Here is a 72,089-nt window from a genome sequence, read left to right as displayed (position 1 = left end):
GCTATAAACAGTTTCTACGTCTTAAGAGACTCGAGCCTAACGAATTTCTTACACCATCAGTCGACATACTGCTATTGTGGTATACCCATATGTGCAACCCAATTGCCTACGCGACAGACATGATGAAAATATGTGGTAAGATTTTAGACAATAACGTCAAGGTAAAACCCGGAGAAATAAATGACAGATTTATTTTAGCCAGGGAACGAACCAATGATCTTTGGAAAAAAGTTTCTAATGAGGAATTGATTCAACCTGGAACACAGTTGCGCCCCAGTGATTTAAGAAAAGACGTGCTTCCCATGACACTGAATGACTTGAAGGAGAGTTGTGTGATGACCTACAAAATATACTTATCACATGCAGAACTTCACAACCCATCATCGAAGGACAAACGGTGTAACTTAGAACTATCCCAAATTAATAAAGACGGCACACTAGAGGAACTTGTATCGCTACATAGCTCGTCCCATATGTGGACGTTTTCAAAATCATTCATGTACAACACCATACAACACAGAGGGCTGAAGGTGGTCCTCAGTCGAAGGAACAAGTTCTGGTGTTATGGCTCAAAATTGTTGCTTGCTGAGGGGACAATCAACATGAAACATGAAATGGAATGTATGTTACCCTCGGAGAGAGCGCTCGCAATAGGAATGACGTTAAGCGCGGGGGACGGGCAGTCGGAAGTCAGCCTCGGTTTTGATGGAGCGGTGGATGAGCCGATCCCTGTCCTCTGTGACCTAGTGTTGAGGAAAGAGTCGTTCATTAAGAAGACGATGCATGGGAAATCGTTCAAACAGACGTGGGGACAGTCTGATACAGATAGAAGCCACACGAGCTACACTGCCGACCACAAGTAAGGAAAATGGTTATCGTAGTAGAAATCCTTATATTCATTAATGCTAGTGTTCACCGGGCTTAGAATAAAATGGCACTTAGTTGTCCTTGTGCAGTACCACTTTTGATACGTTGGAAAAAAAACGCTTTAAATTGACCGTTTTTAATACCACAATGTACCTTTAAGACCACATTTCCTCGAAATTAAATGTTAGTATATAATACATGTGTTGTGATCAAGCTCGAAATCATTGTTCATCATTCCATCCACACATTAATAATTTATTTTGCGATTTAAAACTGTGAATCTGATACTGGTAGCAATAATAATAATAATAATAATAATAATAATAATAATAATAATAATAATATTTTATAGCTACCAGTATCATGACATTCAAGTTCCTAAATGAGGGCTTCTGTGTTTTAGACAATATTTATTTTTCTCTAAAACTATCCAAACATTGAAGTCATAGATATGACAATATCTGAGTATGGTTCCACTATTTTAGACATATTCTGACATTAATATTTAACTGTTTATGCCTTCTGTTCACAGGCTAGTTAACCACGAGGGCAAGCACTTGTTCACGTGTCGTGTGACGCACGTGCCGGAAATGCTGCACAGTGGCGTGGAGATTTATTTCCGGAACAAACTCGTGTCCTCCTCCCGACTCATCGGCTCCTCCCAGCTGCCCGGCTCAGGACAGGTGAGGCGATTTTTTTTAAACTTGTTGTTTACTGACCTTTCGAACCCTTCTTTTTGCCAGTATTGAGAATTTTGCTTTTTGGAACCCCGCTCTGGCCGATGTAAGAACATTTGACTTTTATCGGGCTGTATATATCTCGTCAATGTTTTAAAACTTAAATAAAAAATAGAAAATGATTTAATGAAAATGCAAGAGCTTAATTTTATTATTGATAAAGCCTGAATCTGCTGTGTCAATTACTGAGAAATTTATCCTGACTTCATATTTACTAACAACATTTGGGTGCTGGATTTACAACTGGATTTGCCCCCCATACTACTTAAATCGCCCAATTTTCTTTTAATGTCAATATGAGAGAAAAAACATTTTGCTATAATTATATGCACCGTTTCAGACTAGATATTGTAAAAACAATCCAAGGCTGCGATTGGGTGATATCCCCCCTGCCAACATTTTAAGCCACTTATATTTCGTTTCCGAGGGAGGCGCGAATGTCAAATGTTGTGCCCCAAAGTTACACTCGCTCTATGTCATTTCCTGGAACTGCTTGTACCACCATATGTGGGCTCGGAACATATTTCTGTCTGATTTAACTCTTCGGTCACGGATTCAGTGACATTAACGCTAATGTTGCTGACATTTCCATGGCGATTCTATACACGTAATTCTTAACTGTTAATGACGACAAAAAATAAAATAAGCCACCTGTTATAATTCGCTTGCGGTTACTGCTAGTCATAATGATCACTTCGGGGTTTTTAACATTTAAATGAAGGCCAAGCAGTGTTATGGAATTGACTCAATCTCATTTCAGTAGCATTTATAACATGATGATTGTATATTACATTTAACTAAATATTCCACCCAGTCAACCTTGCAGTTTAACTATAGCAAGAGAGAGTTTAAGGTTGATTACGAATGAAAAAAGAGATCGTTATATTTATTATTTAATTCATGTTCATGCAGACTTTTCAATACTCTTTTTTTCAATTATACCCGAAGTACATTCAAGTTTCAAAAGAACACGTAATTTAAAACATTAATTTTAATAGATGTACCACAGAGCCGAAAGAGCACTTCTTAAACCAAACTTATCGAAATAGTGAGAAACTGAGCCTTCGTTTCTGAAAGCTTATTAAGTTTCCACCATAAGTCCGTTTTCGTGGTGGTCTACCAGAAGGCGCCCTTAAAGGGACTCGTACACGTTTTATGTGGTCTGACATCGCGAAAGTTGAAACTAAAAATAAGAGATTTATAATTTATAATTATCTTTAAATGTGATATAAAATGCTCGATTTTGCCGAAAAAGCGTTTTTAACGTTATTAACATTAAATAACTATCATAGATGTATAGATTGGCAAATTCTGTTGAAATGAGTGGCCGTGTGTGTGTGTGTGCGTGTGTGTGTGCGTGTGTGCGTGCGTGTGTGCGTGCGTGCGTGTGTGTGTGTGTGTGTCCCTTTAAGGAATATTTAACATCATGACCATGTCATTTAAAACACTCGCGTATAACAAACCCTTACGTTTGTTTTGCGTAGATTGCTGTAAGGGAAATGACGATGTCGTTCGACCCGGAACTAGGGGAGCGGGCGATGCTGATCCGCTACCACGCCGGGGACTGGGGCCTGTGTGTCGCCAGGTGGAGGCAAGGTACGCCCTTTCCGCTTCACGGGATGGTTGCTATCTGAATGACGGGTTGTAAATATATGATAAGCAGAAGTTAAATGTGATGATATATAGATGATGATGTGGCGCATGGTCCGGTCCTACACGGGTGAGTTATATAGTGTATACTCAGATGAGGGCCACGTACGCTGCCCGAGTCGAGGTATTCAGCTTCCGCTGCTCGCAGGCGGTCATGTCTATTGCGTGTCTCAAAGTAGAAGATAAACCTAGTTGAGAGGGGGCAGTAGGTCCGGTTCAAAGACATTAACAGGTGACTTTGTGTCGCTAAATGGAGGTAAGATACGCCACTTCAGGTTTCCCTACCAATCTAAGAGCAGGACTTTCTTTTCAGAAAATTGCTTATTGTACCTAGTATTTTAGACGACTTTCTCAAATTCTAAGATGAGCGAATAAATAGATAATGGTTGAAATGACTGCGCATTGTGCGTTGGTTGCTCAAATCCTGTATGTGTGTGCGCGCGCGTGCGTGCGTGCGTGTGTGTGTGCGTGTGTGCGCGTGTGCGCGTGTGCGTGTGTGTTTATAAACAATGATAGTCTGTACCAAGTTAACTGCGGTAAGTGCTTCTGCAACATTCATTCGGTGTAATATCGGTTTCGACAAAGAATTTGAACTTTCAATCTGAAGATAAACAATTGAAATGTGTCTCGTATTCATGAATAAGAAATAATGACTCTTTTAATGAAAGTAATTCTTTGCCTACCGGTTGTAACTCATCATTATAAACAACCTTTCGCCCCACCGGAAAATAAATATTATGCCCATTATGAAAACCAAAGATATTCTTATTAATAATTATCACTTAAAGTAAACATGTGAATCATGTGCATGATACTATAAACAAACACTGTCTATAGATTCACGATCTATTGTCTTTGGCTATTCTATTTTAAGTTTTGAATAAAATCATTGACATTTAATGTACCAGTCAATTGTAAACACGGTCGCCCTAGGTCCGGGGGTATACCGGGGATAGCCGTGGAAATTGGCCGTGTTTTAACCTTCCAGGTGGCACCGCAGTGCCGGGTGAATGCGGTCGTTTTGTCTTCGTGCCAAAAAATAACGGGGAATGGGTCTTACCAAGGGTCCTTGGGGTGCGGGGCATTTGGTGGGGATTTTACAAACAATTTGTAACCGCATTACGGGGATTTTACCTGGGATTGGCTGGACCAAAAGTCAAAGTCCCCGCTATTCCCCGTGGTTACAATTGACTGGTGCATTATGACTGCCTTTAATTCAGTTTTGCGGAAGTTACATTCATTGTGAACCAGATATAAATCATTAATATGTATACTATATTTGGTATTAATATCCCCCTCTTCAGGCAGCCCCGGGGAGACAGAAGGGTTAGAGGTCCGCTTCATGAAGCTGGTGGACGGGAAAACCAAGGTGCAGCGACTCGACATGACGGCTACAGATGTGAAATTCCAGGTTTCTATTGTTATATTTTACCTTGCTTCATTCGGCATGGAATGAAATAAAAATCCGAATGTATATAGCGTTCCTTCGAAGGAAAATTTCGGAAAATGTAATATTGGTATTGTTGCTCCGCAGTGTCCACGCGTCCGCTTCGCATGAACGCTCGGACAACACGGTGATGAAGAAGGTTGTATTTAACAATATGTATATTTTTCTTCTGTAGAGTTTCAACGCGGACGTATATTCGGGCGCACTGCGTGTGAACCCCGCGGGCAACACAGTGGCAGAGAACATGGCCCTCTTCTGGTGTATCTGCGTCCTCTATGTGCTCTGTCGTCCCGGCAACGCCGACAGGCAGATTCTCCTCGCAAAAGAGGAAGGTTTGTACAATATAAGTCACTCTTTGAATGGCATTACCATTGACGTAATAACCTTGATACTCTGTAAAGATAGTCTCCATCAACACTACTTGACTTGTAGAATATCTTTTGTACCGCCACTATGTTTACAAACGCCGAGATTAAAAATTAAATATTAATCATACGTTAGGCTGTTGCATATAATTTAAAATGGTAGTTTTAACAAAACAAAAGTGTACCGGTTTAAACTAAATGTTCATAATATGATCGTGCGAAATGATCATTAATATGTAGATGTCATTATAAACAGAGCTAATTTACACGATGCCGCTAGTATCTGCATGTGTCATGTATTGTAACACCTGTAGATTTAAAATTCAAAATAGTTAATACATATAGTTCAGGGGTTCTCCCAATTACCCTGATTGGTACATATAGTTCAGGGGTTCTCCCAATTACCCTCATTGGTACATATAGTTCAGGGGCTCTCCCTATTTCCCTGGTTGGTACATATAGTTCAGGGGCTCTCTTGATTACCCTGTTTGGTACATATAGTTCAGGGGCTCTCCCAATTACCCTGATCGGTACATATAGTTCAGGGGCTCTCCTAATTACCCTCATTGGTACATATAGTTCAGGGGCTCTCCCTATTTCCCTGGTTGGTACATATAGTTCAGGGGCTCTCTTGATTACCCTGTTTGGTACATATAGTTCAGGGGCTCTCCCAATTACCCTGATCGGTACATATAGTTCAGGGGCTCTCCTAATTACCCTGATTGGTACATATAGTTCAGGGGCTCTCCCTATTACCCTGATTGGTACATATACTTCAGGGGCTCTCCCAATTACCCTGATAGGTACATATAGTTCAGGGGCTCTCCCTATTACCCTGATTGGTACATATAGTTCAGGGGCTCTCCTAATTACCCTGATTGGTACATATAGTTCAAGGGTTCTCCCAATTACCCTGATTGGTACATATAGATTAGGGGCTCTCCCAATTACCCTGTTTTGTACATATAGTTCAGGGGCTCTCCCTATTACCCTGATCGGTACATATAGTTCAGTGGCTCTCCCTATTACCCTGATTAGTACATATACTTCAGGGGCTCTCCCAATTACCCTGTTTGGTACATATAGTTCAGGGGCTCTCCCTATTACCCTGATTGGTACATATAGTTCAGGGGCTCTCCCTATTACCCTGATTGGTACATATACTTCAGGGGCTCTCCCAATTACCCTGATAGGTACATATAGTTCAAGGGTTCTTCCAATTACCCTGATTGGTACATTTAGATTAGGGGCTCTCCCAATTACCCTGATGGGAACATGTAGTTCAGGGGCTCTCCCTATTACCCTGATTGGTACATATAGGTCAGAGGCTCTCCCAATTACCCTGATTGGTACATATAGTTCAGGGGCTCTCCCTATTACCCTGATTGGTACATATAGGTCAGAGGCTCTCCCAATTACCCTGATTGGTACATATAGTTCAGAGGCTCTCCCAATTACCCTGATTGGTACATATAGTTCAGAGGCTCTCCCAATTACCCTGATTGGTACCTGGGTTGTACATATAGTTCAGTGGCTCTCCCTTTTACCCTTATTGATACATATAGTCCATGGGCTCTACCAATAACCCTGATTGGTACATATAGTTCAGGGGTTTTAATAGCCGATGATTGTCAAAGGCGGGTGGGTTTGAATTTGGCGGATTCATGCCTCTACAGGGTTACGAGGCTAAGACCGCTTATGGAATAGTTTTTAGTGATCTATATGTATTTCAATGTCCTTCGTATTGAAAACAACAATAACAGCACGTTTTAGGACTGTACTCTTAAAATATTTTTTAGAATTATTATGAAGCTTTAGAACCTCTGTTGTTTGTATCTTTAGTAAAACAAGATGCCGGAGAATCTGAAGACGAAGAAACGTCACAGAAAGCAGTATACGTTCAAGAAAATGTCTGCCAGTTTCTGTTGGCAGCAGGGCTCACTACAGAGAGCCCTAGTAATCGCTACATGCGTGAACGCTTCGGTTCCTTAACCTCTGACCTTCTGGACGCTTATGACGTCATCGTAGTCGAGCAGAAGTCCAGCAAGCGTCTTATTAAACACGAGAGCATTATTTCAATGGATGATGTTGAAGGAGTTACGTCGGTTCGTAAATCAAAGAAGAAAAAGAAACATTTAAAGACAAAAGATTCGAACGTTTCAGAGAATGTAGCAATTGGTGGAGATGAAGAGGTTGAAAAGGAAGGGGAAAATAAGGAAACCATCGCTGTAAAAGACGATCATGTGCAGATACAAGGTGGAAGTAAAACAACGGGTAAAACTAGACCGGTAAATGTTGTGAAGCCAAAACTAAAACAGAGGAAGTCAAGTCAGCTAGACGATATGTTGGTCATGTCAGATGACAGCATTACAAAAGATGATGTGATCGAAGTCAAATTAGTGAAAGATGAAAAGGGAAGGAAGAAAGTTGTCAAGAAAATGTCAAGCGGCCTCAGTGAAACTGTTAAACCTGATGATAGTCTTGATGAAGAGGAAAGGGAAAGGCAAGCGTTCTTTGAAGGTCTGGAAAACAAAGTCGACGATAATACTAATACTGCTTTAGATATTCCGACCATTACTAAAGAGGAAACGAAGATAATAAAAGAAGTAGTTGAGAGAAGGAAGCGCGAGCATCGTATAAGTGAGTCTGAAAGAGGTATGACTGAAGTGGAAAACGATCGAATGAATGCTAGATCGAAAAGTCGTGTATCCTTCCAGGTGGGTGGAATTGAAGGCGAACAAACTGGAAGCATGGGAAGCGTGGATGAAAAATCCGATACTTCCAGTACGGCCAAAGAAGGTAAAGCATTACGGAAGAGAATATCGCAAGAACGCGAAAACATGTACCCACTGACTGATGAAGATATTGAAGACAAAAAGGGAAGAAGGAAACGAAAAAAATCAAAGCAAAAATTAATGCCAGCAAATGATGAAGAAACAATCTAGATATTAAGACACATACCTGTTTAGACTTTCAAGAGTTTGAGGAAGCAGTTTTGATGGGTATAAACCAACTGTGATGTACATGTAGTAATGCTGATAAATCGAATAAACCAACTGTGATGTAGGAATGTTGATAAATCGAATAAACCAACTGTGATGTAGGAATGTTGATAAATCGAATAAACCAACTGTGATGTAGTAATGCTGATAAATCGAATAAACCAACTGTGATGTAGGAATGTTGATAAATCTTATAAACCAACTGTGATAAAGAAATGTTGATAAATCGTATAAACCAATAGGAATGTTGATTAATCAAATCGGTCAATGTATATGTTGTGTACTCGGGGATGGTACCGCTTAGTAATTATCTACGCTACAAACGTCAAAACAGAATGTCTCCTCAGGTACTCAGGTAGAAAAGCTGAAAAGCAGACACAAAGCTAGAGGTCTCATATCAAACATTTTACTGAAACGAATGCAAAGCATTTACCAGTGTTACAATTCGTTAGTTGTAGTAGAAAATGCATTTGAAAACGGGCAAAAAGCAGGGAAAGTTTCATGGTATTACGCACGATGCAGGGAAAGTTTCATGATATTTTGCACGATGTAGGGAAAGTTTCATGATATTACGCACGATGTAGGGAAAGTTTCATGATATTACGCACGATGTAGGGAAAGTTTCATGATATTACGCACGATGCAGGGATGATAGTACGCACGATGTAGGGAAAGTTTCATGATATTACGCACGATACAGGGAAAGTTTCATGATATACGCACGATGTAGGGAAAGTTTCATGATATTACGCACGATGTAGGGAAAGTTTCATGATATTACGCAAAATACAGGGAAAGTTTCATGGTATTACGCACGATGCAGGGAAAGTTTCATGATATTTTGCACGATGTAGGGAAAGTTTCATGATATTACGCACGATGTAGGGAAAGTTTCATGATATTACGCACGATGTAGGGAAAGTTTCATGATATTACGCAAAATACAGGGAAAGTTTCATGATATTACGCACGATGCAGGGATGATAGTACGCACGATGTAGGGAAAGTTTCATGATATTACGCACGATACAGGGAAAGTTTCATGATATACGCACGATTTAGGGAAAGTCTCATGATATTACGCACGATGTAGGGAAAGTTTCATGATATTACGCAAGATACAGGGAAAGTTTCATGATATACGCACGATGCAGGGAAAGTTTCATGATATTACGCACGATTCAGGGAAAGTTTCATGATATTACGCACGATACAGGGAAAGTTTCATGATATTACGCACGATGCAGGGAAAGTTTCATGATATTACGCACGATGTAGGGAAAGTTTCATGATATTACGCACGATGTAGGGAAAGTTTCATGATATTACGCACGATGCAGGGAAAGTTTCATGATGTTACGCACGATACAGGGAAAGTTTCATGATATTACGCACGATGTAGGGAAAGTTTCATGATATTACGCACGATGTAGGGAAAGTTTCATGATATTACGCACGATGCAGGGAAAGTTTCATGATATACGCACGATGTAGGGAAAGTTTCATGGTATTACGCACGATGCAGGGAAAGTTTCATGATATAACGCAAGATACAGGGAAAGTTTCATGATATACGCACGATGTAGGGAAAGTTTCATGATATTACGCACGATGCAGGGAAAGTTTCATGATATTACGCACGATGCAGGGAAAGTTTCATGATATTACGTACGATACAGGGAAAGTTTCATGATATACGCACGATGTAGGGAAAGTTTCATGATATTACGCACGATGCAGGGAAAGTTTCACGATATTACGCACGATGCAGGGAAAGTTTCATGATATTACGCACGATGCAGGGAAAGTTTCAAGATATTACGCACGATGCAGGGAAAGTTTCATAATATTACGCACGATGCATGGAAAGTTTCATGATATTTCGCATAATGCAGGGAAAGTCTAATGATATGCTTTCAAATTTAGTCGTCGAATGCGCCGGTTTTGAACTGTGTTGACGGGCGATGTACGTTAATTAACGACGCAATTGGACGACCCATGGGCGTTTGCCCAAGAGAGAATATTAATTATAAGAACTGTTAGATGGTGGTGTATCAGTGTTCCAGCTAGGCTTGAATAGCAGGGTTTGTCACCCCGTTGTCCTTTTCCAACACCCTCTGCCCTTTTACTACACCTTACTGTGCATTTTTGTTTGACAAAGTCAATTTTTAGAAATAAGTATAAAAATAATAAATATACGTTATTCTGACATTATAGTAACGACAACAGCTAAGGTATGCATACCAAACTAGTATTGAAAGAAGTTTCAACACATTTAACGCGATATGAATTGAACATTAACACATGTAAGTGCCCCATTAAGCCTCATTCAATGCGCAACAAAAGTTACCTGTCTGACCTAGCACCATGCCCCTTCAACTCCTGATTTTTAAAACAGGTTTCATATACATTTACAATTCCATTGGCCAATATTTTTTACATTCACCTTTCCAGACCAACTTCCTATATTGTCTGATTAATCTTTCAATTAAAAAGTTGTGACCACTCTTCGCCGAACACTGTAAAGGAATTCATATTTAAATATGTGTTGTACTCTATCACAGCCTGGTTAGTCGTTCTGACACTATTCATTCACATACTAAAGAATTATTAAACATCTTCTGTATTGTTTCTATATATTCCATTGTATGTCCGTGGCTCTTGCATTGTACCCTGTATGATGCCTTTCACATGTTTGCTAAAATATGTATTTTGCTATATTATGTGATTTTATTTATTACTGTATCCTGGTAAAATATTGATTAAAGGTAATGTTAGAAGCAATGCATTGATCATTAATGATTGCACAAAGTGTTCAGTAAATTGAAGACACACATTTCTAACTTAGGACTGCAGGCATATATTTCAGGACTGTTGGACGTAACATAGGATCTACTGGCGACCCCACTCCCACAAAACAAGTCGAGATCATATATTGGATAAGAGCAACCTTCAATTGAAGTTTCATAGTCCTAGGTTCGGTTCTCAAGTTACTGTCTGCACAAACGTTCCATAAGACTATTGACATCAAAATCATTAGGGGTCACCTTTTGGTCAAAGGCAGCCTACCACTAAGGTTTCATAGTCATAGGTAAAACAGTTCTCAAACTTTTAATTAGACTGTTGACAGTAACTTTGACCTTCTGAGACCAAATCAATAAAGGTCATCTACAGTACAGGTCAAGGGCGACCTACCACTAAATATGCATGATCCTATGCCAAATCTTTCTCAAGTTATTGTGTGGAAAAACATTTAATTAAACTGTGTACGGTGACCTTAATCGTTCACCTTCTGACTTAAAAACAATAGGGAACATCTACTGTCACAGTTAGCGCCATCCAGTCCAATGGACTGTGCAATTACTAAGATGCCTACATTCAGAAAGAGCTATCACAAACTATAAGCATGCCGGCCCCAATGATGGCTTATGTCAGGTGTGGAGGAGTGATGCAGTTACAGTATGAGGTATGTACATGGGTCTTGCACCCTATACCTCCTTGGATGCCAAAGTTACAGTCCGGACACGACCAACTATACTCTATGTGCAGTTCGGGTCGTGGGATTTACATGTGACACATCGCATTTATGTACTTACTACATGTGCCAAGTTAATTTTAAAATCCCTTCCTGCACAAAGTTACAGCACGGACATTGCCAACTATACTACATGTATATGTCCATATATGTGGCATTCCATTCATAAACTCTTAGTGAGACCTTGATTTTTGAGGTAGGGTCGTGGGTCTTGCTCGTCATACTTCACCTTCACCGATCACATGTGTCAATTTATTTTGAAATCCCTCGGTTCATGACAAAGTTACAGCCTGGATACGACTAACTGCACTGCATTAGCGCATAATCTGCATTTCATAATGATTAACCTGCAAGTGTGACCATGACCTTTGAGGTAGTGTCGCGGGTCTTGCACGCGGCACATGTGCCAAGTAATTTGAAAGGCCCTCCCTGCATGAGCACGGACACGGAAAACTAGACGGACGGACGGATGAACGGACACAAGCACAGAAGGACGGAGATCATTAATATGCCAACCTTTTGGGGCATAAAAAAGACTTAAGAACAAACTTGGTTCAGCAATATTTGAAACATAAGGAACGATGGTAACAGACAATTTATTTTATAACAAATTCATCAACATTTACAGTTTTACAATATATCTTAGAAACAAGTGTTAACATTGTGTTTTAAACACAAGCAGATTGGGCATAAAGTCAAAATTTCACTGCTGTACATGCGTATTAATCACATTAATCTGTGGGCTAGAAGAACCTAGGTCCCAGTCCCCCGAACATTCCTCCACCCCTTCCCCTCCCTCGAGGGCTTGGGCGGGACGGGAGGAGCCCAGGGTGGGGTCCGGGATCAACCCCCGGGCCCATCAAGTCGTAGCGGGGGCGGGGCAACACTGGGGGAAGTGGTCCTAGCCTGCCTGGAATACCTGGTAGGCTACCTGGAAAGTAAACAAATATATGAAGTAAAATATGGACAAATCATAAACTCACTCACTTATTAAAAAAAACTGTTGGTTTCATTCAATTTCGGAATACAGTTCGAGTTGAACTTGTATTTCACTTTATGAAAAAATGGCTTATTACAGATTGTGATAAAGGAAAATGGTAAGTTTGTGTTGAATATAGATCAAGTTCATTTTGCCAGGCTTAGAGAATAAAAAGCATGAACTTTTGCTGTTGAATAAACCTAAATTTAAACAACAGTCTTTTACAGATGTTTGTACGATAATAGTATAAAAATAGTTTCTAATTCATTGTACATAATACTAACTGGGAAAGTTCGGGTAGAGGTCATAGTCTCCTCCAATGATTCCCCCAGGGACAGGGGGCATCCAGTTGCTGGGGCCACTGAAGGGGTTCTGGGGGCCACAGAAAGGGGGCACTATCATTGTCATCTTATTCATCATCTTACGGCGCTCCTTTCGGGCCTTTAGTGCTTGCTTGTACAGCTGTGGATATAAATATATACCGGTACATACAATTGGGAAAAAAACACAACAAAAAATGGGTACCGTTTTATCACTGAAACGTGGGCCCGATTTAAAAAAAGTTTTTGATAATTGTTTTTGAAATGAGGTTATCCATAATTTCCAGAGCTCCAGAGAAGCAGCAAATTTGCATAATAATGCAATTAAAACCAATTAAAAGTTAATTAATGAGATTTTTAAACAGAAAAAATGCATTCATAGTAATGGTGTCCTCAACTGCTTTCAAGCTTTTATGTGTTCAGAAGAGTTCTACTAATCATTACATCTTTAAATTACCGTAATGAAAACAGCAGAAGAAATTTGACAATGCAGGCTAATAGCAAGATACAAGAACATTGTATTACATGCTATAAAGCTGAAACAGATTTAGAATTTAACCATATTAAATATATTATATGGCATATGCAAGTTTTCATCTTTTCACCCAATTAGCCTCCAAATCATTGGGTAAAAAATAATACATTCCCAAAGGATTTATCTAAATGCCCAATTGAAAAAAAGACAAGTTGGTCGAGTGATGTTGGGTGATAATTCTTATCTGGAGCTCTGTAAAATATAACAAAACATATTTTCTAGCTTTTTGTACCTCAAACATAAAAGAGAGAGAACAATTTCTATACTAGCATATTTTTATATGATGTTGATATAAACTGAAAGTGTAAAGAATGTAATTTGGATCAAAATAGCGCTGTAAAACATTAAAAAAAGATTTTAACGCAAATTACACAAAACAGTGTTTCCAGATTTAGACAAGTAAAAAAGATGCCCATTTAATTTTGTTATAGTACATTGCCATGGTTTAAGGAAAGAAAATTTCCTTTAGTTTTGCAACATGGTAGGCAATTACAGCAAAGCTTGCCTCAGTTTTGAGTAGAGAAAAATAGCATACAAATTATTATGTTAAACCTTGGCAATTAATTTTAATTAAGTTTTGATGACAGTGAACCTCACTTACATTTTTCCAATCTTGGGATAGGCTGTTATCATTTCTGTCTGAAAATACATGGAATGATTATATAATAAATCCTTACAATATCAATCAAAATGTAACTTTGGGTATTGAAATAAATGAATTTACTCAATCAAAACATAAATTAAAACAAATCATTGTGTATTGAAATAATTGAATAAACTCACCCACACCATCTACTAAAACGTATCACTGTGTATTGAAAAAATCTCCACCACTATTTGCAAGAAAATCTGCTTATTTTTATTTTTAAATTGATAACAGTTAATCAGATATTATAGCTATATCAAACATCCAGAATACCATGTTAGTTTATCAAAATGTCAATTTCTTACTTCCAAAGTCCCTGAAATAGCACCGTCTCCAGATGAATGGATCCTTGCTCAACCCACGTAGTTCCTGATTCACACAGGAGGTCTGAAGGATACTTCTCACATCAAGGTGACTCAGGATCTTTAACTGTGAAAGGAAATAAATGGTTAAGATAAGTAAACACAAACATGTGTATGTCAGTGCATTATCTACATGCAATTTTAGCCTGTTGCACCATATACATGCCCCTTAAAACATGTGTACCAAGTGTCATGTGAATATGTTGTTTTTTTAAATATTTTTTATATATTTATTTCTGCAGTAAAATGTGTCTTTAAAAGCTGTACAATGTTGTTTGTACAGGAGGATAAGCTAGGGGGAAGCAGAATGTTTATAATTCCAGGCTTTAACTATTATTCAACTACCAGTACAGGATTGGTACAGTACCTTGATTTCCTGTGTGAGTGCTAGCAAACCAAACATGTCCACCAAACCAGCAGCTGGAATTGAAAAGAATTACAACAAACAGTTAGTAATGGCATCAGCATTCAAGGTGATTGACCCCTAAATTCAATTCAATCAATAAAAGCCATAATGGCATAAGTAATGCATCAGATTGAATATTGATTTTTACACACATAATAAGTAAATAACTATGTTCATGAAATAAAGTGTGCGTGCGTGCGTGCGTGCGTGCGTGCGTGCGTGCGTGCGTGTGTGTGTGGTGGAGGGGGTTCTGGAAAGGTATGTTTTTTATGACTATCCATATGCCCCCAGGGCGAGTACCGGGATCATTAATGTTGTTGGGAAGAGCAGAGACAGAATGGATCATGGGTAAGAGCGACTCCTTAACCTCAGCAGTATATAGCACTGTCACACAGGACCCCTGTGGAAAAAGGTTAGTAATTTTGTTTTCATGCGGAGTTCAACCTTGCCACTCATGGGTTGACATATATGTGGCTTACCACTAGACCTTCACACCATGGATCAGACATCATAACAAAATAATATAAGTCGCAAATTATGTCTCATAAAAAGTCAAAAGAAATCAATCTGATGAGGAATATATACATGAAACATCAGCATAGGATTCATTTTCGTAAGCAATATGCAGCAGAAGCATGGGACAGATGTAATACATAATATCAAAATCAGGTTACCACAATACAATAACAATCATAACAAATGTTCCTTTGCTATTTAAAGTTACCTGTCCTTATGTCCTGAACAAGTGGGTTGGAGATGGCATCTTTGAACACCAAAGATAACTTTGCAAGATCACAGTAACACCTGCTGGTCTCTGAAGTTGGAAAATCTCAGAATATAATGATGATATGTTGTAATACCTATAAGTAAGAACCTGTATTCGTTATGTTATACGCAAAGAAGACAATATTATAATTGCATGAAGAATAAAAAAAAATAAGAGAAAGTCAACACTTACCTATCAAGTTCAGCAACAGAGTGAAAAAGACTAGTGGCAAAGTCTTTTACCATTACAGTTATCTGTACACATCATTTTGATTTTCTGTGAGTGCTGTCTAGCCACTTACATTCATCTGTTGTTGTTGTTTGTTCAGTTGTTCAAGGGAGGATTTCTTACAAACATAGTTATAGGCTATGCAGCAAATTTGCCATAGCAAAGAAATTGCATGATAAGCACTGAAACTACCACTGACATCAGGGCTATAACAATATCTTATTATTATTTTCTTCCAGAAACAGATGAACTTCAAACTGTAAATGGACCTAAATAAACACCTGCTTCTGATGTGCATGTAACAATAATTTCTTGGGGGTTAATACTAGAAGGTATCAAATCCTTCTATATTTTAATGTCACTTGGTACCTTCCAAGCCTAAATGATACCCTAGGCAAAACAGCTGTAAAAATCTTGTACTCATGAATAATTAATCAGGTGAAATCCAGCTGCTTGATTCTCATGCAGTGCGGAAATGGTTCAAAAGTTACGAAAGTTATCTCGGTTCGAAATATTCCAATAAGATCACGGCTTACAAATCGTTATAGGCAGGATTTTGTTAAATATGCCGATAGCTCTTCACAAAGGAAATTTTTTCCTACTTGTTATTGCCTATTTCATTGCTCAGAAAAAGCTTATAAATATTCAAGATTTACGAAGTCAATTTGCCAAGGGTATCATATAGGTTATGATACACTGGGGTGCCGAGGATACTTCTGGCATAAACCCCACAAATTATGATGATATATCATTATTGACATAATCTTATGATTTTAAACATCTAAATAGCATAACAAACCAGTCTGGCCAGGAACCACATAAGCCTCCGTCCTCAGTGAACATTGTCTGGTCACCTCATTACTGCCTATTACCTTGCCTGCGATACAAAACAAATACAGCATTATATTTGTGAAACCAAAATATTTTCTGTCCACCACCATATAAAGAGCCAACTTTGAATTCTGTTTGCAAATCTTTAGACTGTCAGGAACTAATAGCGTTATGGTATCATTTGCAGATGCATCATTAAATCAAACACATTGATCTCCTATATAAATTTATCAAATATAGGCTTAACATGATCAAGGTTTATACTACCAGGGTTCTCAATAAGTTTTGGTTTAACCGTCTCAAATAGTAAAGTAAACGACCAGCTTCTACTTATTCTACTGAAAATTCATTTAGTTTTCCAAATTGGAACCGGCCCTATTGCCATTTGAACCGTCCATTTTGGCCGGCAGCCAGTTCTTATTGAGAACACTGTACTACATGAACATACATGTACTAAATGCACTACACATATAATATACATGTATACTACCAACCATGTACAGTGAGTGATGCCCCAGTAGGTATGACAGTAAGACAGGAAGTTTGGGAACCACATCCTGGGAATGTGTAGGTAATCTTCATGTACCCTGACTGACGCCAGCTGTCCGGTACCATCGAATCTTTACTACTACAAGCATTCTGTAAAACAGTTAAACTGATACAGTTGTTTTTTTGTAATCAAAATATCTTCACATCTGCACATCATCTCAATATGGTGAACATTCGTGGAAAGTTATTTCGAAAACTATCAATAAGTTAAAGGATATGAAGCGCACACAAAAAATATTCAATATATATACTCTATGGGTGACCTTGACCTTAAACCGGGCTGGTTGCAACATGTGCATTGCATGTCATCTAAATATAGTGAACATTTTCAGCAGGTTGATTCAAAATCCTTTTTGGGGTTTGAGGTATGAAGCAGACACTGCTAGATTCAATATGGTGAACATTTGAGGCAAGTTATCCTTCAAGCTGTTTGAAAGATATGGCCCTGACAGAAAATGTAGTCATATGACCTTTGACCTCTACCTTGATCTGAGCTGATTGTGACATCTGCTTTGCACCTAGTCTCAATATGATGAGCATTTGTGGCAAGTTATTTTAAAAAAAATGCATGCTATAGTGAAATATACTAAAGATATGGAGTGGACACAAAATGTGCTTTTGTAGCCTTTGACCTCTAAGGTTGACCTACACCTTGAACCAAACTGGTTGTAACATGTGCTCTGCACCTGGTCTCAATATTTTTAACATGACTGTGTGGGTAGTTATTTCAAAATCCTTCAAGCGGTTCTAGAGATATGCATTGGACATGAAATAAAATCATATTATAGTCATATGATCTTTGACCTTTAAGTGTGACCTTGACCTCCAACTAAGCTGGTTTTAACAAGCACTTTGTACATCATCTCAATATGGTGAACATTTGTGGGTAGATCATGTACATATTTCAAAATTCTCCAATCTGTTCAAAGATATGAAATGGACACAAATGAAGTCATATGAACTTTGACCTCTAAGTGTGACCTTGACTGGAGGTGGTCGAACATGCGCTCTGCACATCATCTTAAATGATGAACACAACATATATGGTAAATAATTTCAAAATCATTCAAGCATTTTAAAAGATTTTGAGCAGACACTATGTCAGTGAAACAATGGCATAAAAAAAATCAACTGCAAATTTTGGTACAGGCGATCAAGAGGTTCCTTATCAGTAAAGGAACAGTAAATAAAAAAACCTGTACAAATAACCCCCACAATACAAAATACAAAATGTACACCTATTAAATGGCATAAAGTCATACTATTTCTTCTTAAATAATTAAATTCACTTTGAAAGTATACATATACAACTTTTAACAGTTATCTTATTACCTCTTGGACCAGAGTGAAGCCTGTCTCTAACATAAGCACATGTAGTACAACAGCCAACATCTCAGCAGACCCCTGTGGTTGTAGACTCTGGAACACTTCTATCAGAAGGGCTGGTACTTGCCCATCCCCTGCCTCCCGACACAACACTGGTTCACTGAGACACTGCTGCACCACTGCCAGGTCCACAGCAGACTCTTCTGTATCCATGTCAACATCTGATGTTGTCATAGCAATATCTTTGTAACCACTAGTCAGTTCATCCTTTGAACTGCTAGAACCACTTGTTGAGTGAGGAAACATAGAAGGTGACTCAGACTGGCTACTTCTAGAACCATCATCACATGAACTAGAACTTCCTTGCCCTGTGTCCTGAATATTTTCTTTTGAGTTTGCTGTTTCCTGAAACAAATTATGATATAAATTAATTATGCTCAAGTCTGGTTGTAATGCACCAGTCAATTGTAACCACGCCCCCCCCCCCTCAGGTCCGGGGGTATACCGGGGAAATGGGCCGTGTTTTTACTTTTCAGGTGGCCCTGCAGTGTGGGGTGGATGCGGTGGTTTTGTCTTCGCGCAAAATATAGCGGGGAATAATCTAAGGTCCCTTGGGTGCGGGGGCATCTTATCATCACTTCGTCCCCACAGGGCGAGAATTTTACCCGGGGTTGGTTGGACCGAAAGTCAAAGTCCACGCTATTCCCCAGATCGGGGGGGGTGGGGGGGGGGGGGGGGGGTGGTGGTTACAATTGACTGGTGCATAACAATGTTTAGAAACTATTTAATGTTTATAATCCATTCAAAACTATCATTAAATTGTTTAAAATTTATATTATGTATTTGAACCATATAGACAGTGTAGGCTAGAATTGTGGAATATCTTTCTGACATTCAATGTTTATATTTTCAAACTTATTTGTTTTACAATGATTGTGACAGAAGTTATAACAACAACATCATGTTTAACACTTTTGTTGACATGATGTCATCTGACAGTGTGGTCTTATGTTACAGGGGAAACCGAAGTAATAGGAGTAAACCCACTTGTCAGGCTTGGTGACCACAGACCAAATTATTTTTAGAATAATAAACATGTACTAACATAAAAATAAATACAAAAAGTTTACAAAAATCTTTTTTGATTAGAAATCATTATTTATTACTGGAAATTATTCAGTTTGTATTTTGTCTTAAGATATGGTTTATTTTATAAAAATTAAGCTTTAAGGATACCTTTGTCTTTGAGTCTGATGATGGGGAATTTTGGTCATCTGTAAGGACATGTATAAGATCTCCACCAACCAACCCACAGTCACCAATTAAAGTAGATGTCCTTTCCAGTGGGTCTTTCTTATTTAAACTCAGTTCGAACTCACTGAAAGAATAACATTGCAAAATAGGTTTATATGTCCGAATACGAATCTATCCGAACAAGCATGAATTGAACCAAAACAATGTCAACATACCTGAATAAATTGTCTGAGAAAAGTGCACTTATGGTAGCAGCAGCATCCCCAACAGTAACAAAGTCTTTAACGCCATCGTCAACTTCATATATCCTTGTGATCCCTTGAAATCTTACACGGAATTTCATTTTAATGATACAATTTGTATATCAAATACCATTTATCGAACAAATAAGCGGTATCGAATACAAGTAGCACTTTGACAAAACGGACCGTGATCAAAAACGGTCTAAACATCTGATATAGTCTGGTTCTCTGCTTACTGATATTCCGATAACGATAGTGTTAGGGGAAGGAACTCCGGACTACGTCTGATATAACTCAATATTGTTGGCATATTATCAAACTACTCAAATATCATCATCATCATCATCATCATCAGCAGCAGCAGCAGCAGCAGCATCATAATTGTAAAAGTAAACGTACTGTATTATTATTTCTTCACAGAAACTGAAAGATTTGTTTGTGAATTATTTACAGTTTCTGCACCATTTGAAATGACCAAGCACTCAACAGTAAAGCATTTTACGGACATTTATTTATTAAATATATTTGTAGACGGACGCGAAAACCGGACGGCAAGGCAATCATTAATAAATCTATTAAAGCTATAGCACATTTTTGATAATCATTATTTCAGAACAAAACTTTTGATTATTATAATATGAAGGATTTATTGTTTGGACTGATTTGTTTCTCTGGCTCCCCACACTAATTCTCCACTCCCCTTGACCTCTCTCCTCACTTCATCGCTCCCCTTGACCTCTCTCCTCACTTCACCACTCCCCTTGACCTCTCTCCTAACTTCACCTCTCCCCTTGACCTCTCTCCTCACTTCACCTCTCCCCTTGACCTCTCTCCTCACTTCATCGCTCCCCTTGACCTCTCTCCTCACTTCACCACTCCCCTTGACCTCTCTCCTAACTTCACCTCTCCCCTTGACCTCTCTCCTCACTTCACCTCTCCCCTTGATCTCTCTCCTCACCTCACCACTCCCCTTGACCTCTCTCCTCACTTCACCACTCCCCTTGACCTCTCTCTTCACTTCACCACTCCCCTTGACCTTTCTCCTTACTTCACCTCTCCCCTTGACCTCTTTTCTCACTTTTACCTCTATGTTCTGATGTCTTTTCACCCCAACCCCCTTTTTTGTCTCTCTCCCCTGCACACCTGCACACTCACTCGCTCCCTCTATTCATTTTATAGATTCTCTTACATATACCACTTCAAAACCACTTCCAAAGAGTGCTACTCAAGGACATTGCCTTTATAGAAAAGAGGGAACATGGAATGCCATTTAATATTATTTAATTATTATTTTATTTCTAGAACTATAGGCATATTTGTCTGAATACACCAACTGATCAGCCCATGTCCGCTCTCTGGCTGTGGAAAATGCAGTCAGCCAATCTTAGAATGTAGAAAGGTCTGCACGCGCCTATATGGCAGTATTAGGACATGACCCCGTTATCTCCAGCATCTGAACCTTAGAGACATTTTGTTGTCGAAAGGGAAAACGTACTCCTACCAGGTGGAAGGGTATATGCCAAAGGAACAATTTTAAATCCGAAATGCTGCGTGGAAACCGCGATTAATAGTATCAGGATGGTTCCACAGCGCCGAATTTATTTTAAGAAGAAAAGGCTACCCAGCATCAAATTGGCCTAGTATAACTGATTTTTTTATTAAGACATATTTTCAGTAAATAATTAGACTTAACACTGTAAATTGCAACGTAGTACATGTTTGCTTACTTAAGTTAATATTTTACTTTCAACCGACCGGGTTTGACTATTAGAGACAATAACCGTTCATTCATTGAATTAAAACATGTTTTTGTAAATAGACATGTTTGCTAAACATGGTGTATATAAAAACATCTCATGCATTTTCAGTGATTTTTCGCTCAGAACAGAAATATTTGAATTGTATTTTTTGCAATAAAAGCAATGAGAAAACTATCAATGAGTTTTACAGCATGCACGGGCGGCTGTTAAAGATATGTTTAAATTTCGTTCGGAAAAAATCAAATTTGAGATCTACTAACCAAAAAAAGTACGAGTTTGAGCGTTACCATATCTAATAAGGATTTTATCGTTGAGCAGATCGTTCACCAGGCACACCGGAAGAAACCTGGCGAATCGGACACCGTATAAGGGGGCGAGATCGGTGACTGCTTGGCGGAGTATACTCGCTGCTCCGCGTGGAGCTCCGGCGCCACGGGCTACTCTTACACGTGCTATTCGCGATGCAAATTTCTGGGTTGGCAGTCCGGAAACTTATCAAATGAACTAGAACCTCCTTTGTGCCATCCAAGTTAGACTCCAGCGCCACAGCGCAACAATGCCAACGCTCGGGAACTAACATTGCACCTTGGCGCGGTACACACCCTGTCTCACATAGACGCTTGAAAGAACAAAGGAACATTCATGAAGAGCTTTGATAATTATGTTGTTAATTTAAACTTGCTTGATAGTTATGAGTAAATAAAATATGCAAACAATATGGACAAGCTTAAATAAACTTTAACGGACATGTTTTATTTAAAAAAAATCCATTTTAATATCACATGTACTAGACAGGCAGTATTATATGACACCTTGTCTTTGAACTAATCACATCAAGTGACTCTCTTACTTTTATTTTCGTTGCAGCTCTTATCAATGTCCAAAATGGAATACCTAGGAATATGTTCATGCGAATTAAAGCCATTTGTCCACACTTCCATGACCAAATCTGTATCTTGAATAGTTCACACAGCCGTGAATGTGTTTAGACTGAATCTTCGAAATCTATACAGATCAACTATATGTGATTGATTCTTACAGTCTGTCTTAGATCAACACATATGATATTTAAAACCGCGTTAGAGATATTTACCGTCCACAAACTATTAAGTTCCAACCTTTCAGTTCGGCAATGTATCCAATTCAAATAAGCATGCACATAATTATAACCAAAAGTATCTTTTCGAGTTATTTATTGTTTTTATATCATATGTCTTCATCAATACATTAACATTCTTCATGGACATTCTGTGTGGAAACGTTTATAATAATGCAACATGTTAGAAGTAAGTTTTACACATTGCAAAGATAACCGACATCTATATCCATTGCACATAACGGCATTTTGAATGTAAATGTGATGAACAGTTGTTTTAATACAATGCGCATGATAAATATCATCTTATGAGTCGAGTTAAGTTGTGTTAAGGTATTTTATTTGAGCTGACTATGACATTCTGAGCACACTATGATAAGCTATTCTCGTTTATACGTTGGGCTCCGTAAATTGTAACCATGAGAAGGGGAGTCAGGCGAATCTTCACCACGTCCTCCTGACGAATGGGTTTTGTTTGTCTTAGGGATAGGTAAAAAGTCCTCCATCAGAACCCAGGCAGCGTAGCCAGGAAAGAAGATCCAAATGAGAGAAGCTCCAAACACCATGACTTCAGACAACCAGTCCACAGTGTGGCCCCCTTGACCAATGTCCAGTGAGTAGATGTCGAACAACACCGTCTTCCAAGCGGTCATCACGCATACCACGATGGCCAACATCTTGCTCAAGCGGACCGACTTGATAAGGTTGAAATAGACAACTAGGTTCAGGGCGGATTCTACTAGATTTCCGCTGCAACGAACAAAATGAATTTAATTGCGTTATGAACATTCCTTTTCTTCATCAAAAATATATGTTTTGCGTATTATACAACTTGAAGATGGAAGTGTTATCAGATTTTTTTGTTTCTGTGGGTTAAACTGCTGTCCAGCAGTCGTGAGTATGACTGCTAATCACAGGGTGTTAATATGTTTCTGAACTATTACCATAAGATAATGATATATCTAATATACTTACAATCCTTGAGTCCAAATAAAAGAGTCCGTCTCGTCAGCGTAATGTTTATCCCACAGTATGTAATATTTATCTGGGGAAGAGACAGAAAATAATTATAAAACTTCGTAATAAAAAGAAATAACTCAAAAATAATGTAGGGCTTAGACATTTGGTGATACAAATTACGTGGATTTTTCTCAGTTATGAATCCGTTGCTCTATGTACGCTTAATATTAGTTGTTGTTTTTTGGTCTACAAACTGATGAATAAGCATGAACAAGCTTAAAAAGGGTACGAATTTATTGCCAATTCAAACGGGATACCGGAGCTCGCGCGTCAAATGTCTAAACACGTCGTGAAATGCAGTTGTACAGTATTCTTTGTAATTTGAATATAATGTAACCCATTTTCCCTCGCAAAAATGTTTTGAGATCACTTGCTGTTAGTATAAGCTGTTCAAATTCCTGGCGCTATCGATGCCGCGCTTTACATTCGCATGTACAGAATTTTGTATATAATTGTGATTTCTATTATTGAACTAATAAATAAAGTAAATAAGAGCTAAGTTGCAGGAAATGGCTCAATTTAATTGGTATAAAAACTTACCAACGAAGTTGCAGAGACAAACGCAAAACCATGCAGTTAACTAGCATTAAGTCGGCATTATGCACAGTTATATGCTGTTTATGGAAGATTTGTGCGCCAGTTCTGATTTAAAAAAAAAACTTCGAACATCATCAGGTTGGCCGGTTTGCGCATTTGCCAGCGTTCTCGCTTTTCACCGTGGCGACCTGCATTCGATTCCCAGCCTTGGCGCATGTTAATTTGGTTTGTGGTCACGAAGTCTGACACGTGGGTTTTCTCTGGATACTTCGTTTTCCCCGACAACGCAAGACCACACTCTCGCGTAAAATCGTGATTAATATTAAGTTGTTATAACTTGTTGCACAATCGTTTAAAAATATATAATGTTCAAACTAATCACAAACAACGTGGTCTGGAGTCGACGTTAAATCTTGACATTGTGAACGTTGACGGCGTGCTCCGGATACCCCGACAGGCTGCTTATGAATTACTATTAATTCCGTACAAAACAACCTTATTTAATGAAAGCATACCTATTCCAGATTTGTTGAAATTGATTTTGTGTAAGTAAGAAATTCTTTGCACCAATAGTTTAAAGTAGTGTGAAAAGTCCACGTAATTAGTGATCACCAGTGACCCTTCGTATGCCTGAATTTGGTAACCGCTCGTAATGCAAACATGTAAAAGTATTATGGGGCATACTCTTCTTCATATTGAACGAAGATGTAGGTACATGCCATAATAGTCATTCTCCACTTTGACAATGTAGGATATTAAAATTGAGTTTACTTTAATAGCGTTTCATTTAATGGCGGTGCCATTGTGTCTTCTTAAGAACATTCTTGATACTTATAAACGGCCAAACACATATCCCAAATGAACATATAATAATCAAGTGCATGCAATTGACCAAACCGACTTTCAGTGTTTTCACTTACATGCATAGAACAGCATTTGTAGACATCCCCCGGGGAGAGAGTGGGGCCGGAGCACGCAGAACCCTCCGTCAATGATGCAGATGAGGGCGGAGATGAGCAACCAATTGTAAACCCAGACCGGGATCGCCCTGTCCAGCCGAGACATGGTGTAGATGGACCTTGGCTTAACAGTGAAATATATTACCTATAATACAATAGCATGTAAAGGTAAGTTATTTCTAGTAAAAAGGCAGTGAAAATCATGAGCAATAGAACAATAATATTAGTATTGTAACCAGTCGACAACTCACAAAAAAGAAGACATGATACGGCGGTAGCTTTTCGGTTAATATGAAAGCTCCGTTATTCAATACAACCTTAATTTGCAACGCATGCACAGACATGATACATGCATGTTATTTCACTTGTAAACATGAACTTTACTTTGAACACACGCACCCAGTTTTTAATTGGGACAATACCTGAATTCAAAAAGGCAGCAATGTAGGAATCTGAATACGCCATGTCCTTACTTTTAAAGAAGTTTCAAAAAAAAGTCGTGTGTGTACGTACGTTGATGGAATGTAGTTTAAACCGAAGGTTCAAATAGCCAGCTCAACGTACGTTTATTTATAAATACACAAGTTTAACACGTATATGTTATCATAGTAAATATTCTTACCTGTCTTTATCTTGTAAAATATCCAACGTGAAAATTGCTTAAACAAACCATTAGATTTCAATAGAGCGAGTGGATACGGAGATTCACGAATGTTATTGTTGACTTGAGTGGCTCAAGTTATCAAATAACAGCAAACGTCTGAATGATCCGATATTTGACTTTATACTTTGTTTGAAATACGAAATGAATGTGTCTTCTATACATGCTGCTATTATACTGTTATCTCCAATTACCAAATAAAGTCAGAACCCGAATAATACTAGCATGATTCGATGGTTTTAACGCAGTTTATAGGATGTTTTACCTTTCTTTAGATGTTTAAGTTCATTTGGAAGAACGTAAGAACTATATGAGTTCATTTTACCCATTCCTTTCAGAAAATAAGAGCATAGACTATAGTTTTATATTCATAAAAATGACGAGTACCTGTACAATTTACTCCATATGGTGAACACAATTTTGGGTAGCATAATATACGCTTTAAGAATCCATTGATAGAACATCATGAACGCTGCGGTATGCTATAATTTGCAGCGAAATCCAAATGGCATGTACTTTGGAAGGTTACCATTCTAAGTTAGGTATATCTCTGAAACATTGCTCATCAAATGGATCTTATTAAATATTCTTACTTTCTTTGTGTTCAACTACTCACCATTCTCATTCATCAGAGGTTTGATTATGATACATCTAATGTGGTACGCATAGCATCATCACTCTGGTGAACGAGAAAATTTTACTTATTATATAACGTTTATTTTAAATGAATAATTTGCCGGAATGTAAAAACAATGTAATTTTTTGTCGCACTGTTCATATGTTTTTGTAATTTGCGAATGAATATGAACTGCAAATTTTGCCATATTGTTAATATTTTACTTATTATTCGAAAATTCAAGAAAACTCTTATTAACATGAACAAAGAGCTAACATAATACTAATGATAGTCAACATAGCAGCATAGTGGTAAAAATGAGTAACATTATGACAAGCAATCTACACAGAGCTGCAGCTGCATACTTAGAGGATTTTTTTACCATACCTCTATGTTCTTGGTTGCGGTATTTCAACTGTGTTTGTAACCTAAAATTGAAATTGATATTTTTTTTATTTCTAAAAAGATCATGTATATATTATAGATTCATCTTATTAAGTATTTTGAAGGTTTCAAGTGCAATTGATCGAATGCGCCTGATTTTTTAAAAAGAGGCTAGACCTGATTTGTGTAGTAGTTTCTCGTAGCTACTATCATAATATTCATATATGAATCTCAGCGCTCCCTCTTGGATTTTTTTCATATTTTCTAGTATTTGTTTTGCCTGCTAAGTTCGATGTTATTAAATTTGACATAATAAAGAAATGGTATATTAATTGTTCATCTGCCCAGTCTGTTCACTGAATACTTACCTATTTTTAAGACATTCAATTGCCTCGATCCTTTTAAAACGTGTTTTGCGGTTTTGTTGATGTGTTTTATGACCTAGGGCTATTGCCTGGAACAGGATTGGCTTTCATTTTATTTTTTTGAGAACCAGTCTATTAGGGAAATGCATGCTGTCATTTTCGAGGGTCTCAACCAAATCACATATTGAATTACTGGCATAAGATAGAGTGTTATCGTCAGCATAATTATATAACTGGCTTTCATCAACGAAATTAAACATGTCCTTTATGAAGTTGTTGAAAAATACCGGTCCTAAAATACCTCCTTGTGGCACCCCTTTGATCATTTCCTTAAAGTTGCTGCAAACATGATCTATTTTGACACATTGCTTCTGGTCAGATTAATAACTTTTGAATGAGTTGCCGCTTCTGATATATTGTAGTGTTTCATTTTCAGTAGAAGTAATCATGTGGTAGCCAGTCAAAGGCCTTTGAGATATCTGTTAATATGGCAGCTAGGTACTGGTTCTTGTCTAGAAAATATTTCCAGTCCTCAACATTTTCTGAAGAACTGTTTTGCATCCAAATCCAGGTCTAAAAGCACTTAGATAAGGTTTGAATATGCTCTTAAAAATGATTCATAACCTGTTGATAGATGGCTCTCTCAAACACTTTTGACATCACTGGTAGCAAATTGACTAGTCTATAATTGCTCTTGTCAAGTACGCTGTTCTTCCTATGAATTGGAACAACTTGAGCTACTTTCATGTTGTTAGGAAAAGAAGATTCTTTGAGACATCTGTTTATCATATTTGTTAATGGTTCAGCAATGACTGGGACAGCGATTTTTAACATGTTGACTAACATGTTATCATACCCTGTTGCTTTTTTGACATTCATAGATTTGATTTGTTTACTGGTGAAGATGATGAGATTAATTGGTACGAACTTTTCATGAATATTTAGTGGATTCATCTGGTTTTCGTCAAGGGTAATGTTTTTGTCACCAATATCTTTAGTTATATTTATGTAAAATTATTAAAAAACATAACTGATTTTTGCCTGATCCGATATGAGACTGTAGTTTTCATTTAAGACTTTAAGAGAAGCGGTGGGCTGCTTAAACAACTAGGGTCCCTTGGGTGCGGGGGCATTCGGCGAGGATTTACCAGCAGTTCGTCCCAGCAGGGCGGGGATTTTACCCGGGCTTGGCTGGACCGAAAGTCAAAGTCTGCTATTCCCCGGACTTGAGGGGGCGTGGTTACATTTGACTGTTGCATAAGAGTTACACTGGTTGTTATTTATGTGGACTTTATTCATTCTGACATGCCCCCTCCCGAAAAAGAAAGTACGTAGACATGACATGTACGTTAACAAAGTTCATATATTTAAAATAGACTTTGATTTATTAAACCGATTACCTTGACATATCAGGGCTGTCGGCATTGGTCAAACGGATTTAGGCCCTTAAAGCATTTTCAGACATATTTTGTATTTTTTTCACCGGCCCAACAACGACAAAACAACAAAAACACTAAAAAAATAGTTGTATTGTTTCTTCCATAAACACAAAATATTAAACTGACAACAACAACATATCGTCTAAACGTGAAACCGATGTAAAACTTCGTACTATTAAATAATCGTTTAGAGCGTCAAAAAATACTTGATATGGGTAGGGTCTGGCAACAAAAGTCACAACAATTTCGTTCTTTCAATACAAAACAGCAAAGCCAATTAGCATTTTTTTACGATTTTACCATAACTGTGAGATAATTTGGATGCTACATTTTACATATAATGTAAATACTAAACCGAATACTAAAATTTATTTAATAGTAAATACGACGTCAGTCATTTGCGTGACGTAGTGATGATCTATGCAATGGTCTCTTATTTGTAATGCGATGCAAGCAACAAAATGAAACTACTCAAACGAGCACTAATTGCTCGGTTTAAAAAAAAAATGATGTGGTAAACGTGGTTAAAACTGGAATGTAAAAATGTACGTTTCAAGATCCACTTCCATCTAACTACAAGAAGACTGATTCCTGTTATTCCTGTTATTCAATGCAGCTAGGAACATGTAACCCCCCTCTAACAATTTTTCAATATGCTTTTTTCTGGCGACATAATCTTTTCTTTTTATCTCTTGAGTCATCCAGGGCAGGTTCCAACATGAGGTAAGTTTCATAGTCCGAATGTTCCAATTTTGAAATCAACCTGACAGACAAATACATAAATCAATATATCAGATTCCATTTTAGTGTATTTTTTTAAGAAATGAAATTCTATAAAAAGTAAGAGTAGTTACACGAAACATGGAAATAAATGTACTTTTATTTGATATTGATCTTGTCGAGATACGTACGGGTCCTCGTCCTGCAGGATATGTATTGCAAACTTCACTCTAGTTAATAGTTGAATGTAACCTGCAAGCTTGCGTTAATTTTCCTTAGGGTTAAAATACGGAATGTCAAGGTCTTATTTTGGGCTTCTTTGGCAACAAAAATGTAAAATTAATATAGTTTTCAAATAAACAATTAGACGAGAAAAAATGGCGGAAAGGCCGCTGCACTGCACAATTAAGAACCCAGTCCTCATCACTCTGACTGACTTGAAATCAGAATTCCATTCCGGTTGCAGAATAATTGATGTTTCGTTGTCAAATATCATTAACCCAGAGGTAATATGTTAAATCTTGGTCTTAAAGTTAAATTGCTGCTATTAATCGTTAGCATGGTAAGCAATAATGACATTTTCTTTTTTGCTGTTGCAACAGATCTTATGTGGATTTAATGTTGATAATGAATGTAGAGCATCAATGAAATAAAGAAAAGCAATAAATCTCAACCTAATGAACTTTTTTAACTCAATTTCCATGAAGAGGATAACTGTTGTTGTTCACCAATTTTTAAACTAAAAATTACTGGTATTAGAAGGGTGAAAAACGAAGGGTTTGACAGATAATAAGTGTCATAAACAATTTTTTGCATTAAAAATTCCCTGGTTTAAATTCAATAGTTTTTATCCCATTGCTATGAAACTTGGTCAGAATACTTTGCATGTTAGTTTAAACATATTTATTTGACAATAATAGTGAAAAAAGTTATAAAAAATTATATTAATCACTCTTATTGGCTTGATTTTACTTGGTCTTGTGTTATAATTTACCCACAACCCTTAACGCGCACTCGGCAAATATCGGAAAATTCCGCCGAATCTCTGATCGGTGATTAACGGCGATCTTCGGTTATTTCCGCCAACTCTGCTAATAATGCCTTGTTTGTTATAGATTTAATTATAATTAATAACTGTTATTTTAATCAGATTCAATTGGACTATTATCAACTCAAATGAAAGTACCGCACATTTGAGTCAATTTTAATTAATGTTTTCCTACATGTATATATTCGGCCGATGTCGAACGTCTCGAAAAAGACCACACGGTTAGATCTCGGAATGAAATCCCGCTGCACGCGTGAGTTTGAGATTATCGCATTAACACAGATGAGAGTTGCAAATCCATGGTTTATAGGTCCATGGCTTTACTAACAAAATCACCCAGACAAAATACCAGTGTTGGCACATAATGGCATAATCATTAACGTCAAACCACATATTGAATTTTGAAGTATCCAATCAGCACAATAAATCATGGTCAAGTTGTTCATATGACATTGTGGTCTCCAACAAACTTCTTCTCACTGTTTATTTCTTAGGGACGAAATGCTTAGGTTACTGGTCTCCTATATCACCTCACACAACTTCCAGCCAATAACAAGACACTGAGATCTCTTGATGATTTTAACATTGACCAGCTGAAGCCAAGTGCAAACCTTCATAATCTTCAGGAGTACATGGTCACTCTAAAGCCTTCACTTCTATGTGAAATCACTGACTACCATTTAGACTTGAACCATAATAAATACATATTATATATCTCAAATATGCCTGACAAAAATTATGTCATGGAAACCTTCAGGACTGACCATAAAGCTGTCTGGATTGCTTTTTAAGTGTTTACCATCATCATTAAGACATTTACCATTTATATAATACACAGAGATTTCAGTAAGTTCCAGTTGCACCATATTAAAAAGTAAAGTAACCAACCAACTACTACTTATTCCACAAAAGTTTCACTTTTTTCCAAATTTGAAACTAGCCCAATTGCCATTTGAACAGTCAATTATGCCGGCAGCCATTTTTTATTGATTACATTGCCTACAAACAGCACATAGAACCTATCAATATCAGTGCACAACTGCAGTCAAAACCTATTGGCTCAATGTTGCCCGGACAGGCCAAAATACTTCCAGCTGCGTGAATATCGAGCCAAGTGGAAATGCTTACAAAGAGTAAAACAAAATTGGTCCTTTACATCCAGTTTGAGCCAACAACGAAATCGAACTAAGTTATATAGAGTCAATGGGTTTCAACTGTAAAATTACTTGCTATTCTATATTAAACACTTAAACTATTGTTGCGATCGGGAATCTATTTTGTGCACAAATTACCCGCAAACTATCAATTACATGTGTCTATCATTCATACAATTCAATCAATCCATTTCCCGAACTTTACCAATGTTTTTTAAGGAAAAAATTTTGTTTTTGCCGTTGCAGTAAGTTAAATTCGCCTATATAGAAAATTATTAAGGCAATAAGTACATTGTCATGCCTTAGCAGTGCTCCTGATGTGAATAAATATTCATCAATTTTTTACATTATTCAATTTCCTTATATATTGGAATGGAAGCCAATGGGTTTCGACTGTAAAATCACTTGCTATTCTGTATTAAACACTTAAATTATTGTTGCAATCGGGAATCTATTTTGTGCATAAATTGCATTTAATTTTTAGCTCTACTGGCCAAAGGCCAGAAGAGCTTATGCGATGGTAATGTGTACGTAGTATGTGCATCCGTGCGTCTGTAAACAATTGCTTGTGAACACGATACAGTCTTCAGTTTTGATTGTATCTTGATGAAACTTGTACATAACATAACATAACATTGTGTTTATTGTAATATAAGGCCACCAGCCCAGAATACATGTAACAAATTGTAGTATTTAGTACGTCAAATATGAACTATATTGGATATTTATAAAACATGTTTTATGTTGTTGCACAAATCAAGCATATCAAAGTAATGGTCATATACAAATATATGTAAACATATAACCACACACACACACACACACACACACACTCACATATACATATACCGGTAGATAGTTCCATTTCATGTATTAGTAGTTGTACAATAAATTATCTGTGTAAGATCAGTTGCTTTCTCAAATCGAATGCTTTATACACGAATTTAGTTAGCGAGAATATCTCACTAGTGGCATCAGTGCACATTATATTATTGAACAATTGAAAGCTTGAATGAGTGAGCCAGGTAGTCCGGAACAGTTCACGTCGTAAACCATCGTAAGAAGGACAGACCAGAAGAAAGTGGTACTCATCTTCTATTACATTGTAACCAGTACTCGAGCATAATGGACAGAATCGGATTTCCCGTGCAATATTCAAGTGTCTTCCTTTTTCTATCATAAGCGTATGACCTGAGCATCTTAAGTTTGCAAAAAAAATTTCCAAGGATATGGTAGGTCTATTGACAAATAACGCTCTGGGTCAACAAGAGTTTTATAGTGTTTATAATGTTCAGCTTTTGGTGACGACTCAATATTTGCATACAAGTTCTGTATGGAACAGTCTTTCAACCTGTTCGTGAACATTTTCATGAATATGTTTGGTTGACCAACATCTTGCGCTATCCATGCGTATCCAAAGCTGTGTTCAAATATGATATTTTTAATGTGTGTTGCCCAACTACTACGACCAGCATTATCCATATTCAAAAGCATAATGTAACACTGACGTGGATATCTATTACTGGTCATGTTCATAATTTTGATCCAATATCTAACACATTTTGGAAGATAAATTGTCAGCATTGGTAGTCTACCACACTCGCTCAAAGCAAAAAAGTTTGAAACTGTTCTATTTAGCCCACACAGTTTCTTGCAGAAGTTATAATGCACCTTTTTCTATGTTCTGGCAGTATTTGTATCCCCAAATTTCTGACGAGTAACATAAAATTGGCGTTACCATAGAGTCAAATAGTTTAAACGCATCTTTGATATGAAAATGACCAAAATGATTTTGGTAGCGGAATATAACTGAAATTGCTTTCGTTGCCTGTTTTGAAAGATGATCGGTTGTCATAGTCCATCTTAATTTAGGCGTAAAAAATGAGCCGAGGTACTTATATGATGACACAACTTCAAGTTGTATTTCCCTGTACCACCATCTTTCATAATGCCGCAATGTGCCCCCGTTTCGGAAAACCATTACATTTGATTTGTCCGTATTAATGTTCATACCTGTGCTGTCACAGAACCTATCGATAAGGTTAATTTGAGCTTGTAGATTACGGGCTGTATCTGCGAAACTAGCAACATCATCCGCAAACATAAACGCATACAAATTTCTCGTCTCCTCCGTGACGTAGATTCCATTTGGTGAATGTTCTTTGAGTACGTTTATGAGATCATTCATTAACAGTGAAAATATTCCGGGCGACGAGATGCATCCTTGTTTGGTCCCTATTTCACAGGGGAAGTACTCAGTTAATCCACAAGAGAGTTTTATACACGATTCAAGTTGCCCATACATTGATTTAAAAATATTTATAAATTTTCCACGAATTCCCGATCTGTACATTGACTGCCATAGTGTATTGTGTAAGCAACCATCAAATGCTTTAAGAAAGTCGACGTAAAATACATAGAAACGACCGCCCTTTTTGGATAAGTATTTCCATTTATATTGGTAGTATCATATATAGGTGATCGTTCAGGTGAAACATAAGTGAAAATCAGAATAATCTCGTTTTGGAGATATGTTAAAGACTCTGACATATGCAGAATAACGCAATCCTCAAACGTTTCAAATATCCGTGTCAGATAACTAGCAACCCAATATTTTACGAAAACTGCGACACCACCTGATCCACGCCTATTGCAACAGTTTCTAAATGTGTTATAACGCACAAAGCCATCAAGAAATCCATTAAACTCATCTTCTTGAGTTTGCCATGTTTCGTTGAAACTTATGATGTCATACCTTGAACAAAATTTTATAATCTCACAGGAGGTTAAATATTTCTTTAAGCCCTGTATATTTAGTGAAGTAATGTTAATAAGATTATTAGAACATCTATTTACATCAACATATTCTGGGCCTCGGCCTGATTCCTATTTCGCAACCAAGACTGGCTTTCTTTCAACAAAATCATATTCGTATTCTTGATTGTCTACAACAAGTCTATCATATTTAAAATACGCTTTCTTGCCGTCCTTTATACAGTCTTGTAAGAAGGAATACAGTCCGGTGCGAGCTTTAACGGTGTTTGCCGGTAAATCTTCAACTATTCGTCCATTTATTACCCCAGATTTACGCTTTGAACGGAAAGTTTTTAACACTAGGTCTCTCTGGTACAACTTATCAAATTTTACAAGAACCGGCCCGTCGGTACTGGAGCTGATCCTGTAAACATTTTGAAACTCAAACCGTTCATGTGTAAGACCTAACGTTTCCGATATGTATTTCCTAACTTGTTCAATGGTCTGGTCCATTGTTTCGCCAAGAGTATGTGCCAAGCCATAAAATTTGAGATTGTTTTTACGTAATTGCGTCTCCAAGCTTTCGTGTTTTTTCTCATTTTTTGAGAGCTGTTCCTGCACTGATTTAAGTTCGCAAGATAAAACGTTAACTGTTTTACTTAGTTGGTCATTTTGTTCTTTTATCATCCTATTTTCTTGTTTTACCTCCCTTACGGATTTTTCAAGACCATCGAACTTACAGTTTATTGACTTAACTTCAGATCGTATTTCAAGCAAAACGGACGCCATATTAATCTCAGTGGGCTCAAAATGTACGTTCTGTTCAACATCAAGTTCAATATCATCAGCATTTTGAACGTCTTCTGTTTGAACGGTATCTATATATCCATTACAGCTGGGATCCTTTCGAAAACCAGCCAGATCCACCCATAAATGCCTAGATTATGGGCCATGAAAGTTTTAAAGAAATGCTTTCTATTTTTAGCCAGGTCTGCATGAGCGAATTCTATTTTTAGCCAAGTTTACATGTACATGTAAATTCAAGTCTAGAGTTAATGGAGACAATTTGCAAGTCTAGGATTTTGAGAGACAATTTGCTTTTTGCTTCTGCAGTCGATTTTGTGAATTGCTCTGCCTTGTTCTTGTTGAAAGCCCAAAGGCCATTTTTTAGCTTTAAGTTCTGTAGTTTGCGCATTCATCTTAACAAAATTGGTTGTGAATGTTTAAGTTATGCACCTGGTGTCATTACTGGCCACACCCAGGATTCACAGGTTTGGTAAACATAAATCTGGAAAGGTTTGAAATTCTTTTTGTGTGTTCGTGCATCCATCTCAGCACAATTGATTGTGAATGTTTGTTCAAATTGATCAATGTTGTCCTAGGATGCCCTTGACTTTGACCTTTTGACCAACTTTTTTTAACTTTTAAAACTACAGAAATTTTTACTATGAGTTCAGTTTTGAAAGCATTTTTTTTTCTCAGATGACTTTTACTTGGCACATATTAAAATAGTTCATGCAACTAATCTGCTTACAATACTTTTTGGGCTCAGATGTTGAACGTTCTACGTTTTCAGGTAACCCAAACACAAAACATAAACTATATGTCTGTTGCCTTTTACCCATACATACATGCTCTGGATTGATATGACCACAAAAGCCATGCCAGTAGAGCAAAGGCCCTTTTGGGCCTCTTGTTTTATGGAAATCATCATAGATAAACCTGCAAACTATCAATTACATGCGTCTTGTGTTCATACAGTTCAATCAATCCATTTACCTGAATTTGACCAATGTTTTGTAAGAAAATAAACTTCATAGTATGCTACAGGTGCATTGCATTTTAAGTCATATTTGTTAATTTGTTACCGTAATGTTTCATGATAAAAATATTTATTTAAAGGTAACTCATTTTATTTCCTCAATAGAAAAGCCAGTTGTCATTGAAATCTAAATCAAAAGCCAAAAAAAATGATGAAGTTGAAAGGGTAAGTAATTGCACAGAGTGTAATGGAAGAAACTACAATGTAGATAAAGCTTTTGTTGTTTATCCTGCACCAAGTAGTGATCAATATTCCCATTAAACAAAATATTTTTCAAATTTGCTATTAAACCTTTTAGCCTGAAATTCATAGGTAAACATTGATTTGTATAAGAAATAAAGATACATGTACATTAAAGGCTTCCTTCTTGACAGAAATAAACTCCACAATTAATGAATTAAATCAGTCTAACACTAATTAGCCAGCATGTCCTTTTGGTTCCATATTTCAGACTATGAAATTTATAATTAAAAGGGAAGTAACATAACGGACATATTTGTTCTCATTGCTAACAAATTATTTTGATGATCTTCTTTTATTTTCAACAACTTTGTGTTGAAATAATTTATTCTCATAATGAATTTATTTCCATAGTGCACTCTTTTCAAGTTCTTAGTGTTCTTCTATTAATTTCTTGAACATTCTCATAATGAATTTTCTTTTTTTTCGGCTCCCATATGTCAAGAAGGAAGAGATCCAGTGTTGTTAGTGGTTGTGCATTATATGCATAGTATACCATGTTTTAATACAATTGTATTGAATTTTACAGTGAAAATATTATTTTGTAATGTGTTGTTCATGGAGCACCTCAGTTAATCTTAATTATGTATGATATATGTACCTCCTTTGGTTTAGTAAAAAACAACAATGTTGTGCTATTGTCTTTGGCTAGGTGTTGTCAAATAACTTATGAAATTAACCAGAAATCCTTCAGGGCTTGAATGATTTTAATCATGGTGTTAATTGAATGTTTCAGAATTTCATATATTGCCAAGAAAGAAAATAAAAATACTAATATCGTCAGTAGATACTTAACAGACAATGGTTTAAATATTCAGAACTTTGGTTAAGTTAACGACGTTGTTATTGTCATCATTGTTAACTTTCAAATACTTTCTTTTCTCAAAGTGTTATGTGATCTGCAGTACTTCTTACAAGATTTAAGACAACTGTTTCAGTTGTTCTTGTGTTTTATTTAAATATATGAACATATCATCAACAATTTAACGTTTAAAACTTGACAACTATTTTATTCATCACGCTGTTGAAGTACGCTGTTGAAGTCAAGTCAATATTTGTTTATTGTCAGATATAATGTAACGTATGCCATGTATAGCTTTTTACCTGTTAACTTTAATAAAGTTCTGAACAATCAACCCACGTGTGTTATAATATGAAGATGTGTAAGTTGAAAACAATATTTTTTGCAGCTTTTTCAATATTGTTTAGGGACTTGAAGGAAACCATTACCGGTAATTGCAACATTATGACTTTCTAATAAGTTTGACATGGGCAGGCTGGCCAGTGGTCAAATTTCTGGAACTTATCATGCAACTTTTTAACATCAGTTTAAATGTCTTTTAATTAATTTTACAGAATAGAAAGGTATGTACATGTATACTCAATATTTATTTTCACATACAGTAGTGATATATTTAATTACATGGTTTTATTTTACCAGTAATGTATATTTTATTTTTGCTGCTGCACTATGTTTAATCCACCTTGATAAAAATGAAGGCATTTAAAGTGCATTGTCATACTTTAGCAGTGCTCCTGATCTGAATAAATATCATCTATTTTTCACATGCTTCAATCTCCTTATTTAGAATGGAAGTGTTTTAACAATGTACATTTTTGCATGAATTAGAATGTTGCATGATAAAAGAAACCTTTGTACCTCATATTTTATGACATTGTTTGTGGAAAAATTCTTATATTGCTTTTTGTTGAGAGCTCTGCCCATCTATGTAGATGTAAGTTGTTGTTCACTTTTGCTTGACTAGACCATAAATATGGCATAAAACGGGCCAGCCCCGCTTCCAAATTAATTGTTTAGTAAGCAAAAGTCAACAAAACCTTGCTAATTAATAGTGGACCGTGAAATACCTTTATACAAGCCAGAGCGCATGTATGAGCTGTTAAATGAACAATTCTTAAAACCAATTTATGACTAGACTTTCTAAGTCAGTTGAAATGTGAATCATACTGGTGATCCAATATTTTAAGACATGTATAGATATTCTGGTTTTCACAAGCTAATATTCCGATACAAACAAATTAATACCGTTTTGATGTACACACGTTACTTCTGAAACAATAGAGTCATTGGTCTGTTACAAGAATTACAATAGCTCGAAATTCACTTTTTGTTTGTACCGGCATGGGAAAACCCAGTTATGTGATATATAGCTGTGGCATGAGCATCAACACTTAATGTAGGTAATCTACGAAACCGATCTTTCCTTAAAATGGTGCTTTTATTACCATTGAAATTAATTAAAAATCAGTGAGGCACAATAATTATAAGAGTGTAACAAGGCAATACTTGTTTAGAGATTATGGTACAGAATTGTTCAACCCGCACCTGATGAAGTAAGTATCAACATGTTGCACTGTTGACTGTTTCCTGCCGACAGTTAAAGTGCAGCACATGCGCACAAAATTGTCAACATGTTCACAGGGATTTCATTGTTCAATTTTGTAGTTATTTCCCATTTAATAGTTCTGAGTGGAAAGAACATGTTAGTATTGTGTTAAATTGAAAAAAATAGTTGTGTTACATGTATTTTTAAAATAAAAGAAGTTATGCAAAAAAATTATATTTAGTTTTAATATACTTTTGATTGTCTTTTATTTAATAAACTTTTGTTTTCCATTGTTAAGTTCTTGCAGTATACTTTGTTTGAACCTAGATGTGACTTTAGATCGAGTAACTCTTAAAATAACTGGATCACTTGTCCATTAATATGGTATTGTTACTAATTCGCGTGTCCGTGCTTTTTTCAGGTGGGGGAGATCCATTTCAAGAACAGCTATACAGCATACCTTACAGTTAAGGCTAAAAGCAAGATTCAAGACAGCAAAGATGGTAAAAACACAGAATTCATATATTCAAATTTGTTTATACATTTTCACACTTTAATGGAATTGGTATTCTCTTTTAAAATTGCACATTTTTAGCTCGTCTGTTTTTCGAAGAAAAAAAGTCGAGTTATTGTGATAGCCTTGGCGTCGTCGGCGTCGTCTGCGTCTGCGTCTGCGTCTGCGTCGTCGTCGTCGTCCAAAAACTTTAACCTTACCTCATAACTCAAAAACCGTTCAACATTTTCACATTAAACTTGCTACACGTGTTCCTATTAACACTATGCATGTTTATAGCAGGTCATATAATTTTGCCTTTAATTAATATTGAGTTATCCCCCCTTTTCGACTTGGAATTTCATCAGACGAGCGTTGGCACCCACTCCGCGGTGCTCTTGTTACCTCTTTGGTTGAGATTCTGCGATGTGTACGGCTTGTAAATTATGAAGCACCTATACATAACAAACTTGAAACTACGATAGTGAACAGTTTGGTAACTTCGTTTTACGGTGAGTTTGGTAACTTTGTTGTACGGTGACATTGCTGTAACCAAGAAAAACATGTTTTTGTTCACTCAAAGCTTAATTTAGCTGGATTTTTGAATTGATTTGTAAATTTCTTTAGTTTTTCATTCAGACCCCACCCCATGCTAGTTGACATCATAATTTTATACAATTGTTTTGGGAAGTAATAATTTGTTTGTACTTACAGGAGGGGAGGTTAAGTGGCGCACATGTGTCCGGAAGATGCGACTGATGCCCAGCCCACATGTGGAGGCTGGTTCCCAGGATTTCTTTGTAATCACCAGAAAACAGGTTAGATGTACAATGAACTTTGAGGTGTGTGGCAATAATATGAAATAATTGTTGAATTGGAATTTCTCTGAACACAAGCGACGACTGGTATTTGTGATGTAATGATTATTGAGTAGAAGAATTGTCACTGACAACATGAGGTTGGTTACTATCGAAGTTGTACTCTTCAATCAAGGTCCATGTGACTATAATCATGTACATGCTGATTTAATATACAAAATAACAAAATGTTATGTTATTTTAAAACAAAATCATATAAAACATAGAGGATTTTCATTGCACATATTAGTTTTTGTAGAATATTTCCTTCCAGTTTAATAGTTTATACCTATATTAATGGCATCATTTTTACACAAAAAGTCAATAGAAATGAGTTTGACAGTATTAATAATTTGAAAAAAACAAACTTAAAGAACAGCTCAATCTCTTTGTTGAGGGAATCAAATTAAAAAAAAAAAAAATTTTTCATAACATTACTCCTGTAAATTTTGTTTGGAATTGATTTAAAGCTGCAACAAATACATGTAAGTTCCATATGCAAATGTTTTTCAAAAAGAGAACTTACATTAAACACATGGAATCTGTTTAGTTGTATGGTTTTAATTGATTGCCAACTAACTCAGGTAATATATCTTAATGACTTAATGATTTGTTACATACAGTTCAATATAAAAAGAATGCATAAGACAAAGCAGTATAATTATAGTCTCAATTATTCTCTGTCAGATAGTAACTATAAATATTTCTTGAGATTCTTTTCAATTATTGATAGCGCTTTAGGTCCTACTTTTATATAACAGGTATATGACTTGGTTTTGATCAAAAACAACTTTGATTGTTTATTTGGCATTTTGTTCATATATTTAACTTTTAATATTTCAGATGTCATTTGACTTAGTGAATGTCTCGGCACTAAGACTTATTCTACAGCAGCCATCACCAGTTTGGAAAGAGTTCAAAATTGAGGACTTGAAGATTTTCAGATCTTCTGAGGTACATTGTAATGTAGAGAAATGTTATTGATCATGTGGTACTAACTGGATGGTAGGGACTGGACCAATGAACACTATGGTTTAGGTTTTGTATAAACAAAAATTGAAGTAATTTAAAAACTAAATAGTTTAAAAAAAATCTTTATATAATAAATGAGATGTTATCATGAGTATAAATGCAACTCTGACATCCCACCTGTCTATCTCTCTATACATCCGTCTGTCTGTCCACTTGGCAGTCTCTCCATCTGTCTATCAACCTGTCTGTCACTCTCCCTGTCTGTACACATGTCTGTTTGTCCACTTGGCAAGCCCTCAATATGTCTATCAATCTGTCTGTCACTCTCCCTGTCTGTACACATGTCTGTTTGTCCACTTGGCAAGCCCTCAATATGTCTATCAACCTGTCTGTCACTCTCCCTGTCTGTACACATGTCTGACCATTTGGCAGTCTCTCCATCTGTCTATCAACCTGTCTGTCAACATCTCTGTCTGTCCACTTGTCTGTCTGACCACCTGACTATCTGACCTCTTGGCAGCACCTCCATCTGTCTGTCAATCAACCTGTCTTCTGTCCACCTTTCTGTCTGTCTGCCTGTATTCTGTAACTGTAAGGTTGGTGCCATATCAAAATATGTTTGATGTGTTTTTATAAAAATATATATATTTTTTTTTTTTACTCATTATCAAAGCATTCCTTGGTGCGTGTTTTTCAGAGTTCCAGACCAAATCCACTCCCGGCCTGGTTGACAGATACCCCAGACAAAACTACCCGTAAAAAGGTTGAGGTGAGTTATTTTGTGATCTTGCTAGCTTTCTTTATCAGAAATTTAAACTGAATCTTGGGAGTCATTATTTGCATGTACTTAGGGATTTTATTATAATTTTTCTTGGGGAAATCCATATTGTATATTGGAAGCTGACTTCTTCATCTTTGTTTAGTTTATTTTGACTCCGTTATTAACAGGTTGACATTTACCATTTTTATTTAAATATATATATACTATTTAATACAGTTAATGTAATTTCTCATCATCTTTCTCATGTAACATTTTCATTCCTTGCTATTAGTAATTAATTGTAAGAAAGTGCATTGGTTTTACTTCATTGGATTTTAAATTCAGCAAAATAGTCAATAAACTTAGTCTATATTTTTTAATCATATACATGGAGTTGATGAATTTGTAATGGTACGTTTATGTAGATATCTGTTACTGATAATTTTATAACTGTGGATTGGTTTACTTGTATTAGACAATGACAATCTCATTAAAGCTGCTTTGATTATGATATGTAATAATATTCATATACCATATTTTCTGATTGTAAAATTAGCAATCAGAGGAGGACTGGTATCCTCCACCGGTAGTAAAAAAAGATGCTGATATAATGGTAAGAATACTAACACAGTTGTATGTACTTTTGCAACAAGCATACATGTACAAGTGCACCACTGTAGCAGTGACAATGACATTTTGTGTTTAATATGTATATAATTATTGTATGTAAAGCCTTAACATAATTTTTATCCTCCCTTCTGCCTTTTTGCAAAGCATGACCAACACATAGGGATTACTTTGTACATCGTCATTGTGCTCACACTTGCCTTTCTGATCAAAATATTTTGATCAACTTAGAGAAGAGTCTTCAAACTTGGTAGGCATGTTGATCAGTAGGTCAGTAGATGACCCCTATATATTTTGCAGCGAATAGGTCAAAGTCATGGTGATTTTTATAGATTAGCTATGGATGCTTTCGTTTCTGATAACAAAAGCTTTGAATGACTTGGTGTAAGCTTTTATTTGATATTCACATTGGTCATTGCCAGTAGATGACCCCTATTGATTTCCAGGTCAAAAGATCAAAGGTTGTGGAAACCTTAACTGTAGAAAATTTGGGCAGTTTCATTTCTGATTAATAACTTAAACACCTTAGGGAAACAGTCTTCAAACTTGGTACATGCACATTAGTAATGGTTACTTTTATCCCTATTGACTTTGGGGTCATTAGATCACAGCTATGCTGACCGTAGAAAACTGTGGGCATCACATTTAATTTATTTGATTAAAAGCCCATTAAACTGTGCACTATGAATTTACAAATAAAAGTTGCTTTACCTGATCCAAATAATACTCCAGAATATTTAACAGAAGGGAGGTTGTTAATTTTATGTTAAACATTGTGTCTAAATCATGTATACATGTAGACATCGGTGTTAGTTGCTTTACCTATATGTCCATGCACAGTCATAAATATATAACTGAGGGGTTTTTCATTTGTAAAATTGCACACAGAAATACTTGTAATAATCATATTTGCTGTACATTCTTATTTAGATTATTCTGACTGTATTTCGTAATACTCATATTTAAAGTCAATAAATACACATGTATAACAAACATATAAAATTTGAGTGATAAAACTTTTACTACTTGCACATTTCTTTCAAATTAATCACGTTATGCTTCAAAAGAACCATTGTTTCTGATATTTTCATCCTTTTCCTAAAACAATGCAATGAATTGTGGTACATCTTATTTGGGAGTTATATTGAAACTTTAAATGTTGAGGAGTATTTCTTCAGAGACCAACTACATGTACATTGTTTTTTTTATGAATGTACTGCAAATTTTGGTATATAAAGGTTGAGATAGATATAGAAGAATTAATTTGCAATGCCTTATTTAGAAAACTAACACTCTTTTCCCTTTGCTTTTAAGGAGGTGTGAATTATTAAACATCCATTTTCTGTCTAAATGTATGAATTGTACAATTGTATTATTTTTGTAATCTTCATGAAGTTACGCTTTAGATATTTCTTCTATTAAAACTTGCTTATAGAACAGTTTATATACTATGATCTTATGAAACACTTTCTATGACATATATATATATGCAAATTCAAAAAGCTATTGTGCTCCAGTAAACATTAATAGTAATACTATTTGAGGTTTTCAAATGATGTATAAGTGTTGTGTTGTTCCATTGTGAGTAGTGTTATTTCTGCAAGACTCCTACGGGTATATAAGTATATACAGAACATCTAAGGGCAAAGTATTCCTACATGTACCTACATGTGTGTAACCATTCTAAAAAACAAGAACTAACATTATCAACAGCAAATTGTTATTCATATAATTATACACATTATTCATTATATAAACACATCAATTAACTAATATTGTCTGTACATTCTTAGTTCTATGATGTTTCTACAACAGTTTGTATTTTATCTTCATCATCAAGAAATTCAGCACCCAAAATCACAAAAATACTTAAACAAATCTCAATCTCAGGCTCAACTAATTTTACCACAAACTGGGTAACATTACAGTTTATTAAAACTAATAGAAGTTTGTACACCTTTTAACAGTGCATTTTCTCAAAGAATGTGACGATTAAATCAATTGGCCAAGATTCCAAAGAAAGAAACATAAAGCATTATTGAGTACAATCTTATTTTTATTTTTTTTTAACAATTACTCAGATATATTTTTGGCTCAAGAATAAGCTTTCTTTGAAATATTGACAAATGTTTTTATCAACACATTCATGATGGTTTGAGGAAAGTTGTTTTAAAAAATATTAAAAACGTGCAAGATCTTGAATCATGCTTTGCTATTGTGGTAAACTAAGTTAAGACTGATATTGAGATTTGACTGGAGAATTTTTGTGATATTGGGGCCTGGGGAATCATATTTACTAACATGATATTGAGGCTGAGTTTAAGACTCAAGCTTTGAAATGTGATTTTTTAAATATAACAAAATAACATATACATATTTTTGGGGCAAAAAATGTGTAAATAAATATTAAACATGTCATCTGTAATAGTTCGTAGAAATTGTTATCAGTATTGCACTCCAAATAACTATTTTACAGTGAAATTAAGATTTACAGCTCTGAAATCTTAAGATCAAGCTCAGACTCCAGACAATAGTTAATATGGACCCTGTGTTCATTGTATTGTCAGGCGGTTCTTGAGTAATGTTCTGCATTACTAAATGTATGATGCTATATTTTTCACCATTCAATGCACAGGAAACATGGGATTTGGTAAGAACAGACATAAGAACAGTCTCACTGTAGATATAAGGTACATGGTGTGAATATACATTCTTTTTTTTCATACCAATTTCCATCTAAAATATTGCATGATATAAACATAAAGTATGGAAACTTGAAGAACATTTTATTTAACACACTGTGTGAACTGATTCAGTACCATACAGTAGCGTATTGCACATGCTCAAATCTACTTCCGCAATACAACATGAGAGAAAAAGGATGGTTGTCGTTGAATTAAAGGTTTTGGAATGAAGTATTATTTTCATCTTTATTGTAAAAATACTTTCAAGGTATGAAATAAAAGAAGTTTTATGTAAGGTGCTTTATCTGTGGGATTGTATCACTTCTGTTTGTTTTTTGGGTAAAGACATATTGCACTTGACCCTCCGTCTCATATGATATGGCTTAGCGCAAGCAACACAAAGTGATACAACCACACAGATTAACCAACTCACCTAAAATTCCCTATGTATTATACAGTATGTTTTTATCAGATCTGAGCATTAGGTACTCACTGTGAACTAATTTGTCCCTCATAAATTATTGCTTAACTTTGCTGTAGACATTAGGCATGTTATTAGAATGGTAGTTCTCCACCAAGTTGGTTGAAAGCACATGTATAAAATGTCATGTAGAACTATGATTCTTCGGTGTGCAATTTAAAACGGCCCATATTCACTAAATGAATTGAGTCTGAGTTTCAGAATTGAGCTCAGAAAAATGAATTCCTAATGGTTTATAGGGTTTAATATAACATACTTTGACAAAAGTAGTGTGTTTGTTGGTAGAAAAGATTATTTGCAACATACAGCTGTTTGTAGCAACAGTTTTGTTTCTTGAGCCTCAAACTCACACGGTACTCAAAATTTTAGTGAATATGATCCAAGGCCATCTTGGCTTTCTTGTCATGCTAAATAAATGAGAAAGCTACTTGCTGATATTTTAAATAGACATAGTCTCATATGTACACGGTGTGGAACATATATTGCTATGTGTGTATGGGTCTATTTAAACAGCTCCTCTTTACATTAAAAAATGAAACCTTAGTGTTTACGATTATGTCTTAACCAATTGGATTTCTTGAAAAATGATTTGAAAATGTTGGATGAAAATGACTGCTAATATTTTACTTAGTCATACATTGGTTTATTATCAAACTTGTCAATGTGCAAAGAAAAAGTCAAGAGGCATTCATATAAACACTAAGAAATGATGTATTATTAGTTATTCTGATTCACTAAGCAATTAAGTCTACCTGGTCTACTGGGTTTATGCGGACTTCATTGTTTAGTAAAGCAACAATCAATGCAATTATAAATGCAAAATCTTAAACTTTAAATTTTGAGTGCATAATTCATCGTTGATTATGTGAAATATTGCTGTTGATATGAAGAGTTCATTAAGCAGATCTCAAAAAACATGTATTGACAGATGCTTGCATTATTAACTTTTTGATGAATAAAGAGTTCTTATTGCTTGGCAATACAACTAAAAAGAAACAAAAATGTAAGAACATAATAAGAGTTCCTTATGCACTGGAATATGTTTAAGTAATTCCCAACCTATGTCTTTTAAACTTGATTGTTGGTTTGTAAATTTCAGGGAGTAGCAAACCTGGAGTCCCTTTCTTCAAGCCTGCAGCAGTTATGGGCCCTGTCGGAGGAGGTGTCAGCGCAGCAAACAAACAGGGCACTTGGGAGATATGAGGTGGGTGTGGCACTTCCATGTACTTGTTGGGCTGTTTATTCACATACATGTACTGGTTGTGCTGTTTATTCACATACATGTACTTGTTGGGCTGTTTATTCACATACATGTACTGGTTGGGCTGTTTATTCACATACATGTACTGGTTGTGCTTTTTATTCACATACATGTACTGGTTGTGCTGTTTATTCACATACATGTACTGGTTGGGCTGTTTATTCACATACATGTACTGGTTGGGCTGTTTATTCACATACCTGTACTGGTTGTGCTGTTTATTCACATACATGTACTGGTTGTGCTTTTTATTCACATACATGTACTTGTTGGGCTGTTTATTCACATACATGTACTGGTTGTGCTGTTTATTCACATACATGTACTGGTTGGGCTGTTTATTCACATACATGTACTGGTTGGGCTGTTTATTCACATACATGCACTTGTTGGGCTGTTTATTCACATACATGTACTGGTTGGGCTGTTTATTCACATACATGTACTGGTTGTGCTGTTTATTCACATACATGTACTGGTTGTGCTTTTTATTCACATACATGTACTGGTTGTGCTGTTTATTCACATACATGCACTTGTTGGGCTGTTTATTCACATACATGTACTGGTTGGGCTGTTTATTCACATACATGTACTGGTTGGGCTGTTTAGTCACATACATGTACTGGTTGTGCTGTTTATTCACATACAGATACTGGTTGGGCTGTTTAGTCACATACATGTACTGGTTGTGCTGTTTATTCACATACATGTACTGGTTGTGCTGTTTATTCACATACATGTACTGGTTGTGCTGTTTATTCACATACAGATACTGGTTGTGCTGTTAATTCACATACATGTACTGGTTGTGCTGTTTATTCACATACATGTACTGGTTGTGCTGTTTATTCACATACATGTACTGGTTGTGCTGTTTATTCACATACATGTACTGGTTGTGCTGTTTATTCACATACAGATACTGGTTGTGCTGTTAATTCACATACATGTACTGGTTGTGCTGTTTATTCACATACATGTACTGGTTGTGCTGTTTATTCACATACATGTACTGGTTGTGCTGTTTATTCACATACAGATACTGGTTGTGCTGTTTATTCACATACATGTACTGGTTGGGCTGTTAATTCACATACATGTACTTGTTGGGCTGTTTATTCACATACAGATACTGGTTGGGCTGTTTATTCACATACATGTACTGGTTGTGCTGTTTATTCACATACATGTACTGGTTGTGCTGTGTATTCACATACATGTACTGGTTGTGCTGTTTATTCACATACATGTACTGGTTGTGCTGTTTATTCACATACATGGACTGGTTGTGCTGTTTATTCACATACATGTACTGGTTGTGCTGTTTATTCACATACATGTACTTGTTGGGCTGTTTATTCACATACCTGTACTGGTTGTGCTGTTTATTCACATACATGTACTTGTTGGGCTGTTAATTCACATACATGTACTGGTTGTGCTGTTTATTCACATACATGTACTGGTTGTGCTGTTTATTCACATACATGTACTGGTTGTGCTGTTTATTCACATACATGTACTGGTTGTGCTGTTTATTCACATACATGTACTGGTTGTGCTGTTTATTCACATACATGTACTGGTTGTGCTGTTTATTCACATACATGTACTGGTTGTGCTGTGTATTCACATACATGTACTGGTTGTGCTGTTTATTCACATACATGTACTTGTTGGGCTGTTTATTCACATACATGTACTGGTTGTGCTGTTTATTCACATACATGTACTTGTTGGGCTGTTTATTCACATACCTGTACTGGTTGTGCTGTTTATTCACATACATGTACTTGTTGGGCTGTTAATTCACATACATGTACTGGTTGTGCTGTTTATTCACATACATGTACTGGTTGTGCTGTTTATTCACATACATGTACTGGTTGTGCTGTTTATTCACATACATGTACTGGTTGTGCTGTTTATTCACATACATGTACTGGTTGTGCTGTTTATTCACATACAGTTACTGGTTGTGCTGTTTATTCACATACATGTACTGGTTGTGCTGTTTATTCACATACATGTACTGGTTAGGCAGTTATTTACATACATGTACTGGTTAGACTGTTCATTCAGTTTTTCTAAACTTTCAGATTATCTAAGATGTTGGAGTTATTGCCCTTTAATTGTTTGTAATTGTTCATCATTTACTTGTCATGTAATGCTCCATCTAAGAGTGCTTGTGCTTTGTTTTCAAGAAAATTAAAATAGTATCATAGTAGCCTTGATGTTGTCAATGATTTTAACCATAACCTGAAGAAGTCAAAGCTGACTCACTAAACGTTGTGTAAAAATCTTAACAAAGATCATATTTACTAGTACTGATTATATGTCTAGCAACTCCCTCAGTATCCATCAACATGACTGTGTGTGTGCCAAACTATAGATCAATTTTAGTAACAAATTGCAATTCTTGTTTTCAGGTTGATGGTTGCTATGAAATCAATTTGCTGTCATACACTTAGCGGAGAACCTGCCAGTTATACTAATGGACCAACAATATGGACAGCAGTTATTTCTAGTTCTGTTCCTCGTCAATGTGAAATGCAATATGAAAATACAAGTGAAACAACTTCACTGACAAAAACAGTTCTGTTACCATATTGCATATAAAACAGCGAACTTTTCATATATTGATAATCATCTGTGATAGGAAGTTGACTGTGATTATTGTTGGAAACATGCATGCTTCACAGTTGTATATGCATGTATAATTATGAAACTACCACTTTTCCAGGAATGTAGATCTGAATTGGAAAATTTTACTAAGTTGATACTTAGTTACATGCAGGTAGATTTTTTTAGGTCTATTAACAATACAATTCTGTTGTTATAAACACATTAATCTGGCTGAGATTTGTATTTAAAAAGTAGACTCTAAAGATGAAATGTTTTCTCAGCCCTTGAAGTATAGTAAGAAGCAGTGCCCTTTTTAGAAGACATAGGGAACTACAGTAAAAAAACATGTACAATATATTTATTATGTACAATTTATTTATTATGTACAATATATTTATTGTCATTAGCATGGGTTTGTTTTTTGCACAATGTCCCCTCTCTGTTTGAATGAGGCTCTTGCCAGGTAGCCATTTCTGAGTAATAAGTGCAATCATTAAATACCTAATTACAAAGCATGTACAATCTGTGTATTTTGTTATGCATATTGTTTCTTGCATGACGTAGATTAAGAAGTTAAACCAAATGCATGTTTTTTATATCAGATCGTCGGATCTGAAGGTCTTAGTATTTCAATACTAGACCGAGTTACATGCTTATCTTTGTTATGATGCTGTGTTGGTATTGAATTATAATAAAGTTTAGAAATTGTACAAAATGAGCTCATCCATATTCCTAGTTAGTGTCTGCAACCATGGTACTTTCTTCCATTACACTTCATACATACCGTGGGATAATCGACTGACAAAGTCTCGTTTTAATGAATATGCATAAGGCAGGAGAAAACTCTTCTTCCAATGAATTCGCATGTTACACTCTATAAATATTGTTCAATAACTTTACAGTGTCAGTAGCCTCCGTGGCCGTGTGGTTTTGACTATTGCCACATATTATTGTACTGAGAAGGCGGACCCGGTTCAACTCTGGCAATTGCCAGAATATCAAGCGTAAACCATCTAGTACTTTGCGGAACCAATTAAACTGCCTCATTAATAATTCATGAACATGAGATTTCCCTAGCCAAATTGCCACGGTACACAACCAAGCATAGCGTAGTGTGTATTGGGGGGTATTCAACGATTTGGTTTAAAAATTTATTTGTGGTATTACCGCATGTACTAGGAAACAGGTTTACAGACCACCATTTGCAGGCAGGGCGCATCTGGCCCCAATTTCTCGAAACTTCTCAAGTCCCTTATAACAGGATTAAGCTAATCTCACAGTTTTTGTTGTTCTATAAAATGTGTTATATTTACTTCTATAAGAATTTTTAGAAATTATGTAGCAATAATCTGTATGATTATCAGAATAAACCATATTTCATTTATCAAAATCCATTTTCAGTATGTATTTTGGCTAATTGAAATAAGCGACTTAAGCCTGTTAAGCTTAAGAAGTTTCGAGAAATTGGGTCCAGAAGTTTATTCAGCACTATGCAATTTCTATTAGACATTATAAGTATTATATAGCTCTGTAAATATCTTAACCACATCGCTCACAATGTCTACTGGCATTGTATCTTTGACTATTTCCTGTTGTTTTACACACCTTGAGCCTATGAGTATCAAACTTGTTGTGGGCATTCAATCCAAGACTGTGAAGTTTGATAACAAGCCAAATTTAATACTATAGAAATTGCCTTGGTCCCCATTTCAATAAAGATCTTACGGTAGTTTATTTTGCTTATCAACTGAAATTTTCTTCGTGCCATATTTATTTTATTTTAGTACATAATTGCGTGAATTTACCTTGATTGAGATAAAAATTAACACAAAAGAAACTTATAAAATATCAACTTGTTAACATAAGTTTAATTTCAACAGATATAAGATTATTGAATAAGATCCTTTACTTCAAACTATCAGACTAGGTTCAAAACAGACCTTGTCCTCTATCAATCATTAGCTTGCTTTTGCCTGTAATCACTACACTTGCTGTTCATGTACATAGGTTTATGGGCATAATTATATCACAGATGAGTCAAGACCTCCAGCTCTATCACTGATGTAAAATGGGGCCATTGAACGCCCTAAAACAATGCTGAGTTCAAGTCTTTGCAAAATGATCTAAATGATCTTTAACCACTGTGAACAATGTTTACTAAGAACTATTTGACTTTAGTACAATGTGCAGTTGGCATACTTACAATTAACCCCCAAGATTTAAATCTAACACTCAAGCATTAATGACTTGAAATTGACTGATATCTCTGTAAAAATGTAAACAGATGGACCAATCATATTCAAAATTCCAGCAAGTGTGAAGGCAACACTTGAGATGTTCCAATGTTATTAAAAGAATAAATCAATTTGTGACAATGGCGAGATTGACAGGCCCTCTCACAAGCTAGCCCCGAACAACGATAAAAGTCTTAAAATATAAAACTGTCCCGGTCAAAAGGTAAAAAAAGTCAATCAAGGGCCGTAATTTGTATGAAGGATTAATATGGAGTTATGTTACCTAATTGAAAAATGGTTATCAATGATTGTGTGAAGTATTTAGTCAATTGATTGAAGGGTATAGAAGTAAGTTATAAAAATCCCAACTTGCCCTAAACCTTTAACTGTCACAATGTGCCTTAAAACTTTAACCTAATCTTTTTAAGTCAATCTGGGGCCATAAATTCAATTATAGTATTAAGGATAATATTGAGTTATACAACCTCATTGCATGATGGTCCTGAACAACTGTTTCGTATTAAGTCAAAATGCCAATTTGTCTTAAAACTTGAACCAGATGCCAACGCTGGGGGGAATAGCAAAGCTGCCTTATTCTTCGAAGTCAAGCTAATCAAGTGCTGAATTCATCGTCTCATCATGGATTATCAGTTAGTATATATATGCAAAATAATAATTGCCTGTTACTTTACATATGCTTTAGTCCCCATTCTTTGCTGGAAGGTTTTTGCTGAACAAAACATACATTAACATGAAAGGTTATACTATACCTGTATATATGACGGATGTTTAGAGAAACAAGGTGAACATCCCATTACTTTATTTAAGACGACAAAAATAAATGAGGTATGAATTATTTATTTCACTGATTTTGTTACACAGGTTCAGTTGTAAATGAGTATAAAATTATAATCTTAACATTTCAAAACAACAAGGAGAAACAATTCTAAATTATAAAATAAAGAGTTCCAAAACAGGATAGATAGGCTCAAAACATACTCATGAAAGGAAAACTCATTGAAGTCTTTAATTATCATCGTTGCACATTTTGTAACAAGTACAGGATGTGACACCAGTCCAGTATACATTGTACATTTATATCTGTTCACAATATCCAAATATACATCAAAGATTGCAGATTTACTTTGCCTCCAATATGCTAATATCAAACAGCCTCCTACGCATCACTTCTTATAACAAATGTCTTCAGACACCTTAATAATCATCCCCACGACTCAAAACCTCTTTACACGTGGGCCTGAGCAAAATCGTGTGCTCGTACTGCGCTGTGTAGCATCCCTTGATATCACATAGGGGTGGGTATGGGTCGATAATTCCAACGTCACACAGGTTTTTCAGCCCCATAAGGTACTTGCTTTCCCCGATTCTGTCCAACCAGCGACGACAAAAGGCTAGAGTACCGAAGTTCTGGTTGATGACATTAAGAAGCTGCTTCGCTCTTTGTAGTCTGTGGTTGAAAAATTTAATTCCAGTTATAAATGGTAAATACAAGTTAAGACAGTCTATTGAGTTTCTAGTTGTACAACTTAATGTAAACATATCATATTAAATCAGTATTTTTGATATATCTGTCTGATGTTTTCATTTTCAAGGGCCGTCTTTCTAATTATATTGGGGCTAGTTCTCTGTTTTAAAACCTAGCTATATTTCTTAATTCAGGGTTCCAACGAATCATAGATAATAAAATTCCCTGACTTTTCCCAAATCCCAAATTTCCCTGACTTTTGCCAGATTCTCTGACTTTAGCTCATTTCCCAAATTTCCCTGACAAATTTAAAAACTCCTGACTTTTCCCTGACCTTGAAATAAAATCATTTTTCTCTGACATTTTTCTGATTTCGGGGACCCTGTTATTTTTGAGTCCTGGTCATCCTGTTGATCTACAGTTAATTGTATAACTGTGAGAAGTTATCCACCGGTAATCTTTTGACTCGTTTGCATATTAAAACATTATTGCTTAAAAAAATTTTTAGATGCAGGTTTTTTTTTTACTAAATTGGACAAAAATAGCCAAGATATAGTTAAAATTTTCTATTGTTTGACATACTAGTTCATGTAAACAAAGCTGATATAAGATAGAAAGAATAATTTGGTTTCATTTAATATTCCTTTTGCTGGCAGAATTCCAATGTGGAAGGGCCCAAGCCATATTCCACAAGGCTAGAAAGAAAGCCTTTTTTTATGTTAAAAATCTTAGCAGTACGTCTGACATGGATATACTATACAGTCTCTGATTGGTCAAATTGCTAAATATTTTAATATAATGCAAACTGGCAAATAAGGTGGAAGTAACAATTAATGTTTTTGACAAAGGTTATGTTCAAACTGCAAACCTTATGGCATGCTCTCATGCTGTAATGATTTGGCTAATAGTGCATGATATGAGCCATACAATCATGTTTTCAACCAATATGGAAGACACTAAAGGTAAAACACCCAGACATTAAGAAAACATTCATCTACAGAAGACCTACCTGAGAGGTACATGACCAACATCAAAGTTCTTCATGTAGTGAGATGTCTCCATGTCATCATGAACCACCCCCCTACCCGTGCTACCAAATGTCTCTATAGCGTAGAACTCGCCCTCCTGAAATTAGCATCATGTAGATTGGTTCACAAATATAAGATGAATGAAAAATGATCTTTTTTAATTAAAGATTAATTAAAATTATTCTGTACCTAGGTTTTATTTGTTAACATATACCGGTATTGCTTAGAATCATATTGACTTAAAATTTAAAATTATAACTAACTTTCATGTAACATTCTGCCATAAAACACCAAGTTAAGATTACATTATTACAATCACTCCAATGTTTTTATGTTGCCTGTCAAACATGGCTGACACACAGGTATTGCCTTGATTAGATTCATGTGTCTCACTTATGTTTCCGATCAGTAACTTTTGAACTATTTGGCGTACAACAGTCTTCAAACTTGGTATGGGCATTGGTTATGGTCTTTAGATTTCTGGTACCCATATTTTCAAGCACAGCAAGCATTTTCCAACACTCATCTGTTTTATTCACTCAAATATGGGTAAACTTCACAAAGATAAAAGTAAGAGCAGAAGGCCTCGCTATGTGGCCATTGTCCCTGACAACAAATGGTATAAGTTATGGCCAAGAATAAAGTTTTTGCAGGGCGACGAAGACAGTATAAGGGCTATCCCAGTACGTCAAAACTTTTCATCCCAAATACTTCTATATAAAGATAAGGTCTAACACATACCTCCATCTTTGTTTGCTCACCACCCTTCACAATGGGGACAGTCTTGCCGGCATGAATCTCATATGGCCCAAGTGAGTGGCCATTGAGGTTGCGTATGGACTTCACCTGGTAAGTCTTCCCATCCAGCTCAACTTCATAAGATTCCATTGTCTCTTGGATGGCTGTGCCAATCTCACCCAGCCTAGCATCTATGCCAGCTTCCTGCGAATGTGACAGATTTTTTTCTTGATTATGCCAAGTTTTAGTTTAAACTTATATTTTTTACATCAATTGTGCAACAAGTTATTTCAACATTATATTAATCATTCTCGTCAGCCTGATTTTACGCAAGAGTGTGGTCTGAAGCTGTTGGAAAAACCAGAGTTCCCAGAGGAATCCACTTGTCCAGCTTGGTGACAACAAACAAAACTCACATGCGCTGAGGCCGGGAATTGAACCCAAGTTGACACGGTAAGAAGCGAGTGCGCTAACCAATGTGCTAACTGGACAGCCAATGCCATGTTTTAATCCGTATGGATCATATCACCGATAGACCTTCTCACAAAAATGTGTATCAATTAGTTCCATACACTTGTACCCCATGTATTGAATGCATAATGCAACTCACTTTTAGCAATAATTTCATGTCTGTTTCAATAATTTTGTTTCAATTTTCTTTTTCAACACCATAATTGAAATATTTATTTTTTGAAAGAATTAAATATCATGATAATTTTAACCTTTTACTTGCTTATAAATTGAAACCATTTTCAAATTTTGATAAGCAATCAATTTTATTAATCTTTATATACCAAAACCTATAGTTCCAGAGTGCATGAGAAAACATCCAAAGTTGATGAAATTTCAATGTTCCATCTTATTTTTTCCAAATTAATAAGTCCACAGATATTAGTTTTACCTTGCTTTAAGCATTTATAATTGCCAGTTATAGTAAACCATGCACCAAACTTTTATGCTTAAGACTTTAAATGTTCTTACATGATTTTTGGAAAAGACACAAAATCAAATGATGATAATCATCATCTTCATGGATACATCCAGATGGAGAAACGTATCAGATTAACAGGACTTACAAAACTGTGTATAGGTTTCAACATCAATTGGATTCCTGCAGAAGGTTCAGCACATTCTATAACGAATGCATATTCAGAAGACGACGACACATTCCAAAAAGGAACAATATCCATCGAACGCCATGGTAAAAGCAAGCTAAAAGAAGCTGTTTTATATAAACTAGACGGCGCAACTACCAAAGAAATGCTAGAGAAATTTGATTGTAACGGGCTTTTATATAGACAAGTTGTACAGTAACTGTCAGCAGCATGAAGGTACCCTGATTCCTGTGTTGGTTGCAGCTTTGACCGCCTCTAGTAGTTTGTCATACTTAGGATTGAACGTGAGAGTGAATGCACAATCTACGATGTGACCTGCAAGAGAAATCAAACATTTTTTTTAGTTAAATATAATTTAACCTAAATAAAAATCAAATATTATTTAATTAATGAAAGTGGAATCCTATGAATTGGATGTGTTGCTTGTCAGGAGTGTCAATAATTTTTGGTGGGGGAGGGGGGGGGGGTCTTCTGGAAATGAATCGAGTTTTATGAGTTATTAGGATAATAAGATAAAAAGCTCTTCACATACAGTAAAAGGGCAAACTGTCACAAAATACTCTCATCCTAAGTAACTAACTATGGTACACCAAGTTTGGTGATAAGTGGTTGTACGTTTGATGTCGTTAAACCAAATTTAGAGAGCAGATACTGTAAATTTAGTTTTTGCCAATTCAAGGGTCATAATCATAACTCTTTAAGTGACAGAGGTGAATTGGATGTTTATTAAAAATGATCCAATGAATATTCTGCCCATACACATTCTGACTAAATTTGGTGATGTTTGGAAAAAAAGGTAAATGATCAGACAAGACTAACTTTAATTAGGTAATTTCCATAATTAAACGGTGATTACTCTTCAGTGACTCAAGCAATATCCTTGTCCAAGATACTATTCAAACTTGTCTGTGAAGTATTGCCTACACACATTCTGACCATTCTGATGATTGGACAAAGGGTTCTATAACTAAAAGGCGATTACTCTTGAGTGACTGAAGCAATATGGCTTGTTATCATCAGTTTCCGAGATATTATACCCATACACATTCTGACCAAATTTGGTGATGATCGGACAAAGGTTTCTTAAAATATTGTTCTGATAAGACCAATTTGAGATAATTTCTACAATTAAAGGGCAATAACTCTTGAGTGAGTAGAGTAATATGGCTGGTTATCAAATTTGTCCAAGATATTATGCTTAAAGACATTCTTCCTTAACTTGGTGATGATTGGACAAAGGCTGGACTTGCCAGTTTTGGAAATGTATACATGTATTTATGATATGAATATAAATTTTAAATTCCAATGAAAGGCATATCATGTTAATCATGCCATATCACAAAAAATATACCAACCATTTACATGAGTTCCAAAGTCGATTTTGCACACATCATCATATTGCAGTACGGTGGGGTCGCCAGCATTGGGTGTGTAGTGGGCAGCACAGTGGTTCAGGGAGCAACCCGTTGGGAATGCTAGCCCCGCCTCCAGTCCTTTCTCACCAATTGTCTTGCGGGAAATGCCTTCAAGGGTCTCACAGATTTCGATCATTGTCATACCTGGCTTTATGTAATCTCTCATATACCGTCTTGTCTGTTAAAAAACAATAACGATTAAATGAAAGCTATGCAAAGACTTCATTTAAATTACATAACCATACATATTAACAAGAGCTGTCCTAAGTCAGTGTGCTAGACTACGCAGCTTTGACTTAAAAGTGAATACTATAATATTGTATGTGCCTGTCAAAAGCAATAAAAAAATCAATTTAAAAAGTAAACAGTGACCATAACTCTCGGGGGCCCAAAACACAATCTCATGAAAGGTCTCTATTAACTCTTTATATATACCAAGTTTGTTCGCAATATGTCGACCCTTACTTAAATTATTCAATGCCAACCATTTATCTATTTCTTAGTGATGTTCCGATGATCGATTATAATCGAAAATGGATTGGTTGCACCTGAAATCGGCGACAATCGATAGTATTTAGTTATAATCGATTATCGAAAAAAAAAAAAATTAGTAAGTGTTCAGATGTTATCTTTAACAAAATGGCTGATGAAAGCCTCAATGAGCAAGAAAATGAACTATTTTTTATACAACAACACTTAATAAATTCAATCATAGACATAAGGTATATGCATATAATGACTAAGAGTTTAATACTGTACATGAATAAAACTACACAACTCAGGTACTATCTAGTATTTTAAAAACCGATTGTACTATCGATAATCGGTTACTTGAGTGGAACCGATCATCGATAGTAAAATTGCAACCGATTCCCAACATTACTATCTATAGTAACTTTGACCTTGATCTTGATCCTAGAGGCCTCAAATGCAATCCCATGAAAGGTCTCCATAAACATTTCCTATATACAATGTACCAAGTTTGGTCACTATAATTATGTCAAACCTAGCCAAAAGAATTCAGTACATTAGGTGACTTTGAGGCTGCCCTACAACCAGCCCGCCCAAACAATGATGCAAATCATTCTTATAAATTGTTTTCCTTTGTGAAAACCTGGTTAAAAATATAAAAATGCCTGTCAAAAGAAACAAGAGCTGTCACAAAGACAGTGGACTCGACTAGTCTGCTGCTTTTCAGTGTAAGGATTGAAAAGTTTTGGCAAAACATGGATTACTGTAAAATAAGATTAGATTTCAATGCAATTCATGATGTATTTGCTAAGATATTAACATAAATGATGTTACATGCAAAATTTAAACCAGAAATAAAGGGCCATTATTTGCAAACTAGAGTTATCTAACTTGGTTAATTAAGTAAGTTGGATGGTTGAGTATCATTGTATAAAGTCTTATTGCAATACATCAAGTAGTTGCTGAACCTTAACCAGAATTTCTAAGTCAAATAATAAAGGTCCATTATTTGCATTAAATTCAAATAAGTGCTATCTTACTTCATTAATTTAGTAGGTTAGATAGTTGGGAATGCATATCTTAAGTTTCAATGCAATACATGATGTATTTACTGAGATATTGACGAAAATGTGGTTACATGCAAAACCTTAACCAGAATTTTTAAGTCGAATAATAAGGTGCATTTATTTTGCTTCAAATGCAAACTAGAGTTATCTTACTTGGTTAATTAAGTAGATTGGATGACTGAGTACCATTGTACAAAGTCTCAATGCAATACATCAAGTAGTTGCTGAGTTATAAACCTATGTGTGCTTACATGCAAAACCTTAACCAGAATTACTAAGTCGAATAATAAAGGTCAATTATTTGCAGTAAATGCAAACAAGAGTTATCTAACTTGGTTAATTAAGTAGGTTGGATAGTTGAGTACCATTGTATAAAGTCTTAATGCAATACATCAAGTAGTTGCTGAGATATTAACCTATGTGTGCTTACATGCAAAACCTTAACCAAAATTTATAAGTCAAATAATAAAGGCCCATTATTTGCATTAAATTTAAATAAGTGTTATCTAACTTCATTAATTTAGTAGGTTAGATAGTTGGGAATGCATATCTTAAGTTTCAATGCAATACATGATGTATTTGCCGAGATATTGACTAAAGTGTGGTTACATGCAAAACCTTAACCAGAATTTCTATGTTGAATAATAAAGAGCAATTGTTTGCATTAAATGCAAACTAGAGTTTTCTAAATTGGTTAATTAAGTAAGTTGGATGGTTGAGTACCATTGTATAAAGTCTTAATGCAATTCATCAAGTAGTTACTGAGATATTAACCTATGTGTGCTTACATGCAAAACCTTAACCTGAATTTCTAAGTCAAATAATAAAGGGCAATTATTTGCAGTAAATGCAAACAAGAGTTATCTAACTTGGTTAATTAAGTAGGTTGGATAGTTGAGTACCATTGTATAAAGTCTTAATGCAATTCATCAAGTAGTTACTGAGATATTAACCTATGTGTGCTTACATGCAAAACCTTAACCTGAATTTCTAAGTCGAATAATAAAGGGCAATTATTTGCAGTAAATGCAAACAAGAGTTATCTAACTTGGTTAATTAAGTAGGTTGGATGGTTGAGAACCATTGTATAAAGTCTTAATGCAATACATCAAGTAGTTGCTGAGATATTAACCTATGTGTGCTTACATGCAAAACCTTAACCAGAATTTATAAGTCAAATAATAAAGGGCCATTATTTGCATTAAATTTAAATAAGTGTTATCTAACTTCATTAATTTAGTAGGTTAGATAGTTGGGAATGCATATCTAAAGTTTCAATGCAATACATGATGTATTTACTGAGATTATGACTTACATGCAAAACCTTAACCAAGGTGTGATGCTGACGCCGATGCTTGGGTGAGTAGTATAGCTCTCCTTATTCTTCGTATAGTCGAGCAGTCAAGCTAAAAAATGGAAAATAAAAAAAAAAGTCAATGAAGGGCCATAATTTGTATTTAAGGTTAAATGGAGCTATGTAATTTTATTGTAAGATGGTCGTCATTGACTGAGCGAAGTATTGAGTCAATTAAATGAAGGGTATAGAAGTTTCTTTTATTAAAATCCAAACTTTTCCTACAACTTCAACCTGCCCTAAAACTTTATCCTAAGTCAATCAGCGGCTATAACTTGGATTATAGATAATATGGAGTTATGTAACCTCATCATGTGATGGTCTTGAACAACTGTGTGAAGAATTAAGTCAATTAAATGAAGGGCATTAGAAGTTATTAATAAATATCCCAACCTGCCCTTAAACTCTAACCTAAGCTCGTAAGTCAATCAGGGGCCATAACTTGTATAAAGGATAATATAGATTTATGATACCTTATTGTGTGATGGTCCCGTACAACTGTGTGAAGTATTAAGTCAATTAAATGAAGGGTATAGAAGTTATTAATAAATATCCCAACCTGCCCTAAAACTTTAACCTAAGTTCCATAGTCAATCAGGGAGTGTGTATAAAGGATAATATCAAGTTATCTGACCTCAATATGTGATGACCCTGAACAACTGTGTGAAGTATTAAGCGAATTGAATGAAGGGTATTGGACTTTTAGGTGAAAATCCCAACTTGCCCTAAAACTTTAACTGAAAGCCGACGCCTCCTTATTCTTCGAATAGTCAAGCTAATAATTCTTTACATTTCCATTTCTTTCAAACACTTTCAAATAACTCTATTTAGATGAAATGACTCAGGGTTCGAATTTAGCACTCACAAACTCGCAAAATGCGAGCCAAAATTGAAAAATGCGAGTTGAATTTGAAGACACTCGCAAAAATTTGCGAGTTCAAAATTTGCAGAAAATATGCAATCCTCGAAATAGATATGATCATAATCGATGATCAATTCATGCACAATAGATATAAAACTAATTTTAGAAATGCCTACTTTCGTTTTCCCATAATCACGCAGAAATTGATGACGTAGATTAACATAATGCGCACAGACAGGTACTCGTTACTATGTGGCAGGTACCCGCTACAATGTATTTTTGTAGACTGGTCTTTCGTTTCCATTTTTGGTGGCGGTATTTAGCGATAATCGTATTGAGACACAGTCTGTATAATGATGACATGCTAAAAGATAAGTTTTTTTACGCGTGTTGATTTTAAAATCGCCGACGGCTGATGGCAATGATCAATCAGTTCCAAAAAAGAAGCCAAAATGAAATAATTTGTCCGTTAAAACTGTTACTATGTGGAAGAGGGAGTGGAACATTAAATTGACCCTCAACACAGATGACGAAAGGAACGTTTTGCACAGACCAATACTGGCCTGATCAGACTTCCGCAGTTCGTACTGTCAGTGTTACATATATGATGATATCGTTTATTGTACAATTACATGATCATTCATTAAAACAATTAAACTACTGTGAAATCATTAATGTTCGTGGGGCATTAATGTTCGTGGTTTTCGTGGGTTGGGTGATCCACGAATTCAAGATCCCACGAAATATAAATCCTTCATTCACTTTTTCAATTGCCTTGTTACGTACATACACTAGTATATTATTTACAGAGGTCGCAGTATACAGTGTTAAAACCTGTCTCACTGTATAACTTACGATCATTATTCTGTTAATATATTATAACTGCCTTTAACAAATAATGAACCAAATCAATTAAATGTGTTTTATGCAGCAAATGACAGTTATAAGCACGTGTTTGAACATGTGCTGTTAATGAAAATATCCAAGTTTACAAGATGTGCGTGATGAGTGTCTGTACTCGAATTTTTTATTTAATGAAATAATTAATCGATTACAAGTACATTGAAGGTTACTAAGCACCGAACGTGACAATATACGCACCTTTTCGGTGTTTTCACAGTTTGCAAAATTCTTAATTGGCATCCCCTATCTGTATTTATGATCAGGGTACATCTTCTTTTATTACCTTTATTCCCAATTAAATCGATAACTGACATGGGTATATGCACTAATTGGCATGTCGTACCACATTAGCGAGTGTCATAAACCGAGTGACGTAGAAGACGGAAATCACGGGCCAGCGCGTGGATATTATGCAGACGATCTAGGACGATCGCATGTTCGATTTTTTTTTTCAAAAATGAAAATCCACGAATTCAAGTACCCACGAAATTGTTTTTTTTCGGCAAACCACGAAATTTCATGCCCACGAACATTAATGATTTCACAGTATACCTTAAGCCATTGTTTCAATTAAATATATACTTTTTCCTAGCAAACATAAAGGTTTGCCTTAAAAACTGTGAGTGAGTGTCTGATTTTGCGAGTTGAAAATTTGAGCAAAAATTTAAAAAACAGTTAATTTCGAACCCCGAATGACTATATTAAGCTGATGCAATTTAAGCACTAAAATTTTGTGAATCACATGAGCCACCTATCAAGTGCACTTATCAATTGGTAAAAGTATGACAATTCAAGGGCCATTACTAACAGTGTCTCGACTGGTGATCAAACTCAGTCAAGGTATTATGCCAAAATGCATTGCTACCAAGCTTTGTAAACATTGGAAAAGAATAAAATAAATTGGTAATAGAGAGTGAACATAAAAGTAATACACAATGTATCACAAGCCCTGACAACTTGACACTGTGCAGGCATCACAATAAGACAAATTAAAATTCCACACCAATAAATAACAAAGTGAAAAGAAGGGCATGAAGACAAGCATGGTATTTCATCAGGATCATTGAATCATACTACTTTAGAAGTATGAATAAATATTTACACCATTCCTTAAACGAACAGCCTTTCGGCAATTGCGTTTATCAGTCGATGAACGCAACATCTTCGGATATGTTCGGATCTCAATTCATCACATAACAATATACATGAAAACTATTGATCTTGATATTGTTTGTATTGTGTAAGCAGGTCCCGTAAAATATAACTCAACATTTTAGAAAGTGTTAATTTATTATATTTTAAAAGTATTGCTGCCATAAGTGTTTCTATTTAACGTTTAAAAGTGATTTTAAGTGGTTGATCATTTCCCGCGCTATTGTGACGTCATTTGAAAAAAATGTTTCCGGTTAGTCAGGTTGTTCTATTTACAGAATGGGTAAGAAAGGATTAGTGAAAAGTTTTCTTAAATGAAATGAAGTATTTTTTTAACAGTGTTTGAATGAAATGATGAACTATTGGTGTATTCCTCCACACACTTTGGTCAGCCCAATTGGGTTCATACCTCAATAATGATATCAACCCTGCAATTCATTCCTTAAATAATCAACAAGTTTGCTTTTGTTGTATCTAAGCATAGAAACAATAGCATTCCTGTGTATTAAAATACCGGCCAATTAAATACCTGTCTGTGTGCTTCTGCAGCTCTGCGTATTTCATTATAGAGGCCGATGTTGGAACGATCCAAGGCCTTCTTCTCATCACTATTGAACCTATTCTTGGCTGTCTGACTGTATACATTAAATTTAGAATTAATCTATAAATGATAATGTTCATGCTAGTTCAGTCATAGTTCATATAATGAAGTATTCTGTATGCTATATTCATGCTTTTATTTCGTCAATGAGACACAGTCTTAAACTAAATGAATTACTTTTTATGAGACGAATAAGATTAAGATTTTTTCAAGGCATTTTGTTTCTTGCCTGCCATGTAGGTAGGTTTTAATATTGGAACCAGACTTTCAACAAAGAATCAGTTGGTACAGCCTTACTGACTTATGCTACAATTGACCTACTCATTAGCTGCAATAGGATGGTCGAGCACCTCTCCCTCTGGAAAGTTACCGTCTGGGAACAATTCAGCCACAGCGATGGAGGGAGGGTCAGTCTGCTGCTTAAGTCCACCTGAAAAGGTTAATGGCTATTAAAAAAACAGCGTGTAATGTAGCTTAATGTTTACTATTAAATAATTAATTATAATGTTATCTTTAACTGACTGTTTCTAGACTTTGCAGTGTTTGTTTTTCCCTAATTGTAAAAATCAAAGAACATGTATATCAGTAGATTTCAGTCCTAAATATATATAACAACAAGAGCTATCATTTATGTGTGCTTACATGCAAAACCTTAACCAGAATTTCGAATTCATAGTTTTTCATAAAATTATGTTAAAATTAAAAATATATAAGAGCCAAAATGATGGTACCCCCTTTCTTTTTTTTCTTCTTTTTTTTCTTCTTCTCACCATCCTCACCATCTGCTTCTAAAAACAGTTCAAACATTATAATTATAATTTTATAGGTTTTAAAAAGCTAAACATTAGGTCATCTTGAGGTATTTTTAAAAATAGCATGCCAAACCATTTTCAAACAACCAACTGCTTTAAATTCTTAGCGTTACAAAATACATTTCTAACTTCATTATTTCCATTTTTAAAAAGAAATTTAGTAACTGAAGTTCTGGACGTAAAGTTCAGAAATATGAAATTATATCAAATAAGTACAAGATAATATACATAACAGTTATATTAAGATAAACATAAATACTCTTCTGTACTATATGCAATGTCAAAATCATTGCAAGTATTAAAAAAGGTTTTAGATTTAGATTTTCAAAAGCCAGGTTAGATACAATTTTCTTTACTTTAAACTGTCAGCCATCGTGATAAATGTCTATACACATTGACTGAAGAACTTTTGAGTAATTATTCTAACCAGCATTAACTCCCTCAGCTGCACCATCTAATTGTTGTTCCTGTAACTTGTCTGTCACGGCACTCACTCCTCCATCTTCCACTGCATCTGGATTCTCTGTGTCACCACCTACAGTTAAAAGTACTAGAATAAAACTAACAGTCAATCAGATCTAACATGATCAGTAAATGAAGTAAGCTTTCTTAGTATATGAATAAATAAAGAAATTCAACCAACACTAGGCTAAATCTCTTTGGAATAATGTCTGCTTTTGGGGCAAGCAGTCCCTGGTTCAACTGCAAGCGCACCTAGTCCAAATAATTGTACATATTTTTTTATGATTTTTGATATGGCAAATCCTTCACATACAAATTGTTTTGTACCAAAAGTGGGTAGTAATTCCGATTGGGATTCCAGGTTTAAGCATATTGAGTCTATAAAATATCATAAAAGCAAGAAATATTACCAGATAATTGTATTTTATATACTTTTCGTACACAAAAAATAAATATTATGATTTTGATGTGTTTTTTTTACTTCATTCTGTCAAAGCATAGCAATATATACATGAAGGGCACCTGCAAGGCTGTGATTCACAGTTTTTAACAATCGGAACACCTGGGAGATGGTCGAGTTGTAACAATTGTATTTAGGAGGACTATCTCAAAGCTTGTCGGAGATTGGCGAGTTGTTACATAATTGTTGTCTGTGTCAGTAAAGTTTTGTTTAATGGGAAAAGTAAATTCTGTGTTTTGATGCATTTAATGCTTGTTTTGTGCAAAATGTCTTAATGCACCAGTCAATTGTAACCACAGCCCCTCCAAGTCCGGGGGTATACCGGAGATAGCCGTGGGGAAATGGGCCGTGTTTTTACCTTTCAGGTAGCCCGGCAGTGCCAGGTGAATGCGGTGGTTTTGTCTTTGCACCAAATATAGCGGGGAATGGGCCTTACCTAGGGTCACTGGGGTGCAGGGGCTTTTAGCGGGGATTTTACCAGCGGTTCGTCCCCACAGGGCGGAGATTTTACCCGGGCTTTGCTGGACCGAATGTCAAAGTCCCCGCTATTCCCCGGACCAGGGAGGGCTATGGTTACAATTGACTGTTGCACTACACTTGGTAAAATATGACTGTAAACCTTTAGTATATATTTCAAACATAAAATACTTCTCTTAAGTACAATTTCAATAATTTCAGAACCCTGAATTCCACTCTGACTGTTCTTTGTATCACACTATTCTGCTCTGCTGTCTCTTCAGCATAACCGCTGGGAAATATGCATATTGTTCTGCATTAGAATGTACACAATTTGACAATCCATATTCATATCCGAATAAATTGTCCGAAATTTATGTAAAAAAGTTCATGTTAATTTCACCTTTATTTTTCTTTCGCTTCTTTTTCTTCTTCTTTTTTGTTTCCCCCTCGTTCACGTTTGCTTCGTCGGCTGGTTCCTTTAACTCGACAACTTCAACTTCATCGTCTTTTTCTTGTTCGCTGGTCTTTTCCATGATGAACGGTGTTGTGGTAGCAGTCAACAGTTTTAACAGTCAATGTGGCAAACTCCGCGCAGGGGTAACTTCCCCTCTGCAATCGTTGCCACGTATTCTGAAAGGTGACCTAGTAAGTAACACTCCACAGGCTAAATAAAAATAAATAAATCCAAAAGATTCTCTCTCACATACTAACAAAACAGTCAAAGAAATACTAAAGTTCTTCTTTCTTGTTATCCATTATCGCAAAATTGTAATCTCCAAAATATAGTCATGTTTACCCCGGCTAGTAGATCATTCGTTATCTTTACATCTTGGACACACTGGTTAACAATCTGCTTGATAAAGCTAAGTTATCAACGTCTGCATGCTATATCATTACACTTCAAGTCACGTGGTAGCCTTAAAATTCAATTTCTAATTCTCCGACTACATCTGATTAATGTTACTAATACATCTTATCAATTAATTTCGTCATTGGAAATAAGCTCCATTGTCATTGGTTATTACTCACAGAGCAACAAAACGTGTAATAAAAAGTCGACGAAAACTCAACAAGAAACTACAATTAAAACAAAGTACTGCCGATTCCGGTATTACAAAACAATTCGGCATTTTCCCTTCAACTATTTGGGCTCCACTTATTGAAGACTCGCTAGTAAGTTATTCGACGACAATATGACAGCCTTCTACTTGGATTCACATGTCGAACAATCATGTCTTTCTAAAAAAAATGCGGCTCCGAAAATTTGTCTAAGTTCTTAGACTTTATTTTAAATCTTTATATATGTTATGTTATGTTATGATTACTGTCACGCTCGGAAACGTATACAACTGATTTATCAATTGAAAACAGATTCATTCTTTAGGTCATCTTGGTTGTACACTAATTTTCCACATAATTGCGGAAATTAACCTCGTTCACATTTACAAACACAAACTTTGGCAAAACAGTTGGAACGTCAATGGGTAGTCTTATGGTTCCAAAAGTATACAGTACCTCACTTTTTATGGGCAACTTATATGAAAAAAATCTAATTTGAATGTCTTTAAAGTCGAATGTAGGACAAACCATCCGATAGTAAAAACATCCCATGCCATTTTGACATGGTGGACAAAACATCCAAGATAATTTTGACAATGTGGACAAAACAATTCCCACATCATTTTGACAATGTGGGCAAAGAATTCCATACAGGTTTACCACTCTGGACATAAGATGCGATATGGACGAGTTATATCAAATGCTGATGCATTTCGTCAGTCTAAAGCTAATTTGTAAAACTATTTTGAATTATCAGCAGGAATAGCAGAATTGCTTTCGCGACTGTACTACACAAAAAGACTGAGATATATTACATACATATTGAAATTGGTTGATAAATGAAGTGCACTTTTCCTTTGTTAAGCCTATTTTCGCGCTTAAACGCCCTAAAGATATATAAGATTGTCCAATAAAAACAAGCAAATACAGGGATCTTTTGAAATTGCCTATAAAAGAAAGTGTCAAGTCTTTAGATAAAGTAAAGTCTTTCTTTTTTGGCTAATAGACGCCATGATATTATGCAAGATTATCTAATAAAAGTATGTTGTTTACTAAATCATTTTATGTCCAATAAACGGATGTGCACATTGTGATAGTACAAAGTTACCAATTTAGTAATAACGTCACAGGTTAAATCGTTTGATATGTCTTTTAATTTAGACCGGTGTATGCATTAGTGTATGAAAACAAATGATTTGATAAAATAAAAATAAAAAATCATCAATCCCATTTCACATGTTTCTATCCATATCATTAAATAATGAACGTTCGTTGTGTGTTTTCTTCTCTTCCCACTAATGTTGGTAATAGGAGCCTAAAGACCGTTTATGCAAGGAAACATTTTAGGTACATAAACTAAAAACAATGCTTCCGAACGGTCTCAATAATCATTTTCTACATTATATTTAAGACAGTCACCCATTTGTCTTAATTTACTATGTTTGTCTATTGCAATGTTTTATTACACTAAATAATAGGCTATAGAAGCACTTCAAGTTGATCCATTGACGGTGTATGGCGATGACGTTACTTCTTTTCTATAATTGTTCTTTATCTACTGATGTAGGCGTTAAAACAACGTGTTTATAATATTTTGTATACCCAATACACGGCAATAGCGATATATTTTTTTTACTTAAATCTGTATAGTGGAGATGTGCAACGGTGATATAACGCGTTTATCCGCCGAGAACGCTTACAAGGGTTGCCGCAGCCGGACGCATGTTTATACACCTAATTTTATACACCTAACAAGACGGGATACAGGTCTTCGGAAAAGCGATATATTGAAATACACAGTTCATTATATATCTCCTCTTTGGTTATTTTTATGTTTAGGGCTGCACTCTCACAGTTAGACAGCTTTGACATTTAAAAAATAAAATATATGCGTTAATTGGAATGAGCCAACTTCTGTGCAAATGTCTGGGAAACAGTGATTTAAGATTGCTTGCAAAAGATCAGATTGCTGTTTTTCATATTTCTGATTGAAAAGTTATGTTTTATAAAAAAAAATCAACTTATATCCGTAAATGAAAATTGGTAATTTAATACAGTCGATTTTATCTTTAAGAAATGAATTAATGCTAACATGTTATTAAATAGTGGTTAGATATTTGTAAAATATTAGAAAAGGTATCACTCAACACATGTCACTTTGCTAATCGATTGTACTTAGCTGATGGTGTGCTGTATTTTTACTGTGAAATATGGAAAGATAATTGATATGCATATTGTAAAATCCAATGTAAACACTTAATATACTGTATTAGATATAACCAGGTGTATGTTGAGTGTGTTTTACCTGAATCGACGTCAATCAATCAAACTCACAGCTCCCGAGCACGGTGCCTGTGCATTTATAATTAACATACTTCGCATAATGCTGTTTATTCAGTGTATTCTTAAAGATGATACTAACATTTTATATTACTTAAATCTTTGCCACTTAACTTAAATATACTCATGATATCTGAATATATTTAATTTTGGAGAGTATGACGAACATGGTGTGTTTTGTACAAGTTTTTGTTTTTTGAAAAAAAAAAACAACAACATTTTTATGTATTTTACGAAAATGTTGTTTATTTTTAAATTCTATATAAATATATTTAATTTTCAAGTCAACTGAGAACCAACTCAATTCGAATTACAGCTCAATTTATACTTTTTACCCATTAGCCTTTGATTCATATTCCGATTGAGGTAAATGTTTTCAAATTCAATAGGCTGGAAAATCATAATTCACACGTATGCGCGTTCTTTGGTACATCCGTAAATCCATCCAGGAAGTTTTTCTCATCCAATAACATAATCTTGTTTTCTAAAATAAGCAGTGAAAATATTATGTAAATTGCCTCATTGTAGCCGAAAGGTGCGTGTTTTTACATTGGTTATTTTTTTTTTGGTGCTCTAAAATAGGAATATAAATCAGTTTGTTTTTGTCAATAATCTCAGAGTGCATTTGGCCCTCGAATGAATGCATACACTTAAATGCAGTTGAAACACAAATACAGCTATCTGTAAAATATGCCCGTAGATCATTAATGTATACCTGTTTAAAACCATTTTTTTTCTCTCAAAACTTTTCATGTCTCCGCCAGTGACATTACTTGTAGGATTAAGAATTCACTGACGAAAACAACCGCTAAATTAATATTAAGACATTCATTGTTTTAATTAAATGATTTGTCTAAAAGCCCGCGCGTAAACACTGGCTACTATTGGACGTTTACGAGGCATTTCGCGCTCAACATTGAACAATTATGTCGGCGCCTGAATACTGACCACTGCGACCATTCTTAATCACTATGTCATTAAACTATTACATAATGAAATGCAAATTTTGATAAAATAATATTTAGATTCTTAAGTATATTTAACAAGTTCTTATCCAAAATCAGTGCAAATAAAACACTCGACTCCTCATGTCGTAAGTGATTTCAAAATTTAGTAGTTAATTCACTTAACTAACACTTCTTAATCAAAACATTATTTGCAAAAATAGCATTCTTCGATTATATTTCCGAAAACTTTGTTTTTAAAATATTGTTTGTTTATATATCGGATGCGGTTTAAAGTTCAAATAAATCATTAACTGATATCTATAGGTAATGTATACATCTAAAAACTATTGTTTTGCTTTACCTTCGACTGGCGAAGTATTTGTGTAGTTAAGCAAACACTTATATAAAAACTAATGTAGTGTTTGCGCAAAAGCTTCAAAAACAGCCAGCGCGATTGCGCGACAGTCTTAAACGCACACTTAATTAAACCTATTATGGACGAATTGGTTGCGTCGGAGGCTTTTTAAACAATTAATTAAATCAAAATCCGTCCAGCATTCCCATTGACGGGTGCATGAGCGTAAACACTTAGTAAGTCTTGGCTTAAGAATTGTTTATCAGTCAAAACAGGATACAGCCATACACTATCGACTACATATTGTGAGCAAGTCACAAGGTGGCTTTATCGACAAGAGATCGTGAGCCATATGTGGTGCAACCGACCAGAGATGGTGAGTCATAGATGGCTGTATCGACCAGACATGGCGAGCCATAGATGGCTGTATCGACCAGAGATCGTGAGCCATATGTGGTGCAACCGACCAGGGATGGTAAGCCATAGATGGCTGTATCGACCAGACATGGCGAGCCATAGATAGCTGTATCGACCAGACATGATGAGCCATAGATGGCTGTATCGACCGGACATGGTGAGCCATAGATGGCTGTTTCGACCAGACATGCTGAGCCAAAGGTGGCTGTATCGACCAGTGAGAGTGAGCCAAGAGTGGCTGTATCAACCAGAGAGAGTGAGCCATAGGTGGCTGTATCAACCAGAGAGAGTGAGCCATGGGTGGCTGTATCAACCAGAGAGAGTGAGCCATGGGTGGCTGTGTCAACCAGAGGGAGTGAGCCATAGGTGGCTGTGTCAACCAGAGAGAGTGAGCCATACGTGGCTGTATCAACCAGAGACAGTGAGCCATGGGTGGCTGTGTCAACCAGAGAGAGTGAGCCATGGATGGATGTGTCAACCAGAGAGAGTGAGCCATGGGTGGATATATCAACCAGAGAGAATGAGCCAAGAGTGGCTTATCAACCTGAGAGAGTGAGCCATAGGTGGCTGTATCAACCAGAGAGGGTGAGCCAAGAGTGGCTGTATCAACCAGAGAGAG

The 72,089-nt window shown here is 35.7% G+C and overlaps 5 protein-coding genes across 12 annotated transcripts in view; 2 read left to right on the top strand and 3 right to left on the bottom strand.

The window, feature by feature from the left end:
- Window positions 1–8,307, top strand: part of LOC128216789 (uncharacterized) — a 10,563-nt gene extending 2,256 nt beyond the window's left edge. Inside the window, exons 3-8 of the mRNA XM_052923452.1 lie at window positions 1–859; window positions 1,400–1,550; window positions 3,089–3,200; window positions 4,559–4,665; window positions 4,877–5,033; window positions 6,909–8,307. The exon at window positions 1–859 is cut by the window's left edge and continues 574 nt beyond it. Of these exons, the coding sequence (XP_052779412.1) occupies window positions 1–859; window positions 1,400–1,550; window positions 3,089–3,200; window positions 4,559–4,665; window positions 4,877–5,033; window positions 6,909–8,011 (2,489 nt within the window). The 3' untranslated portion in view covers window positions 8,012–8,307. The remainder of the gene's footprint in view (window positions 860–1,399; window positions 1,551–3,088; window positions 3,201–4,558; window positions 4,666–4,876; window positions 5,034–6,908) is intronic.
- Window positions 8,308–12,183: 3,876 nt separating this feature from the next.
- Window positions 12,184–20,206, bottom strand: LOC128216731 (F-box only protein 7-like). The gene is made up of 11 exons (XM_052923383.1): window positions 20,021–20,206; window positions 19,788–19,929; window positions 18,558–18,956; window positions 17,171–17,315; window positions 16,645–16,722; window positions 15,576–15,665; window positions 14,813–14,865; window positions 14,389–14,512; window positions 14,039–14,076; window positions 12,867–13,044; window positions 12,184–12,534 (listed from the first exon to the last, which is right to left on the bottom strand). The coding sequence occupies exons 1-11, from the start codon at window positions 20,146–20,148 to the stop codon at window positions 12,347–12,349; spliced, it is 1,563 nt and encodes a 520-aa protein (XP_052779343.1). The 5' UTR covers window positions 20,149–20,206; the 3' UTR covers window positions 12,184–12,346.
- Window positions 20,207–22,983: 2,777 nt separating this feature from the next.
- LOC128217958 (uncharacterized) lies at window positions 22,984–26,562 on the bottom strand. Of its 6 annotated transcripts, none has more exons than XM_052925435.1 (4): window positions 26,468–26,562; window positions 25,381–25,564; window positions 23,879–23,948; window positions 22,984–23,653 (listed from the first exon to the last, which is right to left on the bottom strand). In XM_052925435.1, the coding sequence occupies exons 2-4, from the start codon at window positions 25,523–25,525 to the stop codon at window positions 23,284–23,286; spliced, it is 585 nt and encodes a 194-aa protein (XP_052781395.1). In that variant the 5' UTR covers window positions 25,526–25,564; window positions 26,468–26,562; the 3' UTR covers window positions 22,984–23,283. The 6 variants fall into 6 exon arrangements, with proteins under 6 accessions (XP_052781395.1, XP_052781394.1, XP_052781392.1 ...); XM_052925434.1 differs by lacking the exon at window positions 26,468–26,562 and adding an exon at window positions 26,042–26,246 and having other exon boundaries at window positions 25,381–25,543; XM_052925432.1 differs by lacking the exon at window positions 26,468–26,562 and adding an exon at window positions 26,042–26,241.
- Window positions 26,563–29,900: 3,338 nt separating this feature from the next.
- LOC128218068 (nicolin-1-like) lies at window positions 29,901–50,442 on the top strand. Of its 3 annotated transcripts, XM_052925598.1 has the most exons (9): window positions 29,901–30,110; window positions 36,488–36,547; window positions 39,392–39,473; window positions 40,178–40,281; window positions 41,164–41,274; window positions 41,990–42,061; window positions 42,609–42,665; window positions 46,944–47,048; window positions 49,538–50,442. In XM_052925598.1, the coding sequence occupies exons 1-9, from the start codon at window positions 29,982–29,984 to the stop codon at window positions 49,577–49,579; spliced, it is 762 nt and encodes a 253-aa protein (XP_052781558.1). In that variant the 5' UTR covers window positions 29,901–29,981; the 3' UTR covers window positions 49,580–50,442. The 3 variants fall into 3 exon arrangements, with proteins under 3 accessions (XP_052781558.1, XP_052781560.1, XP_052781559.1); XM_052925600.1 differs by lacking the exon at window positions 36,488–36,547; XM_052925599.1 differs by lacking the exon at window positions 42,609–42,665.
- A 2,367-nt stretch (window positions 50,443–52,809) lies between these two features.
- Window positions 52,810–66,931, bottom strand: LOC128217695 (methionine aminopeptidase 2-like). Its single transcript, XM_052925016.1, has 10 exons — window positions 66,753–66,931; window positions 65,399–65,506; window positions 64,891–64,947; window positions 64,481–64,589; window positions 64,088–64,193; window positions 57,690–57,927; window positions 56,555–56,649; window positions 55,223–55,423; window positions 54,463–54,578; window positions 52,810–53,435 (listed from the first exon to the last, which is right to left on the bottom strand). Exons 1-10 carry the CDS (start codon window positions 66,883–66,885, stop codon window positions 53,183–53,185), a joined length of 1,416 nt encoding a protein of 471 aa, XP_052780976.1. The 5' UTR covers window positions 66,886–66,931; the 3' UTR covers window positions 52,810–53,182.
- Window positions 66,932–72,089: the final 5,158 nt, after the last annotated feature.

This window comes from Mya arenaria, chromosome 14, assembly GCF_026914265.1.
Source record: "Mya arenaria isolate MELC-2E11 chromosome 14, ASM2691426v1".
Lineage (NCBI taxonomy): Eukaryota > Metazoa > Mollusca > Bivalvia > Myida > Myidae > Mya > Mya arenaria.
The sequence above is the reverse complement of the archived record's forward strand: the minus strand, read 5'-3'. Positions and strand labels throughout refer to the sequence as shown.

Bases quoted from the DNA above. Each gene is read 5' to 3' on its own strand.
- LOC128216731 (XM_052923383.1), bottom strand. From the start codon at position 20,148: ATGAAATTCCGTGTAAGATTTCAAGGGATCACAAGGATATATGAAGTT. The intron at 14,513-14,812 runs GTACTGTACCAA...TTCCTTTCACAG, and splicing joins CACTCACACAGGAAATCAAG to TTAAAGATCCTGAGTCACCT. The intron at 12,535-12,866 runs GTTAGTATTATG...TTTACTTTCCAG, and splicing joins CCTCTACCCGAACTTTCCCA to GTAGCCTACCAGGTATTCCA.
- LOC128217958 (XM_052925431.1), bottom strand. From the start codon at position 25,763: ATGTCTGTGCATGCGTTGCAAATTAAGGTTGTATTGAATAACGGAGCT. The intron at 23,949-25,380 runs GTAAGTGAAAAC...TCTCTTCCCCAG, and splicing joins ACAAATGCTGTTCTATGCAT to ATAAATATTACATACTGTGG. The intron at 23,654-23,878 runs GTAAGTATATTA...TGTTCGTTGCAG, and splicing joins TTTATTTGGACTCAAGGATT to CGGAAATCTAGTAGAATCCG.
- LOC128218068 (XM_052925598.1), top strand. From the start codon at position 29,982: ATGGCGGAAAGGCCGCTGCACTGCACAATTAAGAACCCAGTCCTCATC. The intron at 42,666-46,943 runs GTAAGAATACTA...TGTAAATTTCAG, and splicing joins AAAAAGATGCTGATATAATG to GGAGTAGCAAACCTGGAGTC. The intron at 47,049-49,537 runs GTGGGTGTGGCA...TCTTGTTTTCAG, and splicing joins GGGCACTTGGGAGATATGAG to GTTGATGGTTGCTATGAAAT.
- LOC128217695 (XM_052925016.1), bottom strand. From the start codon at position 66,885: ATGGAAAAGACCAGCGAACAAGAAAAAGACGATGAAGTTGAAGTTGTC. The intron at 64,194-64,480 runs GTAGGTCAATTG...TAATGTATACAG, and splicing joins CATCCTATTGCAGCTAATGA to TCAGACAGCCAAGAATAGGT. The intron at 56,650-57,689 runs GTTGGTATATTT...TTTCTCTTGCAG, and splicing joins CTTTGGAACTCATGTAAATG to GTCACATCGTAGATTGTGCA.